Here is a 72,089-nt window from a genome sequence, read left to right on the forward strand (position 1 = left end):
GTTGAAACAGTTTGAATGTGACCACTTGGAAGCAAAGTGCAAAACCAAGTTAACGATTCAAAATATGACGATGTAAAAAAAAAAACCATTTGAAAATTCTAAAAGAGAACATTAAAATGAATAAAACGTGGAAATGTTTGCATGGAATAAACATGGTAAAAAAACACTATTAGCTACCAGAGAGAAAGAGAGGACATAGTTACATTGCAAGAGAAAGACTGCCAAGTGCTGGGGTAAATATATATAGATATAGATCTGCTTCATTTGTCAATTTAGATCAATAAAATAGAGGCCTCTGGGTACCCACTGTTTCACCTTTGTCCTAATGTTGCCTGCAAAAATACGAAGAAAAGTGACATCCAGACATATCTTTTAAAAAGTACACACTGAGCATTATTTTACATCTGCGCAAACTGAGAAGTCAATATTCATTACAAATAGTTATCAAAAAGAAGACTTTCAATGTTATATCTGCAAGACGCTTCAACAAGAAAAATAGCTTTCCTGTCTCCAAGCTTAATTTCATATACATATATATATACATATACCATAATATATACACACATATAAATGTATGTATATACCATAATATACACATACACATATATATATATATACAGACACATATAAATGTATATATATATACACCATAATATATATATATATATATATACACTATATATATATATATATATATATACACTATATATATATATATATATATATATATATATATATATATATATATATATATATATATATATATATATATATTATATATATATTTATTTATTATAATAAAAAATAAAAAAATCACTTAAAATATACACCAAGAAACAAAAAAGCATTCAAAATAAATTTGAACCCAAGATGTAAGAGATAAATCGAAACATTGATCCTTTTTTTGCACCAACGTGTGAAAACAGAACCTAGAGAGATTGTTTCCAGGGCAACGTGATCCCTAATTGTTGCGACAGAGTGTCATGAGGTTTGTCAAGCCCCAGCATTAGCACATTTTACGGGGCATGAAAGGAAGTGAGGGAGTGACATAGTTAACACAAAAACAATAATTTAGAATAACTTAGGAACCCAGGTGCAGGGACGTGTGTGTGTGTGTGTGTGTGTGTGTGTGTGTGTGTGTGTGTGTTTACATGTGGCCATATGTGCGTTTTACAAATGGTATGTATAACGTAATATAACGTAATCAGTGCAATGCCTTTGGCGTTTGGGAGTGAAATAAGGACAGAAAGGAAAAGGAGCGTTCAAACGAGTTATTCACAGGTCTGTGTTGGTGATTGTCAGTTCTCAGTTCAACGTCTCTACAGCAGCGCCTGCAGCCAAGGAGCAGATTCAGGGACCGGGACCCTCTGGAAATTCTGCAGGGGTCAAAAGGTGATGGAGGGGTGAAAAGTTGAGGAGTCTAGCAGGCTTCCATCTCTAAAAGGGGACCTGTAGCTGCTGTCTTCGCTTTGCAAGAGGAAAAAGTGGCTCGTTTTCCTCCTATAATACACAAAAGGAAAGGAAAAACTCATTAAGGACTGAGATGTAAAAACAAATTAACTAAATCTTATTACATTATAGGTACGTGTGGCGTGGCATGGGGGGTGTGTAGGATCACGACCCGGCCCGCCCTCCGCCATGCCACAGTACGTTAATAATTTTGTGATTTCATTCATCATCATTCATAATATTTGTACGTCTCTGTGACCCTAAAGACAAAATTGGACATGAACAGTGTTGGGTGTATCTGATTACAAAGTAGTGTAAAAAAAGTAGTGTAACACGTTACATTTTTAATTTTTGTAATCAGATTACAGTTAATGAATTTAAATTAAAGAAATGGCTTTTAAGTACATTATTTGCACTAAAGTAATATCTATAATACCTCTAAAATATAAATTTATATGAATGTTGTTCATATAAAGCATTTCTTACTATTTACTGCTATATAGACATTTTGAATGATCGGAAAACCTAGGAAAAATTATTTAGAGAGTAACTAAAAGTAAAATAATTAGTAATGTGATTACTTTTAGATTAAAAAATAAGTAATCTGATTACATTTTGAGAAGTAATGAGCAATTTGTAGTGTATTACTTATTTTGAGTAATTTATCAAACCCTGTATATGAAATAACTTTTTTTTAAGTTGACATCTAAAACCATTTTAAACAACATTTAGCTTTAATTATAATGTATTTCATGCAGTTTTATGACCTCATATTAATTGAGAGACTTTTAATAATTCATTTGTCACACCACATCATCATTTAAAATGAAAAAGAATACAAATTATTAAAAATAGTGGAAATCTTTCAATTTTGACCAGTCACAACACCACCAGATTACATATACATTTAACTTAAAATCTTGACTTCATATAAAAATAAAAATAAATACACTATAAGCAAACTAACTATAGATAGATAGATACATGTTCCATGTGGCTTTTTACAAAACTTCAACTCTCTACATTGTGATCTTTGCTTTGCACTAGATATTTAGAACAAAACAAAAAAAGAGATTGCAAGCATTCAACTATCCATCTTTAAAAAACTGTCTTTAAAAGACTCCAAGCTCACTATTTTGAAGGGAATATTCCCGCTTCCAACATTAATCAAGAACCCCAAAGTTCCTATAATAAAATGTTTGTCCAATCTGAATCACTTCCAAGATGTGAAATAGTTAATGTTACAGACTCTATTTTGGTCGACAAGCTGTATGGGAGCCATTTCAGAGAAGGGCATCAAATGGAATTCCTGATCAAAGTGAAAAGTAGGAATACAGGAGCAAACCTCTGACAGATACAGCGAGAGAGAAAAGGAGAGATTGATAAAATACTAAAACAAAACTAGTAGTGGGCAACTCCCTAAAGCTGAGGTCAAATTCAACCTTTTCTATGAGTTGAGCTCCCCAACTCCACCCTAGACCACTTTCACACATAAATACACACACCACTCCACCCGTGTGGACGTCTTAACCACATGTGAATGAAAGGCAACTACTTTTCAAGGTAGAGCTGACCCGGGGTACGAACAAGAGGAGAGAAAGAGTCACAAGATAAAGTGAGAGCGACAAGGCAGCGTAGGTGGCAGCCAGCCTTTTTATTCACCCCCATGCCCACTCTTTTCATCATTATGATCTCAAAGCTTTCCTATGCCCTGCAACCCCTTCCTGGAGAGCGGTTTTCCTTCCCTGATATAGATGCAAAAGGCTGGTATGCTTTCTTGCCTTTCCCCGACAGGGAAGGGGCGGGAGGGGCATAGGGGTGTTTGTAGAGGTGAGGTTGGGCCGTTAGACCACGCTTTACAGTCCACTTTGATACAAACGCAGGGATTCAAGAGCGACTTCCCATTTGCACTGTGGAATGCCGAGGCTCGACTCACAGGAAATGAAGCACTCCTCTGTATTTGAGGGCCAGCCACTTTCAGTCCTTCTTGCAGGCTTGCTCGTGCGGTAGCAAGGCTGCCTTTGAAGTATAGAGGGTTAAGATAACAGGCATGGCCCTGTGTCTCTCAATTGGCCCGTTCACCTCCTGGGGCAAATCATAAAGGCTTCCTTCTCTCCGTCTAACCTTCCCTTTACCCCAAACCAGTGTAGGTGACTCAAACTGCTCAGAGAATGAAAAAATATGATGCATTCACCAAGGGGAGATAGAGTTGGGAATTGACCCTTTTCGCATTTTCGAGTTTGAAATGCAGAAGTAAACTATAGCAGAGTAAACTTCAATTGCGGTAAATGAGTGGCCACAGAAAATATGATTTTGTTCTGAATTTATACAAAAATATAGGAAAAAATAGAGACAGATTAATTACAGCAGTCAGAATGGCAGTTCAGGGGCTGTATTTCAACCCTGTCACAGCAGTTTACTAGTTGTTGTTTTGCCAAATGAATGCCAGGGTAATATAATAATACAAAGAATAATGGTATAAATTTACTAAGAATAATTCAATTTAAAAATATACAATAGTTTGCTAGATTCACGCTGCTGTGAAAAGTATCCATTCTTAGGACATATACACACTAATGTGCTTCAGTTTAAAAAAATGCATATATAAAAGTATATATATGTATTACAACTTATTACCATTAGGGATGTCATAAAATATCGATATATCAATTACTGATAGACATGTTTTTTTATCGATATATTTTTGAGGCACCAATATATTAAAATTAGCCGTCATTTAAATTAGAAGCCTAATTTTTGTGCTTTCCAATACACTCTGTTGGCCTCAGTTTAACTGTCTGGTGTAAATGGTAAATGGTCTGCACTTATATAGCGCCTTTTTAACCTTAGAGGTATTCAAAGCGTCTCATTCGCCCATTCACACACCAATGACGGTAGGGCTGTCATGCAAGGCACTATCCTCCCATTGGGAGCAACTTGGGGTTCAGTATCTTGCCCAACGACACTTCGGCATGTGGAGTCATGTGGGCCGGGAATCGACCACCAACCCTGCGATTAGTGGACAACCCGCTCTACCACCTGAGCAACAGCCGCCCCATGGTGTAGTAGCATTTGGAGACAACAGGGCGATATACCATTTACCATTCACACGGAAAACGCACGCACGCGACGAGCTGAAGCATCAGTGGAGTTGGTAGTCCAAAGTTACTTTAATTACAAAGTTACAAAATTAGTTGGCAGGTTATTATTTAAACTGGTCAGATGGAGTCACGGTGAAATCGTTCATGATTACAAATATAACATTGATACAAGTTGGATAAGTCTACAAATGGTGCTAAAACTGTGGATTGTTTTCAATATAAATGTTCAATAAGATCAAACAATATATGAATACAATCACTTAGTTATAAAGACAAGTACAGGTGAAGGAAGAAAATATGTATATGTATAAACCAACCAAAATGTATACATAAATAAGATAAAGGAGACAAATAATCGGAAAGATAAAAATAAATATATTTTTGACATATAACAGATGTATTTTTTTTAATAAGTCAGGGGTCAGGAAAGTTCTAATTTCAGCATATAAGAAAGGGTATAATTCTTTTTTTTATTAATAACGCATATTAACTCAATGTATTTATTGTTAAAACTGTGGAGGATGTGGTTAGGGGCCGTGAATTTAATGGTAAACTATGACAGTTGCGCTCTGTGGCACTTCAGAATGTGGATGCTGATCGTTGGTGTTGTGTTCATACCACTGTAGAAAATAACTAATTGTTTCTAATTTGAGAACGCACCACGTCGTCCGCCAGTTGCGTCTAGTGTGCGTCCCCCTTTGATTTACACTGCCGCTCACACTTTACCAAAGTTGTGTAGAGAAATATGTTTGAAAAGACAGAGTATTGTGCAACAAGCAGCCCAATTTATATCTGAAAAAAACCAAAATCCAGATATACGTACAGTATAACGATAATCATCGGGGAAATCTTCGGATTATCGATGCGTGAAAAAGACATCGATCCCAAGCCTTATTACCATAAAAGTATGTTTTGTCTTATTAAACACACACACACACACACACACACACACACACACACACACACACACACACACACACACACACACACACACACACACACATACACACACCTTAACCATTAACCAATTAACTTTTTGATTGCAGCATTTTTACATTGCTTACCATTAAAAGGACATAATTTTTTTAAATAAACAAATTACTTATGAGCTGGCTTTATTTTAATTCATCTGTCCAACGACTTGCAAATCAGTCTCAAACTCCTCAATCTAATGACTCACTCACTGAATCAGTCAGGACTGTTATCGAATTAAAATCTGACTCATTTATTGAACCGCAGCTCAATACTTTTGCTCAAATCCAACTAAAAAATAAAACTCAACAGTTATTGTGTTAAATCAGTGTAAATACTAACTATGAGTTCACATGAGTAAATGGTGAGAATATCTTTTAAATTGGTTAGAACATTTACATTTACATTTATGCATTTGGCAGACGCTTTTATCCAAAGTGACTTACAGAGCCCTTATTACAGGGACAATCCCCCCGGAGCAACCTGGAGTTAAGTGACTTGCTCAAGGACACAATGGTGGTGGCAGTGGGGATCGAACCAGCGATCTTCTGATTACCAGTTATGTGGTTTAGACCACTCCCACAACAATGTATTCTTTTGCATAGTATATAATTACGCAAAGAATTGTTAATGGAATCGTAAGGAAACAGAATCATTGTAAGGAATCAGGATAATTTAAGAAACTCCACACTTGACCACAACCTGTGGCCTTTTAAGACTGACATGCCAAATAGCGATTGTGTTTTGGAAAAAGACATTGTTGCTGTATCATTCCAAAGATAACGGGGTACCTGAAAAGAATGGTTCCTGTGTAAAAAGCAACCGTTACTATGGACACTTAGCTGTACATGAAAGTAACTGGAAACAGAGGGAACAGTTCATAGCTTCCATAACATTACGATAAATGGCGATGAATGAGAGTTTGAAGGAAGAGCCCAAATCTGGGTTGCGTTAAGTCTAGTCAGCTATAAAGGTCCGCTTTCACTCCACACTGACTTTGGAACAGTGACCTTGCATTGTAGCACTTGGCTTCGAGTCTGGTTTGGCAACATCCTTCAAGGCAGCGAGTCTATAAAAATTCAACAGGCACTATAACCGACGATCTGTCAGGAGGAAGAGAGGCTTAAAAAACGGGAGTAATAAAAACAGCACCTGGAAGCAAATTAAACAAACCGCTTTGTTCTGTCAGCAGTTTCTCTGGCCCTGAGACAGTAACTTTAAAGAGGGAAAAACTCCTACACAATTATGGGTTTATAACTGCATGGAAACCAACCATGGCTGAGGAAAAAGAGAGACGGGGGCTTTTTCCTGCGATTTCCCTTCCACTTTCTAAAAAGGTTGAGGAAACCATAAAGTTATCCTAAAAAGCGCTCTCAAAAAAGTAGAAGAAACTCTACAAAACAATAAAAATTACCAGGAGGCAAAGGGTGGGTATTCCACAGGAGGCAGTGAGTGGGGTCTGCCCACAACTGAGGAGTGGTGGCCAGGATCCCTGGCTCAGCCTGAACCCAGGAACGACATGCTACTACAAAGCTTGAACTGCAAGCCAAGGCGGCACTATCAAAGAGAGCACAATGACTGCTCCCCGCCACCGCCTGGCTGCTTCAAAGGGCTCGCCACCGCTCACAGTCAGCAGCAGGAGGGAGGGACGGAGGAAAGGAGGAGGGAGAAGTGGGGGTTCCGCCTGCTTTCACAATGGGAGCCAGATTTACTCCCTAGGAGAGGAACTCCAGCAAAGTGCAGACGGCAGTTGGGGCATGAAAGAGCGACAGAGAGAAGGAGAGAGCTGAAAGGAAATGTAGAAGAGGCCACATAGCTTTACTGATTTGTGTGCTGCTTATCATAAGTGACAAACTACATTTGGCTGCATGTGACAACACATCTGAACTAAAAAACTGGTAGGTGGTGGTTGTCATTATTTCAAGTCACATAACCAGTTAGAGAGCCTTTCAACAGAATTCAAAAGCATTTATACAAGCCCAGTTCTACTGTTTGTTCATCACACCTATACCAGCCAAACTGGACTCTGGATGAGCAGGCCTTTTAATAGCACTGTGGATTCTCTTGGCAAAACTACAAGGTCAATGGAAACCTTTTATTTTTATCTGCCCTCCGAAACAATAAGCAGTTTATAAAACATTACTGATGCTAAAACTTCTCTTTCAGGGCACAGTGTTTCTCCCATGAGCTCTAAAATACCTGTAGAGAGCTATCAGTTAGCATTCCCATTCATTCCAATGGTATTTACTCTTCTAGCGCAGGGTTCGCCGGAAGTGCGCAAACTGGAGGCTTCTATATTTGCTCATGGGCGTGCAGTTCTGGGATCAGTTGTCATGTGGTGAAAACTCATCAATGGCAACAGAAGGCAAAAAACTACAAGTCCATTTAATGCTTTTAACAGCCCTTCAAAGAAAGTACTATCGAAACAATTGGGACATTTTTGTTTTGCCAGAAACCATGGCTAGTTTTTAGTTTGTTTTTGGGGTTTGTGAAACTTTAAATGGTTACTAAAATGAAGTGGATGTAGAACAGTCTGTTTATTAGGTTGCCTTGCAAAGCTAAAATACTGTTGTTCTACAGATTATTTGTAATCTAAACAAAGATATTTCTGACTTGTCCCAGAGTTTTCAAGATACATTTTGCAAACCCGGCACAGAATTTCAGACTGTTCTCACTTGGGTTGCTATGTCTTTTCTAAATGATCATACTAAAGGTTTTCCTTTAGTGGATGATACAAAATGATCCACTAAATCCAAAAACAAATCCCTTAGAATTAGATACTAACAATGTTAAAACGGGCCAAATTCAAACGTAATCACACCCACACAAGGCCTTTAACCCTCTGAGGGTGGCTTTAAAGATGTCCTGTTTCAGTGGCATGCCAAAAATTAATGGCTTATAACTCAGAATTTTTTTTTTTAATTATACCAAAAAATAAGAATAAGATAAAAAGATAAATTATGAGACTCCCAGCCAAAGAAACAAAAAACAATTATTATATTATTATTCAGATTTGACATTATATAGCTCAGGGTGTAAATAAGATAGCACCGAAAAACTTAATTGTTTTGTTTCCTTTCATGTCATTTGTAACTGAGAAAATGTTTGCATTGATGCAACAAAGCAATCAAAAGTTATAGCATAACAAAAACAATTTATCCTAGGGTCTAAAAACTTCTCAAAGTGTCCAAAAGCCTCTCCAAACAAATAAAACACAATGACTGTACATATGAACTAATTACACAAGCAAATACAACAATGACTAAAGGTATGCTCTCTCTCCAAAGCATGCAGGCATGAGTAACAAGATCTCATTCAGCTCCATTCTGTGTCATTTGAGCCATTATTGGGTCTGTATCATGTACTTGACGCAATCTCCTGGTGGCCATATGTAATTAGAGTGAATGATCCTCTCTGCTCATATGTATATGTTCCACCTCTGGTTGTAGTGATCTGAATCCTAAAACGATTGGTTTAGTGTTCTAAACCGCTGGACAATGTACTACATTATTTCCGATAAATTAATCTGATCCAGGAAAACTAAAGTGTTTTAGCCAGATAGCACATTATGTGTGCACATTTGGTTTATCTAATGATCTATGCATCCGATTACGTTGTGTGTGGGCTCGATTTTTATTGGGAATTAGCGCCTCTAAGTAATGGTATACACCTATTACTTAGTAACTTGCATGTCACATACATGTACTTTAATGTGTAATGTGCTATTTCACATTATATTTTTGTCTGTGAGTAAAACAAATGAAGTTCTAAATGTAAGTTTGTAAGTTCATCTAGGCCTGCCAATCATATCCCAAGGATATATAAGCAGCTGTTACACTTGCTCCTGCGAAGGTTCTTCTTGCATCACTCCACCCCGCCATCTCCACCTTTGGACAGCACGCCACGTATGTTTAACTTAACACACTCCAGGACTATATGTACAGGCGAACTCATGAAATAGGCTGTTTGCATTCTAAACTTTGAGAGCTTTCCAATGACTGACACATGGCTATTTGATTAGTTTGATGTTTTTACCGATTACAATAATATGCAAAGTAACAAATTATTAATAAATTATCAAAACGGAACACTTCTGATTTGTCTGCAAATTTCAAAGCACTACTCCAAATAAAATGTTTTTTAAATTTGTAACCAATAATAACTGCAATGGAGAAAGAAGATCATTGTTTTCACAGTGTTGAGGCAGAATGGACAACAAGAACAGAGAAAAGGCACTCTCATCAACACAAAAGGGACTTTTGGTTTTGCCCTATCCCTCTCACTCTTTCATCAAAGGCTGACATCTGACTTCTGGCCTCACACATCACAGACAAGGAGCTGGGTAAAGCCAGCCCAACTCGGGCACAGCTGTCCAACAGCACTTGCTTTCACATCACAGAGCAAACCGTGAACTCCAGAGCAGCCCATACCTCAACCCGTTTCCCACACTGCCCCACTATTGTCAACCTCTGGAACACTGAAACCTTTCAAAACTTCAGCCGACCCCTCCCGTTTATATGGTAAACCTTGTACAACGGCCTGCCAACAACTTCAAAACTCGGCGAAGAATAGCATCACTGCAAAAATCAAAAGTGAAATGTTGCATATGCCATTTGAACGTTCAGCGAAACACAGAATCAACGTCCAGGTGGCAAAAAAAAAACATGTTAAAAAATGTCAGACTGTGGTGACTCACAACCTTGGCTTCTCTGAGTGACTAAGACTACATCTTCAGAGCCAGCTCCATAAAAAGACCACCATTGTTACATGGCTTTCCCCGCTGCCTGCAAAAAAATGTGGCAAAAAAGTAACAGCCTGGAGGGCATGTATGCCCCAGCTCAGATAACAATCTCAAAGCCTGAAAATCACAAGGGTTCATCAGACAAAAGCTCTCACAGCTAAACCTGAGAAACAGACAGATAAGGACAAGGAGAAGATGTTAGATGTTAAAGCACAAAAGTCATGTGAAATGCTTTAAATTCAAAAATTCAAGTAACAGCAAAGGACCATAAGGCAGATATAAAAAAACAACAATGAAATAAAGATTTTGAGGTTTGAAGATTTGTCCTGAAAGTACCTTGTAAAAACCTGTTTTGCTCATAGAAAGCAAAAATTTTTCCATTCCAAAACCAATACAATGTCTTCAAAAGTCATACTTCATAATGATAGAAATTTCAGCTCTGGGACGCTTCACTCTTTGAATCACTTGTTTGTGTTTGTGGCAAAACACAACTGTTGATCCTGCTTTGGCTTCGTTTGAGACTATTGATGTAAGCGAAGCAAATATAGACAAAATAACTGGTCATATAGTGTCTAAAATCTAAGTTACACAATATTATATATTATAAAACTAGTTTATAGAACTGCTGTATAAATGCAATATTACACGTGAAATTGTGTTGTTGTAATGAAATCTCTCTGGTGATATCACTTAAATCACAACTATTTATATATTTGGCACACATTTGAAAAAGGCACACATTATGCATTCCTGAATGTGGAAAAAAATAGAAATAGAATTTTGTGGCATCTGCGCTAAGCTTACCGCTATTAATTTCTTAGCATCTGCATAAATTGAAGCACAGCAGCAATATTCTCAGTATTATGTATATTAGCTTAAGGCTGCCACAATGAATCAGCCAGGGTGTCCATCCCCAGTTTGTTCGGCATTACAAATTTTGGATGTACAATAGAGAGTCTTTTAGCTGTGGTTTCAAAGCTATGGCCCTACAAACAAAAAACTAAAAAAAAGAAGAGTGCTAACAGTTTAGTTTGTGTTGTGAGCCACAGGGCGGCGAATTGATCAACAGTAAAAACCTTTGTCTGGTTGGTTTCACCGCATCCCACGACCAGATTTCCAGCTTTCATGGCAAAAAGAGGCGAATTAACAGGATGTGGGGTGACTTAATAAGAGTAATAAGAAACGAGTTCTCCTTCATGTTCACTAATGTCCTAGATTGCATTTATTATTTCTGCAAATTGTAACATATAGAAAAAACTCTCAATTAGGTAACATGGAGAGAGTTCACCCAAAAATGAAAACTGCGTCATCGTTTTTTCACACATTTACAAATTTTTTAGCTGAACTATCATTTTAAGAGTACTTTCACTAATCCAAAAACTTCTTTTAGGCCACACAGTTGCTAGTTTCATCGAAAAATACAAAAGCACAGTTCAGACCAAGTATGCTGGCAAGGGCATTCTTCATTCATAGAGTTGGCTGCAAAACACACATATGGGTGAATGCTAAAGAGTTAGCTTACATCTGGGTTGACTCTTTTAATACCATCCCTGGCATCCCAGTTTTCCAAAAAAGCCATTCAAACTTGGCCATGAGCCAGGATTGTGCGTTGACAGTGTGTGCCAAATATTAAGGATGGAAGTAATGAATGGGGAAAGAAACCTGATCGTGTAGACTTGATGTTCCGAGCCGACTTTGTCTGGATTATTCTGTTCTGTGATCCGTCAAACAAACAGTATGCTCGCAAACTGCTCTTGCTTAAAGCATTAGTTTCTTGAAAATACTAGAACACCATCCAATCCCACAAGCCACACATAAGTCTACATGGGAGATGTCATGCTGTTCTTAAACAGAGGAGTTTGTGGAAAATGGATTGTCACAAGACGTTTTGAAGAGGAAACCCCATACATTAGCACACAAACTGTAAACGTACACTTTTTAAAATGCAAGTGAATGGTTGGTTGGTGAACTCAAGGTGGGCCTTTAGGATTAGTCTAATGTTTTTTTGCGATTGCCAAGAAACACATTAGAAAACAGGACTTTTTACGACATTATGAAGACCAGAGATATGAAAGAGGCTCTTACCATTGTTCAGATGTACGCCGTTTTCATTCTCTGCCCTGTACCTGCAGGAAATCGTAGCTTTTTAATTTTCAGTATGTGCCTCCAAGTAACACATACGTTCATCTCTGGTCTTTAATGTCATTGTTTAAATGGCAAGTCTATTGAACATGTGAGCATAATCAATTAACTAGCACACTTTATATTATTGTTATTCTCCAGGCTTAGAGCCAAATATACATTGAATTGTTAAATGTTGGGGTAATATAGACACAAATTGCTAATTAATTTCAAAGAGGGCAAAGAGTGTTTCTGTGAAAGGGTTAGACAATAAGGGTCAGGAAACAGAAGAACTTTAAGTTACACAATCTACAAATAAGAACAGGCTAATCCTAAAGACTGAATTGTGAGAAGAACATGATGGAATGATGGAGGGGTGGGGTGTACTGTAATGTGGTGAAATTTACAGAGCAAAAAAGCTAAATAGAAACATAAATCTACCTACTTTGGATTTTCAGGGGAAAAACAAGGCCTTAAATTCTGTACGTGCAACTTTTGCAAGCCTTAAGAGTTTATAATTGTCCTTAATAGCATCCTTTTTTATTGAGTGTAATTATATTGTATTTTAGCTGCCTGTGTGCAAGTGTCTGTGTGCGCAAGTGAGTGTGTAGAGCTTGTGAAACCCCATTATTAACCCATAACCCCATGTTAACAAATTAGGTGATATAAACCTGACTTAGTCTACTATGAAAGAGGATACAGCAGGTAAGAGGAAAACAGGGAGGGAGAAAGGGCTTCTGGGTCTTACCCGGGGCAGGTTCCTGGATCTTTTCCCTCTTCCGCTTCTTCTTCTTTCCCTACAAAATATCCAAGTGAATATTTAAAGGGCCGGCCCAGCATTCACAACCATAAGGGCACTCTTAAATTTCCGACATTTGACAGGTGAATATATGAAATACTCTGAAAAGTTTAGTTTACTCTGAAGTAATCTGAACTGTAGTATGGTCCACCAATAAAAAAACTGAAAAACAAAAAGCAAACCAAAACCAAACAAAAGCATAGTAAACCACAACAAAAAAACAACGACAAAAAACAAACAAAACCAAGCCAAACACAAAAAACAAACAAATACCACACCAAAATAATACACCAAAAAAAAAAAAAAAAGAACTGAAGAAAAAAATACCAAAAACACAACCCCCCAAAAGAAAAACATTAAGCAAAACCCCAAAAACAAAACTAAAAAACAAAAGAGCAAACAAAACAAATGCACACCAAACCAAACACAAGCAAAGCAACAAAAAAAAAATACAAAAAACAAATGATAGTTTGGCCTAACTGCAAATCATAAAATAAAACACTATGGAACCAGATGCAATATCCTTTCCTACTTCTTCCCAAGTAAAGCACCGCCTCATCACCAATCAGAAAGATAAACGGGAATAAAGCATCTGCCCCTGCTCCAATTGACACGACAAACACTCCACTAGAGTGAGAAGTCTGGACTGCTTTAGGATTTGTAGCTTACCCAAAATCCCCTGGCAGGATGACTATAGGTATAGATAGCGCTGCACTGTCATTTCGCAGTCCAATATGAGCCACGCTTTGGTTGCCTGCTGTAAAGTCTGATAATCCACTTATTCAGTCGCTAATCTGTGTATTCTAGCCCTGGCTGACAGAACCAAGAAGCCCAGAGCAGTGCTAACGTCTATGACAGCGCAGGGATACGCTCTGAATCGTTAGCACTATTAAATACAAGTGTGTTCCCACTACTAATATATATGTATGGTGTAGATGAAACTTCATCAGTCTTTGAAGTGTTTCTCTTTAGACCTGTTGCCATGCCGTTTAGTGATTAGTGAGGAAGCCAGGTTTTAGTTTCAGCATCACATCTTGGCACTTTAAATTCACTGAGATTTATGCCGTTTAAAGCCTAGGCGTCCAATCTTGTCATCGCAACATCATTTTTTAATGTGAAATTCACAAGCTAACTGTTCAGATATCTGCCATATTTATATACTAAATATATATTATATAGTACTAAAATAATAATGATATAAACTGAATAATTTTGAGTAATTGGTTAGCATCGAGACTGGTCTGTAAAATTAGTAATGTGACAGTTGTTTTGGCTCCACAATACAAACAGAGGCCTCCACAACAGAAGCATGGCAAATAAACTAAACCAAAGCAAACGAAAGGTTAATTTAGGAGCTACATTCTTAACAAGGTCGTGTTAACCCTCTCATATGAGCATGTACCCAAGTCCAAATTATCGAAAAAATATGTAGTACTAGAAACAACAAACACCATTAATGAAAAAAGCTGAATTAATTGCTTTGTAAATTGTTCGTAAAATAACATTCTTACATAAATTGTCACATTGTGCAATATTTGTTGCATAAATCATTTGCAAACCATTTTTACAAAAATAAAGAAAACAAGGAAGACTTTTGCATTTGTCGCATTGGACTTGACTTGGAAAGGGATTTATACTTTTCAAGTAGAAGAGCCTACTTCACCTCACTGTACATCATAATGTTACTTAAGATAACCATTTGGATAGCTAATCAATACAGACTACATAGTAATGTACATATGCATATATTTTTTACTATTTAAGAGGGTGACACTGCAAACATGCAATCAACCTAAAGTCACAACATATGGCACAACTCTCGACATAGTGTTGATACTTACATAATTGTCTCTGGCAGACCATCCTGGGTAGAGCTGCATGTGGAGCTGCCGTTCCTTGCGGGCTAATTCGTAATACTTAGCTTGCTCTTCTCGAGATAAAGCATGCCACTGTTCGGTGCAAAGAGAGATTACAAGGGGAAAGAAAAAAGTAGTCAATTACTGACATACACTTTCAAGTTCCTTCCAAAGAGCACGTGCTGGCATTTTGCTTAAAGTCCTTGTTAACTCCTAAATGTTGTGTGTGTGTGTGTGTGTGTGTATGCCTGGGGATGGAAATGAACATGATGAAGAGATTAACATATGCAGCGATGAGGGAAGGCATAAAAAACACGGAACTTTGATTTCATATCAAAACACTGTTTCCAATTTTGCGGCACTTTACTTCAAACTATGTCAGAGTGCAATTACCCCAAACTGCCGCGAAACTATTCTTTGCTGTGGCTAGCCGCTTCAAACTGCAGAGGCTTTGGTTAAAGCATTAAACATGTTTAACGGTTACTCTTTTTCCAATTCCAAAATGAAGGCATTCAGTGAAACCTGCTACCTGCCTGAAAGGCCCGAATTTTGTGTCGTCAGCTTATGTGCACACGTGTTTGTTAAATTGAGTTAGACAGAAGTGCTAACTATGATAGACCCCTATTGTGAAGGAAGTCCCATGGTGCAAGAGGCCCTAAGGCTTAACAGCGAATCAGATACCTACCCTCCGGCCGAGGATCTGATTGATCGCAGCGCTCTCCTTCAGCGTGCATTCAGCCACTACGTTGGCACGCATCTCTTTCATATAAAGCATGAAAGCGTTAAGAGGTTTCTTGATGTGAGGTCTTTTGGGTTCCTGCTCCTTTCTTTGCTCATGATGAGGTTTCCTGGAGAAATGGTAGGAACAAAAAAAGAAGGTTAAAAGAAAAAGCGAAAAGGGTGTTTGTTTTAGTTATTTTAATAAAAGTTTGGTCATCATTTACTCACCCTAATGTTGTTCCAAACCCATATGAATTACTCTCTTCTATGGAACAGGAAATGTGGATTTTCGAAGAACACTCTGGCCACTCTTGTTCCATATAATAACAGTGGGGGCTGGGTCTGTTAAGCTCCAAAATGAGAAAAAAAAAAGAAAAAAAAAAAGAAGCACCATTAAAGTGGTCCATAGGACTTGTGAGTTATATTCCAAATTCAATATTTATACCAATATTTCAAATTTTAGTTGTTTTTCATTGATGATCTTCTCCCACAAAGCTAGAATGGAAAAGTCATATGGACCACAAAAATGGCACCAATGACGCCAAGTTGCATTGGTTTTTGCGCATCTAGTGGTGCCATATATGGTTCCAAAATCAAACAAATTTCAATAAATAACAAAAGACTAGCACACAAATCATATGAACCACTTTTATGGTGAATTCTTTTCATTTTAGAGATTGACAGACCCAGTTCCATTTCACTTTCAAATGAATATACTGTCTATCTTTCAAAAATGCACATTTTGTATTCCACAAAATAAGGAAAATCATATGGGTTTAGAACAACTTGGGGGTGAGTAAATGATGACAGATCATCTTATAGATCCTTTAAGAACATACAGGGGAACAACTTTCAGAAGTTGTTGTGAATAAGGCCGCCACAGCAATGCAATGGAGTGCGAAAGCGGCAAACATCTGATTCCATCCACCAATCAAAGCAGCATGAGAGAATAATATGGGAGCCAGTGTACTTTTAATTATGTCCAGTTTGGAGCGTTCATGCAAAGAAATGACTTCACCATTAATGGCAACCAAACCTCGTTCGCTCCCACTATTTCACTCCCATCTGCGACCTGGACATGATATCTCGTGCCAACCGCAGCAAATGCCCCTAATCAGTTCAAGAGAGCTCCATCTGGTTTATCTCTACCCCATTATGACTAATAAAGGTTAAATTCCTACAAATATTTCTGTCAGGTTGGGTCTTGCTGTGCCTTGTTTGACAGCAGTGTCTGGGAACACAAAAATACAGATGTCAGAAATGTGTTTTGCTGCATGCAATGCAGCATTTTTAACACACTAGGTAAAGCTCTGATGGAGCGTTTGATAGACAAGAACACGCGTAAGCTCCTATTTAAAGGGGAGTAGAAAGAGTTGTGTAAATTCACCTAGTTGGATTTAAGGATGCACCACTTGACCAGTTCTTAACTTTTGGTCACGTGACAGAACATCACATTCGCAAACCCTTACATTTTCCTCTATGCCATTCTGGCCCACCATCCTCATTCAAATCAATGGATTTGCAATTCATAAATCATGGAAAGCATGCAGCTGATTGGAGGAGACACTCACATGTGCATCAGGTCTGTCTCGTGCTGCGGCTCGTGCTTCACCTGCGGGTTGACGATGGCGGGATGAGGGATTCCAGTGGCGTGGGGTCCAGGAGGGCCTGGTACCATGTGATGGGAGAACCTGAAACATGAAAAATAATGGGAGCGTGTTAATGCAAGAGCATGCTTCATGCATCAACCACATAAATAGCTCATCTCAACCATTTGAAGATGATTCATGCCCTCAAAACAATCACAATAATCAACTGACGTCCCATAAAACAGCATATGTCATTTTGGCAACAAAGTAGTTAAATTGAATATAACTTCATACAAAAAAGGTTAGTAACTGATTTCTATGTAGTAATTGTGATTGTTTACTTTTTGTGGCTATACTTTCATATAAATGTTAATGGATTGTCCCCATTCACTGTAACCCAGAGATTTGCTTTTGTTTTGTTTGTTTATGTAAAGGAGGGACACGTCTAAATACATTTTTGTGATAATGAAGATTATGCCACAAATGCTGTCGATTGAGCTTAACTTTTATTGAACCCAGAATATTAATTTAAAAAGAACTGTACATCTAGCCTTGTTTTCCTTCACATCTAATTATGCAGTTTGTCCAAACTATGGTCTATTTAGCCAAAATACATTTCGAGAGTCCCTACTTGAGGACCGTTCATAGAAAACAGAAGTCATTCTTAATCAATCAGAGTTGGCAAAATGGCAACTACCAATTGAAGTGTAGACAGTGAAGCTCATGTCATGATCCACTCCCTGATAAAACATCCGACAATTTAAATGCTGCAAGTGTAAATGCTACCTTATATAAAAACGGCTCTAATTCAGAACCACAAAGTCACAAAGGACGCACCTTTTGGATGTCTAAACACCAGTGTTTTCCAATAATGCTAATGGGAGTATCCCAAACAAAACCACATTTTGGATGTCTTCCTTATCCAACATACCCAATTAAGATCACATCGACTCTACTAACCAGCTAGTGTGTTGAATAAGACATGTTCAATAAGGGAAACATCCAAAATGTCCAGTGTTGTGTTATTCCAGAACCAGGATTGGGAAATACTGGTCAAAACTATTTGGTTCAAGGTTGGCAACAATGAACATGAATGAAAGATGGCACAATTTAAAATTTTGGGTGAACCATCCCTTTAATATCACCATTCACTCATTTGTGGGTACTCACCATCCCAAAGGAGGGGTCATCTGTCCAACTCCTCCAGGGGAGAGGGAGTAGAAATTGGGAATGTCAGGTCCAGGATGATGCCTGGGCATACCTGCTTCAGGTTTCAAGAAGAAGAGGATGAGAAAACGAGATAGACACATATGGAGAACAGCAGCGCATCATCACTGGGTTCATAAGCGGATCATGGGATAATTAGGAACACTTTTGCGCGGGTTTAATAAGCCCTGTAGATATGATTCCTGCTGCTTGTGGGTGTCAGTTGGCCTGAAGTACTAAGCTTCTCAACTACACCGCTAAAAGCATACGAATGTAAGCGCACACATGCATACACCAAGGTAAAGATTGAGTTTGTGTATTAAGACTTAAATCAAAGAGGAAAAAGTGAACCAATGCCCTGAGGGCTGAATTAAACTGTCAAAGGACTATCCTTTGACGACAACAAAGCCCTGGGGATATACATCTGCACACAGCTAGTGCATAAAATTTTAAAACAACCCTACATCCCTACAAATTTATGCTCATCACATAGAGCTCACAAAGCGTTGAAAGAGTTGTGGTGATCGATTCAGACAGTCAATGCAAAGTTTAAATACCAGTCTGTATACATTGATGAGCCAAAACATTACCTGCCTAATATGGTTTTGGTCCTCCTCGTGCCACAAAAACAGCACTGACTCGCCGAGGCATGGACTCTACAAGACCCCTGAAGGTGTCCTGTGGTATCTGGTACAAAAACATTAGCAGCAGATCCTTCAAGTTCTGTAAGATGCAAGGTGGAGCAGCCATGGATTGGACTTGTTGGCTGTAGTAAAGACACCACCACTTAAATCTTCCCGATCATAAAGGTACCTCTGCTTAAAAGGGCACCTTTACATTTGTGAAGGGCACCTTTCGATTTGTGAATGAAAGGGGCCCACTTTATGTGCACATCAGTGCCTTGAACACTTCATCTTGTTCCTCAAACCATTCCCAAACAATGTGTGCAGTGTGACATAAGGTGTATTATCCTGCTGAAAGAAGCCACTGCAATCAGGGATAACCATTGCCATGAAGGGGTGTACCTAGTCTGCAACAATGTTTAGGTAGGTGGCACGTGTCAAATTGACGTCCACATATATGGCCCAGGGTTTCCCAGCAGAACATTGCCCAGAGCATCACACGACCTCCACCAGCCTGTCATCTACCCACAGTGCACTTCCCCAGGTAAATGGTGCACATGTACACGGCCATCCACGTGATGTAAAAGAAAACAGGACTCACCGGACCAGGCGACCTTCTTCCACTGCTCTAAGGTCTAGTTCTGATGCTTGTGTGCCCATTGTAGGTGCTTTAGATTGTGGACAGGGGTCATCATAAGCACTCTGACCGGTCTGAGGCTACGCAGCCCCATACGCACACATTCCTCCCGTAACCATCATGAACATTTTCTGTGACTTGTGCCACAGTAGACCTTCTGTCAGTTTGGACCAGATGGGATAGACTTCATTGCCCTTGTGCATCGATGAGCCTTGGGCAACACACACCCTGAGAACGGGAGCACCCCACCAGCCTTGCCGTTTCAGAGATGGTCTGACAAAGTCGTCTGGCCATAACAATTTGGCCCTAGTCAAAGTTGCTCAGGTCTTTACTCCTGCCCATTTCTCCTGCATTCAACACATTGACTACGAGAACTGATTGTATGTTTACTTATCTAATCTACCCAGACCTTGACATGTGGCCTTGTTAGGAGATGATCAAACATTATTCGCTCATCAGTGTATAGGCTTTTCACCTGTTGGTCAATCAATACGCATTTTAAATTACCTTTTTGTCTGATGAATTAGTGAGTGTGTGTTTGTGTTTAAAACCAATGGATGGTGGCAGAGTTTTGAATCATGGGACAATACGCTTTTGGTGTGTGGCCTTGTTCAGGCTATTTAAAGCTCTCCAGACCATATCAAACCATCAAATCTTGTCTGCCCTCTCTCTCTGTTTCTATCTCTCTCTCTCTCTCTCTCTCTCTCTCTCTCTCTCTCTCTTTCTGGTCGCCACAGAGGTGTGCAATAGCCAGAAAGGGCACATATGGAGTTTGGGTTGCATGCAACAGCGCCTGCCAAATATCTTTCCGCCCCTTTGCCTACCGGGAGATGCCCCCATTAACCCTGTCCCCTTTAACAGAGTTAGGAGATGCGAGACTCAAGAGGGAACTTTTAGCTATGGGAATGTCACTATGGATCACAGATTATGGAAAATTTCAGCATAACATGAAATCAAAACTGAACCCATTTACTTTCTTAAAAATTGTCTTGTTGTGCATGATTAACCAATGCAAGTTATACTAAATAAATAAAAATGTGCTTTTTATAATCTTTCATTAAAATGTAAAACCTCTCTCCACCTCTAAAATTACCTTTCATTTCTGCAGACATCAAATGTCCAATTAAATCCTGATGGACAGTCAAGACCTACCCTACATTATTTCACCGTTCACATCACGGAAGTTAAAGGCAATTTTTATGCTTTTTCATTTAGGCAATGACATCGATTCTCTATTGTGAAAAGCAGAAGTTGTTGATGCTTTTAAATCATTTTTATTGCTCAAGACAATCAGTGGACTATTTGTGTGGTGTGGTTTGCATGTAAATACCTTGTTTGGGGTTGATATCCTGGGGATGGTGTCCCGAGTGTGGGCCTGGGGCAAAGTGCTCATCACTGTATGTGATTAGAGGTGTGAGCGGGTGAACCGCATGAGATGGTTGGACCACAGGAACTTTATTTGACTGCGAGACAGAGACAAACTATTATTAGGCTACAACACAACAAACATGACCATTTAAAACATTCAGGGCAAAAACAAATGCATTTCGACCATGACTGGATGCGGTGTATTTAGTGAATCGTCAAAAACAATGTTTCAAACTCATGCCATGAGTTATATGTTTGTGTACTTGAGGCTTGTAAGACTTAAATAAATATACTTTTTGACTTGTTGTTCATATGACAACGTGTAGTTAAAGATATTAATTCGGAACTGAGTTTTGTTGTAATCGGTACTTCAATTCTAAATAAGAACAGTTAAAATATGTTCACAAAAAGTGCTGTATTTATTTAGTAAAAAGTTAGGGCTAATTATAACTTTTGACTTAAAGGAATATTCCGGGTTCAATAAAAGTTAAGCTCAATCGACAGCATTTGTGGCATAATGCTGATTACCACAAAAATACATTTGGACCTGTTGGTACTTTTCCTAAAATAAACAACAAATAATGCAAAAATCAAGGTTACAGTGAGGCACTTACTATGGAAGTGAATATGACCAATTTAAGGCAGAAATAATTTTATAATGGTACTTACCTCAATTCTTCTGTTAAAACTTAAGCAAGTTGTTAAATCGTCATTTTAACAATGACTATTTATTTTAGGGTTTGTTAAATTCAAGATGTAAAATTTGATTTGAAACATTAATATGCAATTTTATCACATTAAAATAAAGTTAAAAAGCATATTGTTTATGTCTTGTGGCTATACTTTTGAAACAGTGAGTATTTTAAAGTTTACAGATTAGCCCCATTCACTTCCATTGTAAGTGCCTCACTGTAAACTAGTTTTCAAAATTAATTTTTGTGGTATTATGCCAATATTATGCCAAAGATGCTGTTGATAAAGCTTGACCTATATTGAACCTGGAATATTTATTTAAAATAACCAAAGAATCATTTATGGAATCATTAAGGAACCGTACCGGTATTGTTAAAAAAATAAAATAAATAGTTGCATGTTCATGCAAGAACTTTTGTTGTTATCACTACAGAAAAAACAAGTGAACTGTGAACGAGCTTCTCTCATAGCACTTATGAACGTGCATCAAGCATTTTCACATTTCATATGATAGGTTGTTTCTCATCAAAACCTATCATATGTCTTTAGAAGACTTGGAATATTGCACACACGCTTTTAAGGCTTGGATATACTTTCGCTTTTCTGTGTTCGGTATCGGATCGCGCCCGGTGGACCATGAATAAAAACATATTTTGAGTCCTTTAAGCTTTAAAGCATGTCCCTAGTTTTTGCCCATTTGGCCCACTGTTTTGAAAAGACTAACCAAAATATTCATTAAAATTTGCGTTCCACAGACAAAAGTCATACAGGTTTGGAACAACATGTGGGTGAGTAAATGGCAACAGAATGTAGATTTTTGAGTAAGCTATACCTTAAGTGGAATTTGAATCGGAACTTGATTCCCATCCGTATGAATTCCATGCCATATATATTTATTAACACATCTCCAAAAATTCACCGCAGATGGAGTGTGGATTGTCTACTGCAGTATTTTGGGGCATAGAGAGTGGGGGTTGGGGGAGAAAGAGCGTGGGTGAGAGGAGTGGAGAATGAGAAACAGGGCGGGTGGGAGGGAGCGCCACAGGCCAGAGGCAGACCAGAGGTCTTATGGCTGAAGATCAAAGGGAATTATTAGCCAGTGAATAAGGGAGTTCATTACAGAGCCCCGGCTGTCTGCGGTGGAACTAAGCAGGGTTAATTACGTCAGCAGCGTGCACACGCACACACACACACGCACGGAGTGAGCTGACTCACAAAGCAATGTTCTTGGCAGGAACACCAATACGCATCAATATTTTGTAAGAACACTCGAGATGGGAATTGTATGCAATTTAAAGATTCAGAGTTCGATTTAGATTCAACTTATTGATTCCATTAACAATTCTTTTGAGGAAAAAGCCCCCCCCTCCCCCCAATAATTGGTCCAAACTATATACAAAAAAAACCCCACTTCTGTATCAACTACACAACCATACATCCCCAACTGAGGCCATTTGTACATCTGGTATTAAAATGCATTTTGGGTGATTTCACACTTACACCTGGTCACCTCTTGATTACTTGTGCTCGGATTTCGAGGGGAGAGTCTCTGATTTCATGACAACATATATCAGTCATTACGTTTGTGTTTTAATGAAGCACAAAAGAGTAAAAGGAGAAAGCGTACCAAAAATAAACAGATTTCTCTTAACGGAAAAATAAGGTTCCCATAATTTCCTGTGGCAGCAGGAATGACAAAAACCAGTTATACAACAACATTGCAACATAATCACATAATCTTCATTTTGTTCCACAAGTGCTTAAAAAGCACCCCATCTTAATCGAGAATTGAAAAAGAAATGTGAAATCGTGCAACACGTACATTTGTTTGCCAACTACACACAAGTAGGAATTTCTCAGGAGGACTTTAAGGCAGCAAATGATCTAATCCCCCCCCCACACACACACAAATCTAATTTCTATGTATTTCCACAAATAATTAAAAAAATTATGAGCTATATATGTTCAAAAGGGAATCCAACTACGGCATGAAATTGTATGTCCTCTGCAATACACTTCCAAAAAGGAAAGATCCCTAAATCTTTTACAGCACAGCTCTATTGAATCTTACCCAGAGGCAAGACAGGTACAAAATTGCTTAACCATCCCACAGGCATGAATGAGTGGTTTGTCCAAGTTTGGGAGCAAACGTTGCTGTTTCCGACCAGCTAATTGTCCAGAGAGGCAGGTGTAGGGTACCATTTCTCGGCAGCCATACCGCTGTAAATCCATGGGGTGGAAAGTGTGTGTCTATGTGCGTGTGCTGTTATTTTGGAGACTCTCAGACACGGGAGAGTTGTGTACCAGACAATCAGAAGCTGTTAGGGAAGACGACAACGTGAATGGCATTCTGAGGAAATGCATTCCACAGCTATGTCACCTTCCACAACACTCGGAGTTCCAAACAAGTCAGAAATTCCCAAGCTGTCATTTTCCAAGGCAAGTTTGGGAGTCTTGAGAATGTCAGCGACAGATCACGAGGGTTGATTGTTTTAAGTAACTGAAGAAACACAACTGTGCATTACTGTATCACTCAACTCTTTTGATACAGATCCATTCAGTGTATAAAAAATAGATTGTGCATAACTCCTACAATTCTCTATGGATAAACAAAGTCTAGGGAGAGACAAACAAAATTGCACTGTATACTATATACACAATATCCACTGAGTTTTTGGTGTGCTGTTGGCCCAGTTTTGGAATTATAAGGTCACTATTCCAATATCGCCCCCCAAATGCCACAATATATTATAGATATTTTAGCCAATACAATGGCTACAGGGTTCCCACACATCTTAACCAATTAATTTCCATGAATTTTCCTGTCATTCAAGAATGCTGGTTAAGGATTATTTTAAATTACTTTTAGATTTGATATTATAGGTCACAAATGGCCATTTGTAGCCAACCGGCAATCCGAGAAAAATATTTTCCATGCCTTAGGACTTGACTAAATTCAAGATTTTTCCAGGCCTGGAAATTGCAATTTTAAAATTCCTTACAATATATAAATGTATACATTTATTAATTTCTTTATAAAAAGAAATCAAATGATTTCCATTGAAATCGGGCATCAAAGCATTTTCATGTACAGCAACATTAACTGTTAATATTAATAGTTTCTATGTAGTCTAAAGAATGTTGACAATAGTAATTTCCATTATTTTTTCAGGCCTGAAAATAAAAATGATTAAACCTCGATATTTCAAGGTTTGGTCATTTTTAAAGAAAAGAAATACTTTTCACACAAGTGAAGTCACAGAAATAAAGTGAAATCAAAACCTACCCATTCTTTTGAAATCTATCATAGAAAAACTTTACAACTTTACAAAAACAAAACAAAAAAAATACCTTCCAATCAATAATCTTTCAACATTAGTCAAATCAGAAAAATACAATAAAAAAAAAAATATTAAAAAAAATAATTATGACTGATAACAATGTTCACAGATTATATCATGCATCCAAAAAGCAAAATGACAGAACAAGATGGGGCACTGAATCAACACTGAATGCCTCTTAAAGCTCATTCCAATATGAGAGTTTCAGGTCAGATCAGACTCATGGTGACCACTAATCTTGACAAGTGGTTTTAAACGGGTCTTATCCTACCTTAAGAAAACATTATCCCTGACTTGTCCTCATTACTAATATGTGACTCGGGGGCAGTAGCCACTGACTGCATGATAGCACCCTCCCCTTCATTTTACGCCTCTCAGCTCTTATTGGCTTTTCCTCCGGGAGAGAGATAAGAGGCAGGCATATTTTTCATTTAAGCCCCTAGTCTGTCTCAGAGTAAAAGGAGGCATGGTGGAGATGAGAAATGGAGGAAAAAAGGAAGAATCTAAAAACAGTTTTGAGTCCCAGCAATGATATGTATCATACAAAGACAACAGCATATATACTTGATCAAATTTCACCTCCAGAACGGAAATGGGTAGGTACTCGACTAACGACACCCATGAAAAGTGGGAGTTGGAACTTATTCGATCAGGGTCTCTTTTATGTTCTCTCAGTCGCAGCTGCCAAAGCCCATTTCTCTCAACTTCTTAATAAACTGCCATCTCTGAATGGCAAGTAAAGCTAAAAATCAAGCAGGGAACCTTGAGACTGCTGTGCCAGCTTTTAAGAAAAAAAAAATTATAATAAAAATGTTATTGTAAAGTGTCCTTTACTGGTTCCCTGAACACTCCCCTCATCTTCCATTGGTCAGAAGACAATCAGAAAATCCTGCCCCAAACTCGTGCCATTGGATGAGCCAATATTGCTGTGTTGGGACATTCAAATATGTTTTGATATTGTGACAGAGCTATAGTGTTTACATTTGTGCTGACTTAGCATATTAAGCTAGGATACAAGAAAGTATTTTAAAATTAAAACAAGTTACACCCTTCAGCTTTAAAATAGTCATTATAAACAGTCATCTTACCAAAAATGTGGTTGCCTTAAATAAAAGAAGGGAGGGTTTGGCTCTTTTTGGCTTACCGTGGTCTTAAATAAAAGTCACGCATGATCACCGCCACTCAAGGTCATTCAGATTTTTCCAGGTGGTATCGCAGGCTGTGCCACCCTCTTTTCCCTACCTAGCTCAATGCAGTATTAAACAAAAAACACTTCACCCCGCCTGAACAGGAAGTGGCCGCACACACAGACAGACCACAGTAATCGGGTCAGATGGTGCCATGGCATTTTTTAGGCCTTGGCTGCAGGATATAGCACCCTCCATCCCCTCTTTTTTATTATGAAGAAAAATAATAGGCTTAGGTCTTTCTATTCATATTTGCAAAGAGGCGGTGCCGATTGAAAAGAAGCATGTGCATTTAGAATTTTATAAGCAGGTCTGGCCAAGACTGCCTCTCGAGCCCCTCAGATGTGGTTTTCAAAGAAATTTCATTGTGCAGAACTCAAGCTGGCTGAGGGCTGGAAGAAAATCCAGGGAAGAGAAGGAAAGGGAGAGTGAGGGAAATAGAAAAATTGGGCGCAACTAGTTTCACAGACAATATGGGCAGCATTCATTTTAACAGGTCCATAAGACCACAAAACTTCCCTAATGAGCACTGAATGCTTCAAGAAAGCAAACAAAAATGAAAAGGTATGGACAGTAGTTGACAGGACCCTCCTAACAGTGAAGTGATGGTGAACTGATTTACTTCCGCAATATGATGTATTTCCCAGTAAACATGATATTACAACAATGTATGGCGAAACTTGATATTATTCATCAAGATTGTGGGTTGTGAAAAGTGGCCGTTCTTTCACTGCTGACAAAAACTAAACTAAACCAGCCTACACTTATTTACTTCGGTCTATCTTGTCTTGCTGCTTGAACATCTGACATCAGCCACCAAATAAAAATACAAACATTAGCAAAGCAAAAACAAGACAAAGCAAAACAAAAGCAGAAGCAAAGCAAAACAAAAGCGGAAGCAAATAAAAAGCAAAACAAAAGCATAAGCAAAGCAAAACAAAACCAAAAGAAAAAAGCAAAACAAAAGCAGAAGCAAAACAAAACAAAAATAAAAAGCAAAACAAAAGCAGAAGCAAAGCAAAACAAAATAGAAGCAAAAAGCAAAACAAAACCAAAAGAAAAAAGCAAAACAAAAGCGGAAGCAAAGCAAAACAAAAGCATAAGCAAAGCAAAACAAAACCAAAATAAAAAAGCTAAACAAAAGCGGAAGCAAAGCAAAACAAAAGCAGAAGCAAAGCAAAACTAGAAGCAAAGCAAAACAAAACCAAAAGAAAAAAGCAAAACAAAAGCGGAAGCAAAGCAAAACAAAAGCATAAGCAAAGCAAAACAAAACAAAAATAAAAAAGCAAAACAAAAGCATAAGCAAAGCAAAATTAGAAGCAAAGCAAAACAAAAAGAAAAAAGCAGAAGCAAAGCAAAGTGAAGCAAAAAAACGAAGCAAAAACAAAGCAAAATAAAAGCAAAATAAAAGCAAAGCAAAACAAAACAAAAAGCTAAACGAAAGCAAAGCAAAAAAACAAAAGCAAAGCAAAAAAACACTGCAATACACAAAATACAAAAACAAAACCTCAAATCTTTTTTGCGAACCAGGCTAAACTGGCATTTAGCTGGTCTCTCAACCTGACCAACTGGCAAGTGCCCAAAAATCCTCAAAAAAACATTAAATAGATCAGCCTGACCATGCGGGGAGACCAGCAAACTGGCTGGTTTAAGCTTTTTATTTCAGAAGTCCCAACCTAAAAAAAACACAGATAGCACCTATTGGCTGAATTCTAGGGGCCATTCACACCCATAGCCCAAGGGAAGTAGGGGTGCTGAGGGTGCTGCAGAACCCCCTGTCGGCATTCCAGCCCACTCTGTGAAGTGCTGTCAAAACAGCGTTCATTAATGTTATTTGAAAAACATTGTCTTCTGTGTTAATTTTGTTAACGAAAATTATTTCATAAACAATAATGAAGATGACCGGAAAAAGAAGATTATGTAAAAAAAACTTAACAATTTAAATGTGAAACTTTTTGACTCTTTACGAAAAAAATAATACTGAAAGACATTAAAAGTGCACTAACAATATTTTTGAAAATAATAAATCAAGAAAAAAAATGTATTCAATAATCCAGGAATCGTGTTGGGGATTTCCCCGCTTGAGGTGCGTGAATTGAGTGGATCACCGGTCTAAAACATGAAAAATTAATAACGGTCCCTAAAACAATTAACAAATAACACCAGCATGCTAATACTAGCTAATATTTGATACTCTTTAAATGCGCGGGTTTTCACCAGGACAGTTTTTATGTACAGTATTATATATTTTATGATCATTAATCTTAATCTATTCATAGAAATGTTTCAATAAAAATTGGTTAAAGTATTTTATATTTGACTGACAAATTTTGGGGGGTTTTAGTGATTTTATAGCATTATAGAGTATAATAGTTCAAGTTTGATTTTATGTCTCCAATAACGGCAGCCCCCACCCGGTCAACAGTCAATGACGGCCATCGAGTGCATGTTAATATACTGTATACCAGTGATGGAACCGTGTTCACCCTTGGAATGAAAAGAAAGGTCATTTCGGAGGCAAAGCATGTTGTTACATTTTAGTTAAAGATTATTAAAGATTAAGACAAACGTTTGATTTTATTTCTAATAACGTGCACGGATGCATCTTGCGAACAAGACCAAGAACAAAAAATTTAAGTTGTCTGACAACCAGAGCTGCTAGCTAGGCAGCTTCCACTTTCATTTCCAAATCATTGTCAATTATTCCCACAAACGTTTCTTCCCACCACCAGCCCTTTGTCCTCCACTCAATTATCTCATTTCCGTGGTGTTGGCAAGGGGGGTTTATAATAATCTCTTCCCTCTACTGTATTTATATGCAATGAGGACTCCTAATGCCCACGGCTACAATAAAGCATTTGTGTAAAACAGTGTGAGGAGTTGCAAACATTCAGGGAGTTGAAAACATAAGTGGCAACAACAGATTGGCAAGACTCGAAATCTAGGTGAAATCCTGGCCTATAGATTGCCAAAGAGAAAGAAAGAGGCCCATACATGAACATAATGGAAATTGAAGACCCAATCCATGGGTAGGTAAGTTCAAACTGGTTTTAACATACATTAAGTGATTTGGTTTAGATTTTGGACTATTGTAACTTTCGACACAAGAAAGTTCAGTCCTAAAAAGAAACACATCCACTACTGGCCAAAACACTTGTCATCCACACACACCAGGGACAGACCAGGTGTTCATACTCGGATCCTATTGGTAGGAATGTGTGACCTTTCAACAACAAAGGTGAACACACACACACTTCCCACTCAATTCGATAAATTGGTCCCTTTAAAGCCCCTGTAAGTGAGCAGCAGAGAGCCGCTTCACACCCCAAGTACTGACTGAGCTACTTAAATAGAGAGAGGCCCACCATCTAGAGTGGCGGGTTATAAATTAAATGTGATATTGGCAGGATGGCCTAATGGCTCTGGGGCTAAATGTAACCAAACCCAATTAATGAATAGCTCTGGTGGCATGTGCCACAGGCCCAAGGTAATGATACAAACAAGAGGATGAAGGGAGGGATATTTTGGAGGTAGAGGAGGGGGAACGAATGCAGGAAAGCCTACCTTTGGGGCTTGAGAGAGAGAGAGAGAGAGCGAGAGAGAGAGAGAGAGACATACCCACCTAATTTTCTGATCACTCTCGGTCTTTCTTTTTAAAAGCACTGTGGATTATAAGAAGGTTGGTGTCTGAGCATTCAACCATCACCCACAAAACGAAATTAAACGAAGAACAATTAATAAAATGAAAACAAAAATGTTTAAATAAAATAGTTTTAAAAAACAGAAACAAACAATAAAATAAAATAAAGACATTTGAATTTTCAAAATTCCTAATTGCAATGCTAGCTAAAGTTCAAAGCGTGGCATTAAGAAATTTGACAATGGCGCACCAGCTGTCATGTGGAATCGGCAAGCAGATGATCAGAACATCAAACATCTCTCCCATTAACGCCCCAGAAAACCAAATCACCGGCACATGCAGAGCTGCATTCTGACAGACAGGGATGTGGGAAGATGATTTATGTTGGGGTGCTGTAGTGCGAGGTGCATTGTTGCGTGTACATGGGTTTGTAAGGGCCGCACATAGCATTGGAATAGACAAATAGACTTTATTTAATGCACAGTGTGAAAGCACAATCAAACTTCATGTGCATTATATTATCAGTGTATTCAGAACACTCGCACGTAATCTTTAAACATGCTAAAATACCAAAAATATCAACTGAAAGCCAGTCTAGTAACTAACAGGTCCCTTTGCGCACAGCAGAAATGAACATATCCATATTTTAGCTTCAAAAGCCCAAACTACACCGCACACAAGAGCATAGACGAATACATTTTTGCAGCAAGAGTATAGCCAGAGTATATCAGTGTAATATTTAAAAGGTAGGCCTACTGTCTGCTCAGTGGTACCTTATGATAAACCAAAAGCATTACTATGAGATGCCCAGCTAGATGCTGCAATACTTAAAATAGTCCAAAAGTGGCTTGGCGTTCAGGGGTTGTTGAGATGATTTATGAATAATTATGACACTATTCACAGTGTTGAGCATTTTTTGGAAAAATATCCAAAATATTTTAATGCATTATATATATATATATATATATATATATATATATATATATATATATAAAAGATTTTGGCTGAGTTGCGGAGATATTGTAAAAAGGGTTGAGAAGGGGTTGTGATGACATACACTCTACATACACTTTAATAGGAACGTGGTCTGCTGTTGAAGCCCATCCGCCTCAAGGTTCAATGTGTTGTGCATTCTGATATGCTCACTACAATTGTACTAAGTGGTTACCTGAGTTTACGTAGCCTTTCTGTCTGCTCGAACCAGTCTGGCCATTCTCCGTCAATCTCGCTCATCAAAAAAGGCATTTCCGTCCGCAGAATTGCCACTCACTGGATGTTTCTTGTTTTTAGCACCATTCTGGGTAAACTCTAGAGACTGTTGTGCGTGAAAATCCCAGGAGATCAGCAGTTACAGAAATACTCAAACCAACCCATCTGGCACCAACAAACATACCATGGTCGAAAACACTGAGATTCCATTTTTCCCCATTCTGATGGTTGATGTGAACATTAATGGCACTTTTCCACTGCAAGTTACAGTTCGACTCACCTCAACTCTACTCGCTTTACTTTTCTGAGCTTGCATTTCCACTGCAGTTTAGTGCCCCTCAACATGGGTGGGATTATAGACTGATCATCATAGTTGTGGCGCCTCTACTGCCATGACATCATCTTAAACATGACACAAACTGACCAAAACAATAACACGATCGCTAACTGTTAGCTACTAGCTCATTGTTCTGCATAAAGAGGTTGTTGCATGGTGATTTTTACATAAGTGTAAAATTGGCCTGGTTGTTTTAGAAGCAAGCTTCCAGTTCCAGCTCGCTTGGAACCTCGACCGAGGTGGTACTAAAAAAATTATCAGGTGCCAGGTACTATCCACAGTGGAAACCCCAAAAAGGCAAGCAGAGTCGAGTTGAGTCAAGTTGTACCGTGCAGTGGAAAAACCCCATAACTGAATATCCTGACCCAAAAATACATGATTTTATGTATTTCACTGCTGCCACATGACTGGCTGATTAGATAATCACATGAATAATAGGTGTACAGGTGTTCTTATAAAGTGCTCAGAAAGTCTATATATTGGCGCTTTTTCTATAGAGCTAGAATTTAAAGCCCCCCCCACCCATTTTGTTTATTTTTGTACAATAAAGAATTTAGGTACTGTCCATTGTAAAACAGGGGTCTGGAAGCAAAACAAGCCAAGAACCACTGTTTTAATACACATTTTAAAAACAGTCCTGTTTGGACGTTGCAGACTGCTTCTGTGGCAACCAAGTCACAGCTTTTTGCATTGTGTGGAGGTTGTATAAGTGTTTGGCAGAGTTCTCACTTCCTGTGGCATATTCATCTTTTGGCTTACACAGGGTTCATTTACACAGCAGGGTCTGGTCACTTCAAAGCTCCACCGAAAGGTCAAACATTCCACCAAAGTGGACCAGTCAGCAGGCAGCACCGCCCCCACTGACCAAAAACATGCATGTGCCATTAGCATGCTTTCTCACACAAACAGCAACATACATACAATTTTCACATGCCAAACACAACATTTGTTATCTTCACAACGTTGTTGGAAGTGCTATACGGTTGGTGGTTGCTGCGGAATGCATATGAATGAACACTTTTTTCCTTTCGTTCTGAGCTAGCTTTGCATGCACTTAGTTATTTATGGAAGGCCGATACTTCATCATAAACTAACCAGTCAGGACTCTGCTACATGTTACATTTGTCACAGTCTCGGTGATTCCGCCGGTTTGTTCCTTCTGTGTTTACATTCTCTTCATGTTTTTCAGGTGTTGGCTCGTGGAATCAGCGTTTCTATGGGATCCCTGATTGTTTCCATGGGAATGCTGATTATGCCAACTTTCAGTGGACAAATGGCACCTGATCGTGATTTCTTCTCTGCCTATCTTTACCCACTCGGTTTCAATGGTCTGAACTTATATAGTGCTTTTTTAAACTTAGAGGTTACCAAAGCGCTTTACACTGTGTCCCAATCACCCATTCTCACACCACACACACACACACACACACACACACACACACACACAATGCCATGCAAGGCGCTAGCCTGCCATTGGGAGCATCTTGGGGTTCAGTCGTGTGGGCCGGGATCGAACCACCAACCCTGCAATTGGCAGCCGACCCGCTCTACCACCTGAGCCACAGACTTTACCACTCTCTGCCCTAGTCTGTCCTGTTGCGCATTTTCTATATTGGTTGCCAGTCTTCGCCGTAGTGCCGGGATTGTGGTTACCATCCTGTTGGTTGCATTGCTTGCCTTGATGTTTCACCGGAGCATGCCTCATCGGTTACCTCTCTACACTGGATCTGCTCTTCAAACTACAATGATGCATACAGACTTACAAACACACTCTTCTCTAGTGGATTCCTTGCGGATCTGCTGTCCACACTACCATTACGCACAAGCCTACGAACACACCCTCCATCTCCAAGCTGCAGTCAGTGCCGGGTGCCCCTCACTCTTCGCCAGCTCTGCTGTGTTTCATTGTAAATCAATTCTATTTCTTTGCCTCCGCACTTGGATCTCTGGTCTCATCATTTGACAACATTGCTACAATCTTTAACATTGAAAAACTGGCAGCGTAAAAGCAAGGAAACAAACAAAGGCAATGCTTTTCTCTGGCCAAACTTTCCTAAGGCAGGCATCAGTATTACTATTTCTCATATTTGGGGTTAGGGGTTGGTTTAAATACCTAAACCAAAGTATTAAACATGCAACTCATCCCCATTGTTGAGTAGAGGAGTGCCATTCCTATTCTAAGTTAATGGACTCTATTTTCACCTTGCAGACAATAAAATGGGCAAAATAATTCCATGGACTTATAATGAAGAAGGAACAAGAAACATGCATACACTTTCAGAAAAAATAGTACTGAAGGTACAATCACTGGGGTGGTACCCTCAAGGGGACACTTTCTGTCCCTCTAGTTAAAACATATAACTTGATTAGTGTACATAATTGTAAAATAAGGAAATACTGAGTACCTTTAAAAGGTACATTTACATGATGTGTTTCAATGGGAACAAATAACTGTACCTTTTTGTCTCCTAAAAGGTACAATACGTACTCAAAACAAGGGTATAACACCAGTGATGTACCTTAAACAGTGCCATTTTTTCCTGTGTGTGTATGGACCAGAATTCAAAAATTGGGGGTGTGCTCTAATCACTTGGACTAGTTGGTACCTACCTAGTTACCACTCATACCACCCTAGAAACTGCTTAGCAAGATGCTAAAAAGTAATCGTGTAGCTCCACTGGTATGGTATTGTGCTGGCAATGCCAATGTGATGGTTGTGATACGCAGGGAACATATGTAATGATAAAATGTATATTTGCAAGTCACTTTCGATGAAATTATTTGTAAAGTAGGGTTGCGTGGTTTACCGGTACTAACGAAGCATTGCGAAGTATATTGTAGTAAAGTACAGTAAAGTAATTATTATATTTGTATTTGATTTTAGCTGTATGTATCAATATGATTAGACACCATTTGATCATAGCATTTAATTAAAACATTTAATATGGAATCCAGAAACATTAAAACAGAAAATGCATCATTTGTATCTGTGAGACTTTATGCAGTTGTTTTAATCAAGTCATTTTTTCTGTGTAATTACATACAAATTCTGAGGTTTTTTATTTGTTGATTATAGTATCGATTTAGTATCAATACCGAGGTACCAGGGCTGGTATCATACAGAGCCAAAACTTGGTATCTGAGCAACCCTATTGCAAACTGCATAAATGTAAAAATACAACAACCTGAAAACATCATAGCAACCACTGTGCATCTTTGAATTGTGTCTGCAACTTTTGTAAAGGCAAGCACAGCTAACATTTTCTCCAGAAAATGAAAGAGGAGAGGGAGATACGTCAGCTTTTAGAATTCTAAGAAGACAACTGATGTTTTAGGGGTGAAATTTGCATGCCACATGCAGACGGTATTTGCCAGCACATTCACACAGGTATTCGGCATGTAAATAGTTGTCACTCTGGATTTGTGGGAACTCGCTGTGAGGGGAGAATAAGACCCATGGGGGGGCTTATGATAGAGGTCTGGAACAATCCCCTCTCTCTCGGTCACTGTGAGGCTGAAATCTGAGGTTAATTTTTAAGTGGTGTATGCAGGTTTGTTAGTGAGCGAGTGTGTACACACGTGTGCTCACAAACCGTACCTGCAAGATGAGAGGTACTGGTGAATGGAGCTACTTCAGATGCCAAGTAGTGACCTAGTTTCACACACGCGCATCAACAAAGCCTGAGCTTTACAGTTGAGGGTTGGGGATTTGGATGAGAAGAAGAGAGCCAGCAGGGAGATGGAGGGTGGGAAAGAGACAGTAGTCGACACCTTTAAAAAGCAAATTAACATAGAAGATTTTGCTTTCTGCTCAGAACGATTCATAAACATTGTCATAGCAAGAGAACAGTTGAAAGCATCAAGGTCTCCATTAGGATACTAGGATTTTTCGTCTTTAAATTTTGTTCTTTGTGTTTTCAGTAATAATCAAGGCAACATCCTTGTGACCTTCAAACCTATTATTCTAACCCAAGCACACGTGTTACAGTTGAAGTCAGAGGTTTACATACACTTAGGTTGAAGTAATTCAAACTCATTTATTAACCATTCCACAGATTTCATATTAGCAAACTATAGTTTTGGCTGATTACAGTTATCTCATTTGTGCATGACACAAGACATTTTTCCAACAATTGTTTCACTTTTAATTGACTACATCACAATTTCAGTGGGTCAGACGTTTACATACACTAAGATAACTGTGCCTTTAAGCAGCTTGGAAAATTCCAGAAAATCATGTTAAGCCTTTAGGCAATTAGCAAATTAGCTTCTGATATTCTAATTGGAGTCAATTGGAGGTGTACCTGTGGATGTATGTTAAAGCCTACTTTCAAACTCAGTGCTTTTTGCTTGACATCATGGGAAGATCAAAAGAAATCAGCCAAAATAATTGTGGCCCTCCACAAGTCTACTGACTCGTCCTTGGGAGCAATTTCCAAACACCTGAAGGTACTATGTTCATCTGTACAAACAATAGAACGCAAGTATGAACACCATGGGACCAAGCAGCCATCATACCGCTCAGGAGGGAGGCACATTCTGTCTCCTAGAGATGAATGTAGTTTGGTACGAAAAGTGCAACTCGATCTCAGAACAACAGCAAAGGACCTTGTGAAGATGCCGGAGGAAACAGGCAGACAAGTATCTATATCCACAATAAAACGAGTCCTATATCAACATAACATGAAAGGCTGCTCAGCACGGAAGTAGCCACTGCACCAAAACAGCTACAGTTTGCAAGTGTACATGAGGACAAAGAGCTCACTTTTTGGAGAAATGTCCTCTGGTTTGATGAAACGAAAAATTAACTGTTTAGCCATAATAACCCTTGTTATGTTTGGAGGAAAAAGGTGAGGCTTGCAAGCCAAAGAACACCATCCCAACCATGAAGCATGGGGGTGGTAGCATCATGTTGTTGAGATGCTTTGCTGCAGGAGGGACTGGTGCACTACACAAAATAGATGGCATCATGAGGAAGGAAATTGATGTGGATATACTGAAGCAGCTTCTCTAGTGTCTTCCAAATGGACAATGACCCCAAGCACACCTTCAAAGTTGTGGAAAATGGCTCAAGGACAACAAAGTCAAGGTATTGGAGTAGCCATAACAAAGATCTGACCTCAATCCGATAGAAAATTTGTAGGCAGAACTGAAAAAGCATGTGCAAGCAAGGAAGCCTACAAACCTGACTCACTGAAAGAAATAAAAGCTGAAATAAATAATTCTCTCTACAGCCATGGCAGTGACCTACATTTTGTGTTTCGCAAAGTTTGCTGCTTCATTTGTTGTGGTGTTGATTCACATTGCTTCTAGATTATTGTACAGAGTGATCAGATGCATTTTAAATAATTGCAAAAAGCTTCATTGGCCAAAAAAATTAACTATCATAAAAACCCAAATTTCACTAATTTTTGTCCCTGGCACAAAATGACCAGCTAACATAATTTCACTAATCATATCAGTAGCACATGGGAAAGTGTGAACGAGGACTAGTCAGGTGAAATCACTTATAATTCTGATTGGATTATATGAGCAGACTGATTGCTATAAAAGGAGGGAAGACATGCTTCAAATCATTGTGTTATTGTTAAGCAATGGTTACCTTCAAAGAAAGATGTACAGCCATCATCGCTTTGCATCAACATGGTCTCACATGCAAGGAAAGTGCTGCAAAGAATATTGCACCTGAAAGAACCATTTACCAGATCATCTAGAACTTCAAGGAGAGAGGTTCAACTGCAGTAAAGAAGGCTTCAGGACGTCCCAGATTGTCCTGCAAGCACCAGGACGTCTCCTACAGAATCGTGTCACCACCAGTGCAGAGCTTGCTCAATATTGGCAGCAGGTTGATGTGAGTGCATCTGCACACACAGTGAGGCGAAGACTTTTGGACAATGGCCTGGTGTCAAGAAGGGCAGCAAAGAAGCTACTTCTCTCCAAGAAAAACATCAAGGACAGACTGAAATTCTGCAGGAAGTACAAGGATTGGACAGCAGAAGACTGGTGCAAAGTTATTTTCCCTGATGAAGCCCCCTTCCAACTGTTTGGGACATCTGGAAAATCAATTGTCCGGAGAAGAAAATGTGAACGCTACCATGAGTCCTGAATCGTGCCAACAGTGAAGCATGATGAGACCATCCATGTGTGGGGTTGCTTTTCATCCAAGGGAGTGGGCTCTCTCACAATTCTGCCCAAAACCACTGCCATGAATAATGAATGGTATCAAAACATCCTGCAAGAGCAACTTCTCCCAATGATCTAGGAGCAATTTGGTGATGATCCGTGCATTTTCCATTTTCCAGATCATTACATTGATATTTTGGATCCGTGGCAAGGCAACTCCCCAGATCTCAATCCCATAGAGAACCTGTGGTCAATCCTCAAAAGTGAGTGGACAAGCAGAAGCCCACAAATTGTGATCAACTCCGAGCCTTAATAAGGCAAGAATGGATCGCCATCAGTCAGGATTTGGCCCAGAAGCTGGTATCCAGCATGCCAGAGCAAATTGCAGTGGTTATGACGAACAAGGGTCAACACTGCAAAAATTTACTTTTTGTATATATTGAATGTTTTTGCCAATAAATCTTTGTTTTCCAGTATACCATCTATTATTTGAAAGCTGGGACTCGGACCTGGCTGGGAAACACAGCTTTCAAGTAATAGATGGGTCCAGTTCGGGTCGGCATTTCACAGTTCTGCATGGGTACATATATTACTTATATTGACGAAATGTTCAAACTGGCCAAGACTATTCAAACACCTGTCAAAAATGTTAATGTAAACAAACCCACCTACCTAATTATTTTTGCAATTAGTGCTGCAAAAAATACTTAAAATTGTATATTTCTCAAAGAGAAAAGAATTCTAAAGGATATCAAAATGTCTACAATTTGGAACCCTTTAACAGTCAGATTATTTAGTCTGACTCAAACCAAATATGTCTCAATAAGTCTGAAGGATCAACTGTAATAACCCTACATCTTCACTCTATTGTCACTTCAAGCTTTTGTCTACTGTTTTGCTTGTAGGTAGCACAATACGGCATTACGAACAAACCCCTTTGAATAAATGTGGCCTTCCCACATTGTTCGGGAATTAGCTAGTTAACCTCAACACAACTGCTTTTCAATTTAGCATCAGCCACTGAAAACACTCAGTCTGAGAACACACACTAAAAACACAATAATCCCCGGAGAACAAATGACTTGTCTCAACCCACGCATGACTAGGGAGCACTTCAATAAGCTCTCAAGAGTCAGCTCCCACACAGGACGGGCACCTCCCCCACCGTTCAATACTTTGAGTACTTTTGTGACTATTGTCCTGGCTAAAAAGCAAACAAAATCAGCTGTGTTCAAACAAGGCTAGACGTGGTGGCAGAGTATGCAAACGTGCACAAGGTCTTTGTGTGATTTAATTCAGACAGAGATAATGGGATAAGACAGAGAACAGGCCCAAGATCTGGTCTAACAAAAGGGAAAATGGCTTTTGTTTGATAAGGATTTAGAAAACTATTGAGCAAAGGGTTGGGATTTTATGTGTTTCTTGTGCATCGTCCATTAAATGGAATATAGAAAAAAAGAAGTGTAAATAAAGGTGTCATATCCAGCATTGACAAAATTTCAAAGAAGTTTTGAATTATTTTTCAATCGCAAAATTACTTCATGAATAACATTACATCATGGGGTGTAGACCGGAGCAATCAGGGCGAGCAGAGTAACATCAGTCACTGAGCCAGTTTACATGCATCCAATACACTAATAAATAAAAAAAAACAAAGAAACTCGTGTTTACATGAGATTCGAAATAAGCGAGTTATTCTCTGCTTTGATGTCACCGTGAGGCATCAACACAACATTGCCCACATTGGATAAGCCAGTAAGAACGCAGGTAAAGGTTTTTACATGCAATGCGAAATCTGTGTAATAGGTTTTATCTTATTGTGTCGATCGGTTTATTCGCATGCCTTTTATAACCTTACACTGTTAAAGGAAAGCTGTTTAATGTGTTTACATGTCAGCTTATTAAGCAAAAATCGGTGTAAGAACGTGCATGTAAACTCGCTCGTTGATTTTAATATTTTTCAATCTTTCAAATAACTCTGGTAGAGTTAGATACTGGTGACGCCAAGGTCATGGGTTTGATTCCAAGGAAACAGACAAACTGATAACAAATATACATTGAATGCATTGAAAGTCGCTTTGAATAAAATAGACAACCAAATGTGTAAATGTAAATTTAGCTCTAATAATTAACAAACAAAATCCATAATGCTTAACCACCCTGAGCACCATTTTCTGTGGAAATTTTCCATTTTAGGAGTGATGTAATTACTCATTTTTAAATTGAATGTGCACTAAAACAAGGCTTTGACGTATAGAATCTCAATTCTTTAAAAAGATCCTAAGTCACAAATAAATTTCACAGTACGATGTACAGAACGGACTATACTTTTACATGTAACAGCCTCATTTTAATTTGGGTCAACTTACCTCATTTTTGTTAACGCCAGCTCTGACTACGATATAGTCTCAACAGGATAGAAGTTGGATTTGACAAATCAACTGAATATATTGAAGCATTTGTGTTCAATCGCAACAGTACAACATGAGAATGGAGAAAATGTATTTGGTGTTTCGCAAATATGAAACGGTTTGCAAATGCTAGATTGTTTGTAGTTGAGCTACAAAACTTCCTAGTAAAGATTTCCAAGTCCATCTCCTGTGTCCAAATTTGTGGTTCTAGACAAGACCAGTCCACTAGACAACACATACACCTACTCAACATCTTGAACAAAACTGTAAATTGAATTTCCTTATTACACGTACACTTCCTTAGGGAAACACAGTGCAGTTAATAACTCCTACAGAGGTTGAGAGGAGATGGTACAAAGGCAAAGATGAGTAAACACATTCTTGCAAAGTATTTTTACGGGTTTCATCATCCAGCACAAAACAACCAAGGAAGGTAAACAAAGTGCTACACTTTTCAGGTCTGACATCATCACCGAGAGCGAGAGCGACAGTGAGAGAGAGAGAGCAATAACATATCAAACAATTTGATGGGCAGTTTGGGGTTAATGAATAATAGCAGAGGTCCTAAAAACTACTGAAATACTGAAAAGCATACTGCAAAAGCTTTCTAGAGTCCATTTGGATGCAGTCTCATATCAGGGGCACTATATATATATATGTGTGTGTGAAGGGCCCTTCAGTAATATATGAACACTCCACATGGGTTTAAATCAATTAGCGATGGAGGAACAAAAAACATGAGAATGTAGGACCATGGAGATCAGTAAGAGCCATGCAAAATGCCAGATTCAAAACTAAAAGATCAGATCAGTCAATTTGTTTGATGAGCCTTAATAACAATTGGCTGACACGATGGGGCACTGATAAAACTAAAGGTTCATGTAGTTTGTGTAAACCTGTAGATTTATTGACTGATATTTAACCAGTTTGAGATTGTAAGCGTCGGTCGATTACTATTTCCCATTGGTCATTAAAGGCAAGTTATAAAAGTCTCCACCACTGAAAGGACTTTCCTTTTTGGCTGACGTCACCAGTCCCTCTTATTTAATAGATTTACAATACTTATTTCAGTGTGAACAGAATACTCAACAAGTAAAACATTTTTACGTTGGACTTGATTTCATCAGTTGGGAATTGGATTGTATCATGAAAATTCGGGATTGGATCATGAATTGGGATTGGATAATGAAAAATGGTCTCAATTTGATAGGTGGTTGAGAGGAAATTAAAAATAAAAGGATTTGGTGACGTCAGCCAAAAAAGGAAAGTCGTTTCAGGGGTAGAGCAAATTGGTACTTTTTATTTTGATGAAATTTTATGAACTTATTTTTTCTTTGGAAAACTGCGCACTAATGGGATCACAATAAGACCATGAATGTGACTAAGAAAGTAAATAGGGTTCATTCTGATTTCATGTTGACTTTAAAAAATGTATTAAATTGTTTAGCATAATATTGGGTATATTTTTTGTAAAATAAGTGAACAAAATAAAAATTACCTTAAATACATTAAAAAAAGAAATTCTCATTTAATGTCATCATTAAATTATCTTATGTTTCCATTACATAATGTAAGGCATCAGGCATTACATGATGACTTAATCTGGGGTACATATTATATAAAATAATGTACCTTTTTTAAACTCAGTTTAATCATTTTAAAAATATATATTACTTTTTACTCTTCTTTTTGTTCTTAAATGGTTTTAAAATGATATCTTATGTATCTTGTATTATCATTTTTATGTAAAGCATTTTGACTTACCATTGTGTATAAAATGCGCTGTATAAATTAACTTGCCTTGCCTTTCCTAAAATAAGCAAACCAAATAAAATATAAAAGAAAATATAAACAAAAACATTCAAACTAAAAACATTTTTACAATTATTATTAATACCAACATGTTCCATTTGCCACAATTAAAATATATAATTTTTATATAGGCATTACATCAGCCACTGAAAAACTTGGGTGACCACTAGGATAGCGTGTGTGTTTGTGTGCATGTGTGTTTCCATGAACTCCTTAAGTAACTGTATCTTCCACAAATTGAACACCCCTAGGGGTGGGAATCGTATCCCTGTTTCATTCTATTGTGGGAAAGACTGGAGGTTGGGTGTGGAGGTGGGCGGGGGTGTGAAGGGGTTGCAGAGGGGGCAAAACTGGGCACACGCTCCACTACAATAGAGGGGCCTCGTTAGCTCTGTAGCAATCCCTTTGCCTACACCACCAAAACATTGCCGGCATAATTATGTGGACATCTGCAAGGGTAATCACTGTATTGTGTTGCCATTTTCTGCTCAGCTGGATGGCAACAGGGCAGCCTTGCTTTTCAACACCTCTCCCTCCCCTTCGTTGCCCCGTTTCCACCCCTCCTGTCCCGGCCTGTGCTTCTCTTTACCACAACATATCTCTGTTTCTAAAGTCACAGTCCATCAAGTAACAAAATCCATTGATACATGCACTGAGTAACATGTTATTACTTCCAAATTCTAATTGATTTAGGCCTGAATGGTGCCAGAAATACATCTTTAAATAGATGGTTCTTTCAAAAGTGAAAATTATGCCATCATTTACTCATTCACATTTCATTCCAAACCTATATTACTCACGGTCTTCTGTAAAACACAAAATGTTGCAGAATGTTCGCTCGGATCTTTCCCAAATAATTAAGTGAATGGGGAATGGGGATGCCAAGCTCCAGCATAACAAAAAAACCATAAGAACAATAAATAGTCCATATGGCTTATACAAGACACGCAGTAGCTTAGTGTGAAGAACAGGCACATATATAAATGATTATTCTCTGAAAAGCTTCCAATTTCTCTAATGTCATTCACGTCCATATATATATATAAATATGGTGGTTCAAGATACATCACGCCAGGCTTGACGTCAATGCCATTGAACAGCATTATGCCTCATAACCAATGGTGACTCACCAAATTTGACATGGCAGAAGTGCATATGAGATTTGAGAGCTGCAGAAGGGAAGAGTGTCAAATAATTACTTAAATTTCGATCTGTTGCCTACAAAAACTATCATATGAATTCAGAAGACTTTGCACTACTTGCAATTTTATGATGATTTTCAGTAATCTCCAGTCCCATTAACGTACCCTAACTTCCCTAAACTCTCCTTTTGTGTTCTAGATAAGAAAGAATAGTCATCTTGTTTGGTACGACATGAGGGTGAGTAAATGGTGAGAGAATTAAAAAAATTTGTGAACTACTTTTTAGCTATGTTTTTAACTTCCTGCCACCCTCCTATAGTGCATCTTATCCATCATAATGTATTGTATCTCTCACTTTTTCGACATTTTCTCCATCCTCATTCTTTTCGACACACAACAACCCCCTAATTCCCTCACCTTCCCTTGCTTACCCCCCCCTCTCTCTCTCTCTCGCGCTCACGAAACGAAGCCAAGACTCTTCATCTAGTAGGAGGCAGAAGGCTTTGAAGAGATCAAAGTCATGGCCGCAAGCAGTTGTGCGCCCTGGGAATACGCCGCAGCTCTCTGCTCCACAGCCCCCTATTTTTCCAGCGTCATGTTTGATTGCAGCTGGATTGCATTTCGCCAGTTTTCGTAATGCTCTTGGTTTTGACTTTGACATCACTGATCCCACCGCCAACACACACCTTTAACACAAGCGAGTGAGAAGGCAAAGACTAGACAAAAACCTGGGAGTGTTGGAGAAAGGAGAGAAAGTTAAAATGTAAAGTGTATTGTTAAAAAGAAAAGATGGAAAGGGAGGAGTAAGAGGAGGAGAGAGAGAGCAAGAGAGATTGACAGGTTGATTTTTATTTTCACAACTCCATAATTGGCCAGTTCAAAGGCGGATAAAAAAGGGAAGCATTTGTTTTCAATTCCGCGGCCGATATGAAAGGAGCGACAAACTTTTATGAGTTTCCCAAAAATTAAAGACAGGCTCTTTTCACATTCAAAGAACAGGGTGTTTTTTATGGCAGAGACCACACAAAAAGAACTGATAGCAAAGCTCTCCCCTCTGGTACGCTGCAAAAATGAGTTGACTGACAATGAGTCACAAAGAGAGAGAGAGAAAAGGGGAGAGAGAGACAGACACATCCCAGCAAAAAATAATGAGCTTCTGAAAAATATGGAGAACAAAAAGTGGCACAACCTAGTAGCACAGAGGTTTTATTGATCAACGACACCGTCAAGATAGAGCAATGTAAGTGCAGTTCAGAGCAGAGCTTTTTGAGCGCAAACGCAAGTTTTCAATCAGTCACTGTACAATGCGGCTAAACGCATCTCTGTTTCTCTAGAGACAAATGTGATGTTTGACTAGATGCTCAGTTTGACTGTTCTTGTGTCACTATAACGTCAAATGATTATATTATCGGAAATACCAATTACACGCATTGATTGTAGCTTCCCAACAAACAATTGCAAAGTAAGAAAAACAATCAAACGATACAGGGACTGGGACTAAACAAAATGAAACAACATACAATGTACCAATATTAACAGAAACCCAATGCTCCAATCAGGGACTAAAAACGGTTAAAGGAACGAAAAACGAATTTTGTTTTTAACAAAACGTAACCGAAAACCGGAACAAAGTGATTTTCAATTGTTCCGGAGTGAAAACTTTATTTTTAAATGCTGGAAACAGGTCATAACTGGTCAATTTTGTTCCAATAATTTTTTCATGAAACTAAAAGGCCAAAGGATTTATCACATGTGCTTTGAACATGAAAGAAAGTGCTGCATCACATATTTATTTCCCTAATTGTCCATTGTGGATGTTGTATTCTGTGAACCTTTTTAACAACTATATATAATTACTACATATACATGCACGGCTAATTTAGATACAATGAAAATATTATTAGATGTAAAAATAACTTTTCTCAGTTGTTTTAAGTTTAATAAGTCTTCACTGAGCTATTGTTAGATACAATGTATTAATACAGATTTGTCTCAAAGGCGGGTTTACTTAACTGTTAATTAACTGTATGCATGTTACAATTTCTATTGTGATAAATCTCAAATTTTTTGTTTATTTTGAGCTTGTTTTTCCAGACCAGGTTGCTTGCTTCTCTTGTGAGATCTGGCAATGCTGTAATTGGTATTACACCCACCATTTAGTGCAGAGTACTGTCATTTTAAAAAGAACATTATTAACCATTCTTTTATTTTGTTCTAACTGGTAACCATTTGGAAAGGAGGCTGCAGAACCTTTGAACCAGATAAAAAATAATACTGTTTTTGCTCAGACGAATCGAAATGAAAAACATTTGGTTCTAGGGCTGCCCCCGACCAAAGATTTTCCTAGTCTACTAGTAGTCGTTAGTTTAAGCCATTAGGCCACTAGCTGTCGCACATATGATATTAATTTAATTACTTAAATATATTTTATGTGGGGCATCAGAAAATGGTTTGAGTTTCAGGGCTGAGAAAGAATGTTATAGGTAACATTGCTAACACAGTTCTACATTACAGAGCAACACTAAACTGTAATAATGAGTCTTTAAAATATAAATTTTACAAGCGTACGCACAAACCGAGCCGCAGCGACAAAGGTAATGATTCTGAATGTGTTGGAAAAACCAGCAAGGACACTGTCTGAAAATGTTGTTAATTTATAGAGAAATGCACATTAACTTAAGCATGCAGTAAGCTAGGTACTAATTTAGCTTCCCCACTCCCCACGAACACTTGGATAAGCCCAATAGTGCATATTTATCTACGTTATCTAACGTCTTATAATTTGAAACATGCCTAACGTAGCCACTTAGCATGGTCGCTCGCGTCAATGAATGATAGGCGAGCGTTTGCCTGCAGAGTTTGCATGTCACCTTCTTCGGGTCATCCTTTACCCTCTCGAAATGATCTCACACTTTGGATTTCCTGCCCGACATAATTAATTACTGCATAGACCAGCCGTGTAAACGTCTGATCATGTCTGTCCATCACTGACTGTGACCTTGCCACTTCCTGTGGAGTTTTATTTTCTGACCAACTGACCAATCAAAACTTGGTCGACCAGGCATCTTCTCATCAACTAACGTTTGGTTGACTATTAGGTGGCAGCCATACCTGTTTTCAATCATTATATGCAAAGCTTGACTGTCCTTGTGTCACTATAATGACCAAACTATCAATATTACCCAAAATCCCAATTTCCAATGGTCACTTATACAGGTAGTATGGATTAGCTAATTCATAGCTTCCCAACAAAACATGGGTAGTTATTGAGATTTTAGGTCTTTTGAGACAAAACAAGCTTCAAACAACAAAGGGATTGGGACTAAACAAAATTAAACTACAAGCATGCAGTAAAAAGGAGTGCAAATAAATGACCCCATTGAGAAACAACAATGCAAAATCAACCGATATTTCCAGAAATCCCAATTTCCAGTCTTTAGCTATAGTCACTCAATAGCATGATTTGATTTGATTTAACTGAAGGTGGCTAATGACATGCATTAAGTGTTGCTCCCTAGCAAACATCTGTAAAGTAAGTAAAACATGGTTATCAAATGAGATTTTAGGTCTTTGGAGACAAAATGAGACACAGGGATTGAGACACAAAAAATGCAGCAACAACACTGAATAAAACCAATTCAAAATATAAACAAACACATTAAGAAGCTACCAATATTACCACAAATCCAATTTCCAATCATTAGTTATCCAAAAGCAAGTAGGTCTTTCTATACAAAACGATCTTAGAATGAATCAGGGATTGGGACTAAACAAATAAAACAACAAATATTGTACAAAAAGGAGGAGTAAAAAAATAGACAAAATGAGCTGCTGCAATTTCATACGTTTCTTAAGAAACTACAAAAGAAAAACAAGCAAAACTGGTACGAATGCAACAAACAGCCCATGTCTGCAACCGTTGTCAAAACAGAGCAGTGGTAAAAGGACCCCTGGAGGTTGACTGAGGTCACAGATGGGCTTAGAGGCATAACATGGAGGAAAGTGATGACAACTGTGGCACAAAGACAAAACAATACTTTACTTGCATCTGGTCTCGAGATCCCCTTAACAGGTGCTACTGCTGGGTTGCAGTATGGAAGAGCATTAAAAGGTCATGAAATAGCGCTCGTGTGTTGCCTGTACCGAAAGTTCAAGTATGATAAAAACGAAAGTCATTTTTGCTGGTTGTATACTTCCAACCTTATTAATATATCAAAGTCTTTTGCCATGAAAGACTGGCAAACAAAATATAAATAAACATGTCACAGCTTAATTTAGAAGTTTTGGCAAGACTTTTAGCACTTGCATGCTCTTCTACTATGATGCTATTTCAATGAATCACTTGAAATGCCCCACAGTGGCAAAACTTTTAAAAATCACCTAATAACACTGTCAGCTTTTTTTTTTTATAAGTATATCCAACACATGGATTCAATATGGCTGTGGTAACTGGCCGATGTAAACAGAGTATCAATGGCCCTCTGTTTAAAAACCCTGGGTCTGTACCAGTACATTTCAAAGAGCTGTAGAAATCTGCAAGGTCTAGGCCACGCTGGTGTTCAGACCTGCTCAGCAGATGATACGGCTACTTGTTTGCTCTTTATCACCCATGTGTGGGGGCAGTTCACTTCGCTTGCCCTCATCAAAAGGTGATAAGCAGCAATGTGATAAAAGTATGCACTAATAACATCAGGAAGCAATATGGGGGAAAGTTTGTTAAGTTTTATATATCATATATCTGTATTGTATATATATATATCTACCACAATCTTTAGGTATCGGAATCGGCATTGGCCATCGAAAAACCCATTTCGTAGACCATTAATTGTAACTTCATAGGTCTACAATATAATCACAAGTTGCTGAAATCAAATAAACACACAAAAAACCACTAAAAATAAAATGTGCATTATCCATTGACAAAGCTATCAGTAGACTTTGGACCTGATAAAATAGCAAAATGGGCAAATAGCAACCATTTAATCGGCCAGGTCGACGAAGTTTGATGGAAAAACAATAATACTTTACTCTATTATAACATAACATACTGTTTGGTTTCAAAGAGAAGCAGCATACAGACTATCGAATCATGAGACATGAAATTACAAAACAAGTGTTACATAAATAAAGTTGAGAAACTACTACGCAAGGCACCGAGTCTGCTGGGAGATGCAGAAAGGGACGAATAAAGAGAAGGAGACCCAGCTATGTGAAATCTCTTTAGGCAAAGCCAGGGTTTGTGGGGGTTTGTGATTCCACGGCATGTCTACACTGAGCAGGAGATCCGTCACATCCCACATCAAAGCAGAGCAAGTATGCAAGTATGAGTGTGTGTGTCTTGGGTTGGTTCATCCCTACCTTCACAGCCAGAAGGCCAATCAGAATGGGGAGAAAACTGGTACAAGAATAGAAGTTCTTCCACCAACCTCTCTTTCACAAGTTCTACAGTAGCCGTTGTACATCCTGAGAGCCTATTACCTATCAAAACAGCCTCAATATAACTCTACGATGCCTGCCAAAAAATATCAGTGATCGTAACATTCACTGGTCAAACGGAGAGCATCTCGCCGAAATAGACATTTCATGCCAAAATGTTAGTGGCATCCTTCAAAGCTTTTCATGAACAGTTTGCTGTATCCACCATTTGATGCTATCTGAATTTTCAGTGGCTGTACTGAAATATCAGCCTCGCTATCCGTCTAATTAAATGAAAAACCATTTGGCCTACTTTCCATGCATGTTATTGTTTTACTGTACGTCCAGTTTCTTAACGTTCCTCTGATTTTGTTCACTGAGATGCACATTTATTTGAGCTCAAGAGACATTTAAATCATTATAATTCTTGGAAGACGTTTCTCAAGTCAAAACATAGCCTTGACGTAATTTTTGTTTTGCAAAATTCACAATTGATCTCCTCTGAGGGCTTAAGGGCTTTGCACAGCAAATGCTCAAATTTGACACACATGTTCACTGTGAACAAGATTTTGCACAATACATTTTACCAAAGAAAATTTTGCTGTCATTCAGCACCTATTGTACGGACGAAAATTCGTTTTTCGTTCAGCCTGACGAAGATTTGTTTTAGCACAAAGGCTTTTACGACATTCTGCTCAATACATATGAGGACTTTTGGCAGAGCTTGAAAACAAAGGTGTTAACCAATTCATGTCTCTCAGGCCAAACACATAACTTCTCACAAAGGTTATCAAACACTTTTAGTGAGATTAAATTAGAGACATCCTGCTCTAACTTTAATAATCCAATTTAAGATTCAGAAATGCCAGGAGAGGGGGCCGGAACAGATTATACAATTCAATGTAATCCAAGACCACATCAACCCATTCTTCTCTCCAACTGATTAAAAAGGGTCAGAGATAAGTAGAACTACATGTAATGTCCTAGTTCTAAGGAGAGGGAGGGAAATCGTTTCAAAAAGAGGAAAAGCACAGGTTGTGTAATTCCCAATTCGGCAATTTTTATACAAATGTAAAGTATTAGAACTTCAAAGCTACAGGCACAAGAAACAATGTAGCTCCAGTGTTTACCTGGAAACATTATCTGCTGACCCTGATTTAGCCATCTCAAAGGAGCCAGATGTCGTCCACTAAACATCAGACACACTTTACATTAGAGCAACATGTAAAGCTTTCATGGATCACTAGCGGCATGATGCCAGTGGCCACTACCGATGACCCATGGGAAACAGGTTTGGTATTTCACCAGGTAGTAATACCAAAAAAGCCAGAAAATTGGCTGCTTCATGACTGGGTGGGATTTCAGACACTGGAATGTCATGGCCAATGGAAATCAATCCAAACTTCAGGAGAATGAAAGGGAGGGAGAAAGAAAAAAGAGAAGATGCCTTTGATCTTGGTGAAAAACGATCCCAGACCTTGGAGATACTGTGTCCGAATATTTGAGCCACCGCAAAAGAGAGAAAGACAACAGGGGGAGGAGGGAAAGGAAATGGATAAGCATAATTGTGGTTTTATTGCACACCGAGTGAAAAGGGAATGTTCAGGTAAGTTGCAAAAATTCTGCAATAACTCTGCAAAATCATTGTCAGGCGAGTATGAAAAAGACTTGCAGAGTGAATGCTTAATACCTGAAAAGCTTTGCAAGGATATTCTTGTGATACTACCTACTAATAAAATAGCACACCTCCTGTTGCCAGATCATGGTTGTGCAAATAAATAAATGAGGCCTGAAAATGGACTGAATTTATGTTTCTTGTTATTTTAAAAACCTTTTGATCTAAAGACTTTAATGCTTGAAATTTGGTTTGCACACAAATATAAAATGGGCTTACGTTTTAATTTCTTTAAATAAGGAAAATGTTAAAACAAAAAATATATATTATTTTTAATGCATGAATTGGACTAGATACTGAAGGAAAAGCAGCTAGCAAGTGCCTAGAATACATGGGAACCCCCTTTTCTTAAAAAAATAAAATATGGGATACAATAAGACTCTTACATTGCAAGTGAATGGGGCCAATCCGTAAACATTAAAATACTCACTGTTTCAAAAGCATAGCCACAAGATGTAAACAATGTGTTAACATAATTTAGTGCGATAACGTCATTAACTAACGTTTTCTGTCTAAAGTTATATCCAGTTTTACAACTTTTGTTGCCATGATGAACAAAAACCCTTATACCCTAAAATGACTGTAAAAATTACGATTTAAACATCTTTTAAACTCAAATAATACATGTGTTTTAACAAAAGAATTAATGCAAGTGCTTTTATAAAATTATAAGTTTCACATTTCTGCCTTTAAAACATCTAAAAATTGCCCCAATCACTTCCAATATAAGTGACTTTTTAAATGTTTTTTTGGTAATCAACATTATGCCGCAAATGCTGTCGATTGCATTTTTATATACAAATGATATATATATATATATATATATATATATATATATATATATATATATATATATATATATATATATTTCACAGACCACATTTCAAAAACTGCAAGATCTTGTAGATTTACACTCTACAATATCAGGAAGATAAGACCCTTCCTCTCTGAACATGCCACACAACTGCTCGTTCAGTCCCTTGTCATAACTAGACTGGACTACTGTAACGCTCTCATTGCAGGCCTTCCTGCATGTGCTATTAGACCTCTCCAAATGATCCAGAATGCAGCAGCACGTCTGGTCTTTAATGAACCTAAGAGAGCACATGTTACACCACTCCTTGTCTCTCTCCACTGGCTGCCGGTTCATGCCCGTTTTAAATTCAAGGCCCTGATGCTGGCATATAAAACAGTCACTGGGTCTGCTCCAGCATACCTAAAAACATTTATGCAGAGCTACGCTCCCACCAGAAGCCTCGCGGTCGGCTAAGGAACGTCGCCTTGTCGTACCAAAACAAAGAGGCACCAAAACACTTTCCCGGACTTTCAGTTTCATCATACCACGGTGGTGGAATGACCTTCCCAACTCAATCCGGGAAGCTAACTCACTCTCTATCTTCAAAAAACGGCTAAAAACACATCTTTTCCAAAAGCACTTAACCGGTCAATAAAAAAAAAAAATAAAAAAAAATTAAAAAAAATATATATATATATTTCTTGTTGCACTTAAATCTGTTTTGTATACTATTATGATGATAGTGAAACTTTGTAATATGGCACTTTTTGTACCACTGTCTCCCTAAGATGATTTGCTGATGTTCTTCCTCTTTTGTAAGTCGCTTTGGATAAAAGCGTCTGCCAAATGAATAAATGTAAATGTAAATATATATACTTATATTTTCTATTCACTTTTTATTTTTGTTTAACATTTTTTTTTTTTGTATTATTATTATTATTATTATTATTATCATCTCGGTCTTGTTGCTGTGTTGTTTTGTTTGTGCACTGTCACCGAGACAAATTCCTTGTATGTGTAAGCATACATGGCAATAAAGCTCATTCTGATTCTGATTGAGCTTAACTTGTATTGAACATGGAATATTCCTTTAATAAAGAATAAGTAGGTGTGTCCAAACTTTTGACAAGTAGTATATGTCCTTCCTTTCTTTGATCAAAATGTAAATCTTTTGCTAACTACGTTGATAACAGAACAAAAACAGACCCAAACTGGGTCAGAACAACCAATATTTCTTAGATCAACTACAGGTCAACTACAGCATCTTCTTTAGTTCATGTTTAATCCCCACAGCGGTGAAACCCAGCAAAACCAAACCATAATCGCATGGTTGCAGACTGAGAGAGGAGCTGAATTCAGAGCTGAGCAAACAATGGATGAGATGAGCTCAGCCGAGAAAGCTTTCTCTCTCTCTGGGCTCACAGACTGCCTACAGCAGCTTCCTCTTCCAGGCACCAGTCAACTGCCAAACAGGGAGTCTTCACCACACAAAAAACTACCAAACAGGATTAGAGTGGACAGCTGCTAGCGTATCCGCCATCTTTTCCCACATCAGTGATCATTTTATAGAATAATCGAGACAAAGACAGATGCAGCAAGGATGGACTAGACGTCCACGATAACACCTGATAATTAATCCACAAAATGATGTTAATAGCCATATTTCATAAAAACGTCTGCCCATTACTTCTGCTTACAAATACAAAGAAGCTTTCAAAACAATCATATATGCAGTAATGTAAATTGCTCTTTATCCACCATACTGGAGCGTATAGATGGAGCATATAGGACGTATATATGTGCTATATATGCTTCCAACAATACAGAACAGTCACCAAGATATGGGTCACAGCATTAGTCGCAGACACGCTGCCAATCGGCAACTAACATGCTAACACCCCACATGCCATAAAAAGAGAAAACAATAAAAGTTTTGAAAACTGTCATTTGTGACAGTGCTAATAAAATGATGTCATATTTGACTGGGAAAATAACAGCTAGGGTGAACAAGGGAAGGCTGTGGAGCTAACAGCCATGGATAACACTCACCGTTCTGGGAATGGGAGGCGAGAGAGAGCCGTTGTTCATATAAGGTTCATTGTTCATATTGGTCATCATGATGTATCCTGGGTAACTGGAGTATGGGTGCCCTTTACTGTACATGTCTTGATGCTTGCCTGGAAGACAATAAATCAAATAAACCTATAATTCAAGACAGCTTGCATTAATATGAATTTATATAAATTCTGCATGAATTTCCAGTTGGATTTTTCAGTTACAAAAATTGTAATTGTGCTCAAATGAATAGTTAGCATGATTTTTGCTTAAAATTACTCTCAGTTTTGGCTTTTGAGCCAATTTACAACAATTTAGAACAACTTCCTATATCAAAATGCAGTACTTGAACTAATGAGCGGCCTATTATATTTAAAATTTACGTTAATAGATACACAAGCTGAACAGGAAAGCCTGCCGTTTCTAACAAGTATCTAAAACAGGGGAGTCGTTTGGAGGACAGTTGCATCCTATTTCACAGCAAGAAGAGAACAACAGGGGAAAAAGGCAATCTAGTCACTTTACTGTGACACTAGCAACCTGCTCGGCATTTAAAACGACCCGGGTGCAGAGACAGAGATCAAATGAACACCGGGCCATCACAGCAACATGCTGGCCCTGACAATAGCATCTTAGACGGTGTGTTTGGAGGCCAGAGTGTCAGGGGAAGATGGGGTATTTCACAGTTTTCCTGGCACGTGTCATTACGTGTCAACACCAAATGAGACTGTGGGCTGTGAAATCCGATCACTGAGCAATTGTTAGCCATTGTTGTCACTGAGCCAATTCTTTTAATATAAAAAAAATTAATAAATAATGAAATCAAAACAAATATACAAAATTATCAACATTGACCATGTTTATGTCAGCATACATATGCAGCTCATATTCATTACTATTAAAAAGGGTACAAATCTTTAATTAAAAAAAACAAGCAAATGCTATCATAAGTGTTTTCATCATAAGTGTATTTAATGCACATTTCTAAACATGGCAAAATGCTTTGCTTTGAAGAAGCAAGAAAAAAAAATAATAATGAATTATCAAAATTCTAAACATTTTCTTCCAAACAATTTGACTTACCATTGTCCGGATGGTCCCTAAGCTTCTCATGGTAAGAGTCTGGTGGTATTTGGGACTGTCTAGCTGCCTGTTCAAAAATGTAGAAGACAGATTGCCTATTCATTTCAGAAATTAAAATAACTTAATTAATGATGAAAGCCAAACACAGGGGGAAAAGAAGTATTTTCACAATTCTGTTCTTCAAAGAAAACACTTTTTCAAATATTAAATCTTAAAACAAAAGTTGACATGAGAAAAACATGTTTTTTATTGTATTTTTCATTCGCTGAGTTTACATAAGGGACAGATAAACTGTGTTTCACACACACACACACACACACACACACACTGATTAATTAAATTGCATTCTCATTTTCTCGCTGGTGTGGAGTCTGACCACAAATGCGGTATGTTTAGGAAGAAAAAGAAAGGCATTGCTATACATGTTTCACTGTGCATTATGAATCAGGAGTGCTGGGAAGTAAACTGCATTTGTAGTTCAGCTCCCTCAGGATGCCTTCCAGCAGAGTCATGGATCTGCACTGCTTTCCCAATTAACATTCAGCCCATCAGTTTGTTAGTTCTTCTCATGTTATGCTATAACCCTGCATGCTGTTGATGCCAGGAGGAAATACATTTAATTAAAAAAAAAAAACTATATAGCATTTTATTGTTTTTCAATTCATTGTACTTTGTAACTAAAAATGGCCAAATGCGAAAACACTTTTACACACACACACACACACACACACACACACACACACACACTGTATTACAGTATTACACACAATACTGATATTAAATAACCAAAAATAGCAACAATAAAGTGCAGAAATCTGACAATAGCTCAACAAAATTATGATAGATATACCAGTTTCATTTTGATAATCCATATTTATAATTGCTTTATGAAATAGCCTAATGCATTTAATGCACAGGAACATATTTTTTTGGCCAACATAAATGGAAAGGACTGATTAAAATGACTGTATACTTTATCAAATACGAAAAGGTGCAAATCGCCTTTTCAGTTTTCTGCTTAATTGTATAGATAACAAAATGTCATAATATATATGAAAACCAAGCGGACATATAATGGGCCGTAATGCACGAAAATATCTCGCATATTTTACTTTAATCGTTTCTTAAATTAATTATAAATTAATAATAACAATAAATCAATTCGGTAGCCTAATAATACTGATGGAGTATTATTAATAGAATTAATAAGTCAAATTGTTTATATTAATCTTATAAGGCTTATTTTTATATATCAAAATATGTGTATAAAAACAATATTTTTGTATATTATAAAAAGCAGCCTATTTGATTTGTATAACCAAAAGTTAAAGGAAAAAGACACCCAAATAACGACAGTTAAAACGTTTGTTATTGTTGCACGTGCAGCACTACCTATCTAAGGTGAAACCGAACCAAACAGTAACACGACAAGAAGTGAAAATATCAGCTTGTTACACAACTCAAAATTATGAACACAAACCCCTCCAACTTCCCAACAACACACACACACACACACACGTGAAGTTCCTCTACCGTGAAGTTGCTCCAGGTGCTTCACGTGAGTGTGTGTTTTGGAGAAGTGTGTTACTCACGTCGTGACTGTTGCTGTTGGGACTGGTTTCTGTCTCGTTGACCAGAGATGACTTGATCTCCGCCAGGTCTCCCTCCTCTTCGGAGTGACTGATCTCCGCGAAGATCTGCTCCTTCTGCGGGTCTCCCTCGTCTTTGAACGGGATCATTTCGTCGGTGGCGCAGAGCTCCGGGTCCCCGCCGCCTCCTCCACCACCCGACAACTGTGGCATTTTTTCGGGTGAATGAAAGTCCCCCTCACCCTAAAAAACGCCCGAAACACGAAAAGCGTGGAGAAGAAAACCCCGAGCGCACTCCAAACACGCGCGCGCTTGTGTGTGTGTGTGTGTGTGTGTGTGTATGAGAGAGAGAGAGTTTTGTCAATAGCAACAAGAACCGCGCTCACTTTTGTCTCTGTGTATCCAAATGCGAAAGACGCTGGAACTTTAAAAGGCGGTGTTGCAGTACGGCTCCTTTGGTGATCTTTAAAAAGTCAGAAGATAACTTCAGATAAATGCAGGCTTGACTGTTCCCGAGATAACATAATAAAAAAAGAACCCCCCAAAAAGTGCCGGATTTCAGATGCGGTGTGTCATTCCTGTTTGGTTTCTTGGGTACACAAGGTGTCCCTCATCAGAAGCGAGCGTAGCAGAGACTGAGAGTAACGTTAGACTGGAGAGATTGTAGTATGCACTCCTCCCCCTGCTCTCTTGACAGAGTATGGAGATGAGAGAGAAGCCGCCGCTGTGATTGACACCACACACATCGATTGACTGACACTCCTGAGGAAAGTAATAAAAGTGGCATTTTATACATCTCTTCCAACAAACGTGAGGTTGAATTTCAGGAAACTCAAACAATTTTCTGGTATGGGTACTAAAATAAAAAGTCCTGGGTTTAATTTTTTGGGTGTTTGGGGAGTGTTTTTAGCTTTGCAAGATCATTTAAATCATCATTATGAATTATTATTTTAAGAAAAACAAAAATAGGCCATATATAGACAGAAATAGCAATAATCATTTGATATGTATGGACCATATGCATTCCGTTGCAAATTATGACATCAAAGATCCAACATGTAAATGCATGAATCGTATTTATTAATCAGTTGCACAGAGGATGAGACTCATTTTGAAAAGATCTGGAAGGTTGTCTGGATCATATATATGTTTGAAGGAGAGTCCATTCTTTGTTTCCATTAAAATACATGGTGTGACCTCTATCACTCTTGAACATTGCTTGATAAATGCATATTTAAAGCTTACATTAATGCTTTTGAAGATATATAAAGTCAGATCCTTTCATGGTAAAATATTTTATTTATTTTTATTTATTTTATTTTTAATATCTTATTTAATGTAGATTATATATTAACGTAATGATGTACTATGTACAGTTTATTTAATTTAATTTAAAGTCGCTATTTGTACTTATACATCAAAAAAATAACTTATGTTGAATACGTCACGAAAATTTTCCAATTCGCACCACAGAATTATTAAATACATTTTAGAATGAAAACATTATTAATGCTGAATTCGCTTAAATGTGACGTAGAAAAAATTAAAGGTAAATATTTTGACATTGTGACGTATTAATCAATTGCACATATTTTTACTGCATTATTAATATATATATATATATATATATATAGGCCTATATATATATATATATATATATATATATATATATATATATATATATATATATATATATATATATATATAAAATAAAAAAAACAAGAGCACTGAACTTGAAAACAGGAGTTAGATTAATTTCAGCTTTTTTCTTTTCTTTCTTTTTTTCTTTAATTATCATGTCAGACAAAATGTACGAAATTGTTTAGTGTTTATATGCGATAAATTAACCATAAATGCAACCAGTTTACAAAATGTGTTCGAGATTAATATATATATAACTCAGATAAATTCAAGAGGCCCTCCCTCCAATATACAGAAAACAAGAAGGGGGAAGAAAAACATCGGGAAGTGTTTCTGTGGCTTGCGTGAGAATAAGTTTGGGGTGGGAGGCAGATCTTTATAAAGCAGGCGGAGGTGGGGCTAGTGGGCGGAGCCGCGGCGCTGCCTTTGATCTGGCGGCGGCGGCCTCTTTCATCTCATGCCTTTGTATGGCCATATTTGGCGTGCGGATGGAGACGGGCCAACATTTCCACGCGCGCCTTCATCCCTGTTGAGAGGGAACGCGACGGTTCTCTTCCGGGTAAAGGAGACACAGCGAGAAAGATCAAAGGCTTTGGATTTGGAACCCGAATGTGGATGAGAGAGAGAGAGAGAGAGAGAGAGAGAGAGAGAGAGAGAGAGAGAGAGAGAGACGGGACTGGCCGCATTCCAGAGTGTAGCGGAAAACTGAGCCTTAAACATACACACATGCTCACACACACACTCACTGAGACCAACTCCTAGAATAACAATCTAACCTTTCAGATTTAAAAATTGCATTTATGGATAACATGGCAGATATGTTGTTATTTTAAACGATGGGAATTTATTTTAATGCATGGGTATTTTATTTTTAAGGGGGTGTAAACAGCAAAGCATGTTGGAATTCTGTCAGCAATACTGGCAATTTTACCAGTTTGGAAACGAATTAATTAGATGGCAAGAGAGTAAGAGAAATGCTCTGAATTACTGATTTTATTCACATGGAACACAAATGCTGATTTCAAAAAATATACATTGAATGCACGGTAAGTTGCTTTAAAACGTCTGCCAAATCAATGCATGTAAATGAATAGAGATAGTAAAGAGAACAGGCAAGTTTGCTAGAAAACATACGAACAGGCAAAAATACACAAACACAGGTGGGCTCTCTCTTATAACAATAGAGACCTTCAGTTTTAAAATAAAATTCATACATAACAGGCCAGCTATGTTGTTTTGTAAATGGTGTAATTTTATTTAAATGCATGCCTATTTTAAGGCATCCTTGGCATATCCCTGAACCAGCTAAAGCATTTCTGAACTGCAAAAAAAATAAAACATTACATGCATTAAAAAAATATCTAATGTTTCTACCCTGAATGTAGTTCAATATATAAATACAGAAAGAATGGGTGGTTGTTATTAGCAAGAAAAAACATCTAGGCCTAAATACAATTTTAAAGGGGATGGACAAATAGCAAAATATATTAATAAATCGTCCCAATCACAGATTGAGCACAAATTAGTTAGATGGGCGAAGAGCATGAAAACATCTTAGAACAACTGATTTTATTTCCAAAAATACTCATAAAATGTTGAATGCACCTTAATTCAATGTAGTATGTCAAATGAGTAAATGGAAACGAATAGAGATAACAGTAAAGAAAAAAACACACAAACACATATATTTACATAAATTGTCAGCATAGGGTTAAATCATCAGTTAGGACATTTTCCTACATGCACTTTCTCATGCACGGGTCTCAGACTGTATACATGCATTATTTATATGATTTGATGAAGGCATATTTTCTCTGTTTTAATGCAACTCAATCAATCATCTTACAGTAAACCAGCTCTATGTCTAGAAACACCAGAATGTGACCATCATCAACTATCAGAATCCAATTCACTTCATTTGCCAATTTGGGAAAACATCTGTGAGTAACCGGGTCATCAGCACAAGAATGCACGGCAATCCAAATTCTAGTGGGGCTTTAAAGGAAAACATGCCGTTTATACCTTCTTTAAGTGCTGGACATTGCATCGTTGCTGGACTTTGGACTGTTATTTAGTAAATGTAAGGTAATGCAAACATCCCAGCTATGTACAGTGGTGCAACCAAGGACACGCTATTTAAAGGCAGTGCTACGATTTCAGAGCACACAGTATTTTTCTTTTACAGTAACTAGACACAATAATTGCCTTTTTTCCATGAGAAATATCTAAAAGAGAAGATCATTTGCATTTCTGTCTTAATGAGTTTGCTGAAGTGACCCCTCTGGATCAAACATGAAAAGGAAAGCCTCCTGCTGTGTCCTGACCTGAATTTAGTTGTCTCTCACGCTTCTACTGCATATTGAATGTTATATAACCTTGAAGGACCAGGAATGTATCCATAACATAGCATAATTTATTATAGTGCCGCTAATGTAGAGGAGAATTAGAGTGTTCGGTTCAGAAGAGAAATTCACAAAAGATTTCTCTCTTGCTGTGATACTCATGAATGTATTGCTATTGATTAGGGACTGTGGATTAATAATTTGGTTTAACTGTAATCTAAGGATGGGATTGACCTATAAAAGTAGGGGGGAAATTTGCTGATTTGGTTTGAAAAATGATGTTGTACATTCATTGATGTTGATCAATCAAAATAATTGAACTAGAATTCTATATGTATCCTTATTATATGATAATAAATTAATAATAAATTACAGATTTTTGTATGAAACAGCATTTACCACTCATTTCACCACTGTAATGTGACATGTTTCTACAGTGAGTAAAACAGGATGTGACTTGTTTTTAACCATAGGAAATTGATGGGTTATGAAAAATGGGTGAGACTTACGAGAACGGAGTAATGTATTATTTATAAGATTTCACTCAAATTTCTTTGCAGTATTTTGTACTAATGAATTGTGCACATTAACACCAGAAACGTGTATTTAAAAAAGCTACTACACCTTTGATTTCATATTCAACTTTCATGTTTCATGTTCAGTCATTACCTTTAATTGAATTAGCAATTTTATTCTCTCCATTCATATTAAGTAATTTTCCTTGAGCCAGAATTATTAAGTCAAATCAATGTTCTATAGTAGTTTTAACTCAACTTTATTAGTTCAGTCAAACTCAATTTAAAGGTGCCCTGTGTAATTTTTTCCTTATTAAAAAAGTTTAAAGGTGCAATATGTTACATTTACATCAAGCGTTTAAAATGGGTACTGCAGTCCAAATTCAAAATATTGGAGAGTTGTCTCCCCTGTTACCTCCTCCCCAGACTCGAAGCTCACGTGGGTTGCCAGGTTGAGGACACGCAACAGGAATGAGCAAACTGACAATGGCAAGCAACGAGCCATACACTGTAAGTTGATCAGCTAATGTGTGTGTTTGCAATGTTTTTATTGTTTGCAAAATATAAACCAGCTCATGTGGATTTTTGTATAACTCTGTCAATGTTAGCTAGATGTATTGCTAGCTTCCATGGCTGCAGCTCATTGTATTTGATCGCTAACTTGTTTCAAATCTGGCAACCCGGGGTGACAAAATACTGTTGGGAAATGGGCAGTGGGCGGGATCACACAGGCCAAAACACAAACAGACATTCCAGTCCGGAAAATTTCAAACATACACAATATACTGACTGTAGCATTGTTATCGGAGAAGCCAGTATTTCAGCATGTTTCCTTAATCTCTGATAACATATTATGATCATTTTATGCTTTAGTCCAGTAAATATATTACATATTGCTCCTTTAACTCCTAAATACATGAATTGTAATTTTGTTGCAATATATGTTGGAAATCATGAGCACTCACATTAAAATGAAGACTTCAGTCATATCAGTAATCTTATAAAAGCTGTTGTATTCTACATGGAGAGGGTCCCCTCATGGGGGCTGCCATGTTTGAAGCACACAACCAGCCGAATACTACTCGCTTAATCTCAGTAATCGTCCTTTTATTTGACACTTTCACTCATGGATTAAAATAATCATGGCTGACTGTATTTTATGGCATCTGAAACTGAAAAATATTGATTTTGCTGCATCCAAGCTGCTAGGTGTCAATTTAAGAATAAGATGACACAAAGACAATTACTGAGTGCACCTTTAATCATGTTTAATTTAATTTGTTTTCTTATGTTTGTACAACTTAAATTATTCAATGAATCATTAGTATATGCCAGGTAAGCAAATGTGAGGTCAGTTAAACAATTTGATCTCATTAATTATGGTGCTAGCAACACCAAATGTATTGGTTCAAATCCAATACAAAGTGAAATTCTTTTTTATATTGAATGCACTATAAAACGCTTTCAATGAAAATATCTTCCAAATGCATGAAAATACATAGAAACTGTTTAGTACATTATTTTAGATGTAAAAAGATTCACTATTGCTAATGGCAAAGTCGAGAGCAATTACCTTGATTAAAAAGAAAATGCATTATACCAAAAAACAAAATTTAAACATGATTTAAAGAATGTGTGATCATGTTGATAGCAGTTCAAGTCATGGGCTCGATTCCTAGGGATCTTATGAAAAAAAAATTATAACTGGTATGTACTGTAAACGTTGCTTTAGATAAAAGTTTCTGCCAAATACCTAAATGTACAAATGATTGGAACAAGTACAGTACAGTGAAACCCTTTTGCTCTCCATGATAAACCTGGCAGACAATTGACTGTTCTGACAACTCCACTGAATCTAAAATTATAGCTGTGCAGCTCCCAGTCACCGCCTAATAAACGACAGGAAACAAACATCAAATTAAGATGAAAAGAGCATACAATTAAAGTTGAGAGGGGGGAAAGAAAGCCATTTATCAGTCAGAAGAAGACGAAGAGTTAGTGGTGGCTGAGGTCTAAGGTGAGAGATGATTTTTGCTTCTCTTTTATTGGTGGGAACACAGGTGATGTTCAGAGGAAGGGAAAGTGTCTGGAGGGGATGAGTGGAGCATTCAGCCCAATGTCTGTCCTGTGATCTGCTGATTTATAACACGGCAAGTAGCAGACATGCTGTTATTAAAATAAAATGATATTCTGGATGAAGCGAGGGAGGGGAAAAGGCCCAATAGGGGAAATTTGCTATGCTGGGTTATTGCTTTCCACACTTACACTCATTCACTCTTGGCAAGCTTAATACAGTGAAGTTCAACAAAAAAATCTCAACGAAATGCATGTACCAGAAGCATATATTGATGTGCATACACTCACTGAGCACTTTATTAGGAACACTATGGTCCTAATAAAGTGTCCTAATAAAGTGCGGTCTTCTGCTGTTGTAGACCATCGCCTCAAGGTCCGACGTGTTGTGTTCAGTGAGTATATATAGGTGAGACTGAAGCTTATTGTCATATTTTTTACTTCAGTGAATATTTCTCAGGATGGGTTTATTTTTGAAAGTCAATTTTTGTATAGACACATACATTAAAATCTTGGCTACAAATAAAATTTGCAATTTTTTGCCGTGAAAACAAAAATGTACTTAGATAAATTTTTCTTTTTGCAGTGTAAATTTTCCTTTTGTGGATATAATACAGAAATGCAAAGGGCAATCCAAACCCCCAGCAATATCCCCTTTGTTTTATTGCCAAAAGCATAACCACTTCGAGACTTGAGTCACTTCAACCATCAAACTTCACTTTTAGAAGGATTACGGTGTCATAACCACTTAACTCTGATCATTTCAACTTAATCAATATATTAGATAGGAAAGAAAGCAAGAACTGTGGCATCTGTGCTGTTTGAATGTGAACTTGTGGTTTGCGCGTCAAACTATCTAATATTTATGAAGCTGACATAGGCAGCCCAGTGTGATTTCCACAGCCTGTGCTCAGCTTCTGAGAGGAAGTCCACCAGAATACATCTGTCTTTTCATTCTGCTGTGTTATTGAAGAACACACCGAGTTTGCGTCAAGACCTGCTGGGAGGTTGTCAAAGGTCATAGCCTACTGAGGAGTCACAGTACCCCAGTTCCATTAGTAATCAAGTACACACACACATAGACACACACACATGCATCAATCAATCAGGTCATCTACAGATCAAACAACAAGAACCATCACCATCAATGTCTCATCACATTTACTATGAGGAAACAAAGAAACAGGCACCCATGTGTGTATTTTAGTATAGTGCTGTACATTTTATGCATTTGAAAGTGAAATGTACATCTTCTGAGTATAATCTTATATTGTGTAGCAAGATTTTTGTCTAACAGCAAAGTCTGGTTCAGTTGGCAACTTATTCTGGCCAAGAACTGTCCAGATGCACTTTCCCACCACACGTTACAGTTCGACTCCCTCGCCTCAACTCAACTCACTTTACTTTTCAGAGCTTGCATTTCCACTGCAGTTTAGTGCCCCTCAATGTGGGTGGGATTATAGGCTGATCGTCATAGTTGCGCCGCCTCTACTGCCGTGACATCATCTTAAACAAGACACAAACTGACCAAAACAATAACATAACCGCTAGCTGTTAGCTACTAGCTCATTGTGCTGCATAAAGCAGTTGTTGCATGGTGATTTTACACAAGTGTAACAGTTAAATTGGCCTGGTTGTTTTAGAAGCTTCCAGTAGCTGGTCAACAAAATAAAGTGAAGCTTTCAAGCAGAGTATAGAGTTAACATAACACAATGTACCATCCTGCATCGTGGCTTAGTCCAGGGCACTCTCCCTCCCTTTAAGATATCGTCCATTTGGTCAAACGTGTTCTGTAGTCACTTTTAAGATTTTTTAACTTTTTCCTACACTGTTAGTAGGTCCGGTGGTAGCCGTGTGCGCCAACAGCTGAGACACTTCCTGAGAGACTTTATCGCTTCGCTCATCGCTAACGAGTGGACCGTCTGCACCTTGTTAATTGACCACTGTGTGGTTTTTCACACAGCCATTTCTTTCTTCACGAACGTCACGTGAACAAATTATGCTGTTATCGCTGTTGCTAAATTTAAAACTAGCGGGTCCCCACGTGTCGGAAATCCAGTCACGCTGGTAGTGACGATTCTCCCTGACCAATCAGAGATCTGTAGGATTTTGACGTCACATTTAGTATCGGCTCGGCTCGCTTGGAACCTCGACCGAGGTGGTACTAAAAAAAGTATCAGGTACCAGGTACTATCCACAGTGGAAAACCCCAAAAAAGCGAGCAGAGTCGAGTTGAGTCGAGTTGTACCATGCAGTGGAAAAGCCCCATTAGATAGGAAGGGCCACCTGACCGACATGTGACACAACCAATCAACTGTTTTGTTTGTACGCACCGTTTAGGGGTGGGTGAATTTGATACCCATGACACCACGATAATAAAGCTGTGTTACAGGCATAACTCTGAAAGATGGATTTCTAGTTCACTTGTTATGCCTCAAACTAAACTGAATATTTTTCAAAGATGTTTATGTCAATATCATTACAAACTCTGATGAATCAATTGATTTCTTCCTCAAAAGCACACATTGTAGCAGCCTGGTACCTTGTAAAAATGACTTTGTTTCCCGGCAGACAGGATAAATCCTGTGCACCTTGACTTCTGGAAGTTGTGTATTAATTCAGCCAATCAAAATGGAACTGGCGATTTAGGCTGTGCTTTCTGTTTTTGTAAGCATCTTACATCAGCGGTCAATGGGCAAGTAATTACATCTGTCTATATTGTTTTGAATATAACCCAATGAAGTTTTCTATTATACCGATTGATTTCTCCATTCTTTCCTCTATTCTCCAGAGGTACTTGACAGAGGGATTTCCCAGACAATCAATCAGTTTGTTCTGATTTACTTAAGCACCTTGAGTGCTTTTTTGGGTCTAAAGACCAAGTTCAAACAACTCACAGACGACATGAGAAGGAATAAAGTAACACAGTAATCTCTTAGCCTTGACAAGTGCTTGATGTAAAAGACACTGGTGAACCACCTGAATCCAAAGAGCTGAAGTCATAGCAGAAAGAGATATCCATGAATAATAAATGTGTTCAATGTTTGCAGTGGGAACAGAGGTTTTTCACCCTTGTCTGTTTATTGTCTTTTTCTCTACCGACAAAAGACAAATCCAATACTCATTAAATAATCATCACAACAAAATTTAAAGCTGCTTTGGTATGAAACCCTCTGACAACAAAACCTGTAAATGGATCATATCTACATGGGAGTGTTGGGGAGTAGCTAACAACAACTAGCGACACTCATATTTAGCTTCATTTTTCAATAGTCTGACAGTAGTTCAGGTGATTCATAATAGTTTTTTTCAAGCAACAAGCCGTTTTTTCTAATAAGTAGCAGTGTAGCAAGGCAATTTGATGGTGACACAGAAAATAATTTAGACTGCAAGAGTAGGGTTCAGGGAGTTAAAAAGGATTTTTAGCGATAATAGCGTATGAGCTATCAAGACAGACCGACTATGAGCTATTACTAGCCACATTCCCAGAGTTGTATATAGTAAGCCTGCTTGATCCTTTTTCCCAATCGAGGAAAAGACACACCCTTACAAAAATGTATGAGTTACAAAAATGTAATGAGTTACAAAAATGTACAAACTTCCCTCAAACTTGCCGTAAATTTCCCACTCATTATTTTCACATGAAAATGAGCTTACGATTCGGTGGTTGGGTTTGCCAGAAGTTTGCAGCTCTTCAATGGTAGTGGTGAACCTGCAGCAAACCTCTGCTGACAATGAAGATTTGCCGCAAAGCTCATTTACATATACAAATAATGCGTGGCGAATTTGTGGAAATGTATGGCAAGTTTGCCAGAACTCTCGGTTTTTGTAAGGGCATGTATCGTCGCGTATATAATATGTTGTTGCGGCGCATAGTGGTGGCTGTCCAAAATTATCGTACAGAAAAAATTTACATACAAACGTTTTTGACCTTCTTCAATAATGAATAAAGTGATGTTGATAAGTTTGCAGGTTGATGTGTGAAAAATGGTGCAACTGCCCAAACTGAAAGATTAGGTGACATTTATTATGCCATTTCTCCATATGCAACCTTCGTTCACAATGCATCATTATATCTCTCTAGATTGAAGTCAGTATGTGTCTTGATAACCATTTGGGACAAATGTATTGGAATTAAATGGAAAACTACAGTATGCGAGTGGTGTGGCAGAAATTTTGGCCATATCTGATGTCGTAGCTGGGCATCATTCATTGAAAATTAGTATTTTCAAATTTTAGGACGCTTTGTGTTGTCCAAGAGATGTGTCCGGTGTGAGACCCCCTTAAGACCACATCCACAATGCATTTTCATTTGAAATCACACAGATTTTCTACCTTTACACCCCTCAACCACACTTTTCCTTCACCAAAAACCAAACATTTGGTAAACTTTGGAAAATGTGTTAGTGTGGACCTAGTTTCACATAGCCAGACCTATGACTACAACATAGGGGTCTAAACATAGCTGCTTCAGCGAAAAACCACACTTTTAGACACAGTAAGTTTTGTCATTATGGGGTGTCTAGGGGCAAGGTTATTCGGATATGTATTTGTAATGAGGTTCAAGGAATGAGGAAGCGGGAGACGCCGATTCCACTCAGGAATGTCACTTTTATTTAACAAAACAAGGACACGCTCGCTTAAGAGCGCAACAGTGCAGCTTCTGGTCAATAACTCAAAGTAATACGGCATCGGCTAACACACACAGCTTCTCAGCTGGGCTCTCTCTCTCTCTCAACTGGCGCTGTCGCCTCTCCTTAAAAGCCCCAATCACTCTTCACTAAAACACAAGACAGGTGTTAAGCACAAGTGGCAATCATTTTCCACTCAACCCCCCCTCCCCTCCCCTCCCTTCAGATTTGGTGTTTTTAGCTCTTTCTAAACATTATCATTGACCAAATCAATTTTAAATTATTGGAATTAGTGCTTAGGGTACTTATCTATTATGCCAAGCGCACACAACATAACTTGCAGTCGATGCCCTGTGACTCACAGTCCTGTTTTTCACTACAGGTCTGTAGTGTATCAACAACATGACCATTGGTCCATGTGTATAATGGTATTAAGATGCGTTTTGGGTGAGCTGATCACAAATGTACAAGCGAGACATCAACATTACTCCTGGTCATCTTTTTTTACCTCTTTGTTCGGATCTCAAGGAGAGAGTCTCTGATTTCATGAGAACCTACGTCAATCATTACATCTGTAATACTGCATGATAATAAAGTGCAAAAAATAAAAGACAAGAAAGAAAATTGCTAAAAACCAGAGTACAGTTTCTCTTAATTATTCACAAACATGACGTTTAGAGCAGAATTCAGAGTTATTTGAGTGCAGTACCTTTAATTGAGCTTCTAATGTGCATGCTTCTCATATCTGTGTCCCTATTGTACATGTTCATGTTTTTAAATTTTCACATTGTATCCTAAGCTTATTTCCCTTTAAATCCGCACAGAACCAGTGAAAAAAAACAGCCGTTACAGCTGCCCTTAAGCGCCATCCCATTTCAAACGGATCGGCAAAAATGCATCTGAAAATTAAGATATCGAAATTAATTCACAAACTTGTGCAGTTTATTCTTGATAACATGTCAACAAATATAAAAGAATGTCTCTTGCCCGTTTTTGCATTTTACTGCCACCATTTGCACACAACAGTACCATTCGTTTTGAGATCCAAGACTTATCGTTGCAGACCAGTTGGCAACTCAAAACATCAAAGGACATGAGCTTTAGACATGTAGTGTACACTAGGCTTTAGAGGTAATTATATTACATTTACATTTATGCATTTGGCAGACGCTTTTATCCAAAGCGACTTACAGTGCACTTATTACAGGGACAATCCCCCCCGAACAACCTGGAGTTAAGTGCCTTGCTCAAGGACACAATGGTGGTGGCTGTGGGGATCGAACCAACGACCTTCTGATTACCAGTCATGTGCTTTAGTCCACTACGCCACCACCACTCCATATTAAATCTAAATGTATTATTCCAGGCCCACAAAAATCTCATTCAAGAGAGATCATTGAAAATCATAGCAGTGTTTTAGTGCAGATGTCTTAAGAATATTGACTATTCTTAATAGATAACACCGTGTTAAGCCCAAGAAGAATCCAAGGTTGCCCTCCAAGGCAACATCACCCAAAAGCAAAGAAGCAAAATATCTTATTAATGACCAAACCTCTTGACCCCATTATATACTAGATATCCCAGGTGTCTGTTAAATATGGCCTGTTTGCTTGTGCAATTGAACAACGTTCTGTCTTTCTCACCAAAATTGGCCTTCCATACACCCCTGGCCCATCTTCTTAGATTAGTCCCCTCCCCTTACACTCTATGTCTAGTCATAACTTACCTAACCATCTGTCTGTTTAATCCCTATCATCAATGACCAAGGGAATACAGAAATCAAAGAGCCCTTTCATGATTTTGCACAACACCACAGCATCATCTGAGAGGAGTTCTGTAAATATTTGCTGCTTTTATTTGACGATGAATCGTTCCTTCGGCAAGAGGATTCGTGGGTAAAAAGGGAGCATTTTTGGAGGACCCCATGGCCCCAACGAGTTTGTTTACAGTGTTTATGCTGGCGTGCATGCACTCCTATGTCCTTCCTGTTTCCCATGGGCTTCTGTTCTATCTCATCGTCCTGCCTTCTTCTTTCCTCTATCTTCTCCTCATCGACCGATCTCCCATCTCCTCTCACCTCCTCGCTGGTCTCCCATGTGCTGTCCTTGCTTTGATTTCTCGCCTCACTGCCATAAACATGCCTCCCCAGTGGTCTCTCAATTTCTTCATCTTTTGAGCTTTTAGTAAACGGCATAACTTTGATAGCGGATGTCTGGAGAGAACTGATTCAACCTCAGACAGGGTTGTGTTGGAAAATATGTGCACCCTTTCAAACACGCAAACATTTGGTTCATCCCCAGATTTTAATTTAGCATTGGTGTTGATGACATTCATCCTAAATGAAAAGTATGTTTATATGTTATATTAATATGCCCATCAGAAACACGTGAAACATGGAAAGTAACTTCTTTTCCAAATATCCGAGTATAAGTTTTGGGAATATCTTGCCTAAAGGCATGCTAAACCCATCCTAAAAATATTTTAAACTATCCATTGGCAAAATTAGCATTTTGTTAATAATTTTATAATTATTGTGCATGTATTTATGACCTCTTATTAATTGAGAGACTTTAAAACTAATTTGTAACAACAAACTTTACATGTTACCTTATACATGAATATAATTTCTGGCCTTTTGATGTTGATTTTAAATACAATGCACGTCAACTATGTACAGATATTTCTTTATTATAGCTATTTTTTATTATACACAGTTATTAGAGCACCAATAAAATGAAATGAAAGACTAGTGACTCTCTTAATAGTACCTACACTTTGTCAATGTTGAATAAAAGCTGCCTGCAAAATTGCTCTCTATATATGACTCATCATTGCTTTAAATGCTCATTAAGTTAATTGATATGAACAATGAAAGACAGATGACCGCTTAAATGAATGAAGGAGGGTTAATATTTAGAGCTAATATTTAGCAGTGATTTTGGGTTTGGGATATTTAAAATGCGATGCAGATTGCCTCAGGAACATGTCTTAGATGAAAGGATGACTCACAGAGAAGAGGAAAACAACAGACATGGTTCAAGCATTACAGTAATTTAGAGGAAAATGTATGTTATATATTATAGCATATAATACTTTAAAGTAAGCCCAATAGCAGGGCACGTTGTCACAGTTGTCACAGTTGTCACAATCGGCACCTGCCATTAAACAGTATATTATGGGCTTTTTAGAAAAGTTTAAACATTAAAACAAATATTAAACACAACATTTATGAAACAACAAATATTAAAAAAATTAAAAGAAATATATAAAACCATTGTTTTGGCCAACAGAAACTGTACTAAATTGTATAAATGACCATATATAAAACATGTGAAAACTTGCCCCAACAAAAATACCCTAGTCCAGTTCAACCTAAATTCTGATTGATGCTCATAACTGATGGATATAAAGTGATTCTTCAGGGCCCGTTGATAACGGACCACTGGAGAGAAGAGTCTGTATCCATGCACACATCAGACTCCATTGCTATCTGACACAGGATCATTGCCATTGATACAGCAGGCCCCTGAGGGCATCGTGGCGAGCCAGTGGATTGGATCCCAGGGGTGGACAAAATGAATCCCTAATCCAACCCCATTCACGCACAGTGCAATTTTGTTGTCTGTTCAGCTCAGCTATGCTGTTTTATAAGATGGACCGCATGCTTGTGTTGCCTTCAAAAACCGAGGGTCATCTGAAAGTAGTGAGAAATAGGAGATGTGTTGTTTTTATATATCCATACATTTTAAATCAATCGTGATGATTTCATTATATTTTTTAACAGAACTGTGTGTCAAGACAAAAGGAGTAGATTTTTGTATGAGCCAATTAAAAGAAAACTTTTGATATATCATGAAAAGTACTGAATTAATTTGGACTTCCATCTGTGCATTATTTAAATTATTTATTTTTAACATCTATTTATTTTATGATTTAAGTTCACACAGCATGTGGCATTGGAAGCTTACAAATGAAAGCAAATCATCAAGGACTTTATGGATCAGTGAATTCATTCTTCAGTGTATACTGACCCTTACTAAAAAATAAAACTAGTTGCAAATTTGCAGCTTGTTATTTTCACATGCAAATGAGCTTATTATTTGTAGCACATTTTTGCCAGAAGTTTGCAGCTATTCACCGGTAGTGGTGAACCTCTGGCAAACATTTGGCAACAGTGGACAATTTGCGGCAAGATTGCAGCAAAGTTCATTTGCATGTTAAAATGATCGTTGGCGAATCTACATTTTTGTAAGGGGATTCTTTTTCAGTTACTTTGTCACAGAGCTGGTTTCATCTTATATTTTGACTTTCAGAAGTTGAGATTTAAAACAATATTATGTATAGTTTTTGACTCAAAGACATGTTTTATGCATGTTACTATGCTTTTGCTAAGGTTTTCGGAGTGTTTAGCGTGCTGCTGAGTTTGCTAAAATGTTCTAAGGGTTGTTAACGTGTTGCTTTGCAGGTGCTTCAATGTTCTGAGTGTTTTAGCGTGTTACTATTAGTTTGTTTAAGGTGTTGTGAGTGTTTTTAGTGTGTTGCTATTAGTTTGTTTAGGTGTTCTGAGTGTTTTAGTGTGTTGCCATGTGTTTGCTAAGGTGTTCTGAGTGTTTTAGTGTGTTGCCATGTGTTTGCTAAGGTGTTCTGAGTGTTTTTAGCATGTTTGCTAGTGTTCTGAGTGTTTTAGTGTGTTGCCAATGGTCAATTTGCCGCAAGTTTGCCGCAAAGCACATTTATATGTGAAAATGTTTAATGTTGAATTTGCAGCCAGAATGCAACAAAGTTTATAGAAACTCTCAACTTTTGTAAAGGTGTTTTAGCATGCTGTTTTGAGTTTGTTAAGGTGTTCTGAGTGTTGTTAGCATGTTGCTATGCTGTTGCTATGGTGTTCTGAGATTTTTAGCGTGTTCTATGAGTTTGCTAAGGTGTTTTGAATTATTTTAGCCTGTTGCTTTGTGTTTTCTTAGATGACCTGAGTGTCCTTTTAGCACATTGCTATGCTTTTGCCAAGGTGTAAAGAGCATGTTCCATTTGGACATTCAAATGGTGAGATTTAATATTATATATTCTCAGTTTTTAGATTTCTAAATTTTCTGAAATATTTTTTTTTTTTTTATAAAATGTAAATGGTTCTTGCCTGAGCAAAACTTGGCACCATATTTCCTATTGTAAGTGGTTGCCAGGGCGTTTGCTAAGA

The 72,089-nt window shown here is 37.9% G+C and overlaps 1 protein-coding gene across 6 annotated transcripts; it reads right to left on the reverse strand.

The window, feature by feature from the left end:
- Positions 1 to 823: 823 nt before the first annotated feature.
- Positions 824 to 56,331, reverse strand: lef1 (lymphoid enhancer-binding factor 1). Of its 6 annotated transcripts, XM_052126204.1 has the most exons (12): positions 55,694 to 56,331; positions 54,102 to 54,168; positions 53,013 to 53,140; positions 21,145 to 21,277; positions 18,519 to 18,612; positions 17,331 to 17,450; positions 15,988 to 16,101; positions 15,725 to 15,887; positions 15,025 to 15,132; positions 13,133 to 13,181; positions 12,349 to 12,389; positions 824 to 1,500 (listed from the first exon to the last, which is right to left on the reverse strand). In XM_052126204.1, exons 1-11 carry the CDS (start codon positions 55,901 to 55,903, stop codon positions 12,355 to 12,357), a joined length of 1,221 nt encoding a protein of 406 aa, XP_051982164.1. In that variant the 5' UTR covers positions 55,904 to 56,331; the 3' UTR covers positions 824 to 1,500; positions 12,349 to 12,354. The 6 variants fall into 6 exon arrangements, with proteins under 6 accessions (XP_051982164.1, XP_051982163.1, XP_051982167.1 ...); XM_052126203.1 differs by lacking the exon at positions 12,349 to 12,389 and having other exon boundaries at positions 18,519 to 18,609; XM_052126207.1 differs by lacking the exon at positions 15,988 to 16,101.
- Positions 56,332 to 72,089: the final 15,758 nt, after the last annotated feature.

This window comes from Xyrauchen texanus, chromosome 5 (genome assembly GCF_025860055.1).
Source record: "Xyrauchen texanus isolate HMW12.3.18 chromosome 5, RBS_HiC_50CHRs, whole genome shotgun sequence".
Lineage (NCBI taxonomy): Eukaryota > Metazoa > Chordata > Actinopteri > Cypriniformes > Catostomidae > Xyrauchen > Xyrauchen texanus.

Coding starts and splice junctions, on each gene's coding strand:
- lef1 (XM_052126202.1), bottom strand. CDS start 55,903: ATGCCACAGTTGTCGGGTGGTGGAGGAGGCGGCGGGGACCCGGAGCTC. Junction 16,102..17,330: donor GAGACAGACCTGATGCACAT/GTGAGTGTCTCC, acceptor GGAGCTTAACAG/ACCCAGCCCCCACTGTTATT. Junction 13,182..15,024: donor GGTCTGCCAGAGACAATTAT/GTAAGTATCAAC, acceptor GATATTTTGTAG/GGAAAGAAGAAGAAGCGGAA.